This window comes from Saccoglossus kowalevskii, chromosome 13 (assembly GCF_978046115.1).
Source record: "Saccoglossus kowalevskii chromosome 13, keSacKowa6.1, whole genome shotgun sequence".
Lineage (NCBI taxonomy): Eukaryota > Metazoa > Hemichordata > Enteropneusta > Harrimaniidae > Saccoglossus > Saccoglossus kowalevskii.
In genome coordinates, this window is record NC_140653.1 from 20,124,101 (window position 1) to 20,191,644 (window position 67,544).

Consider the following 67,544-nt stretch of genomic DNA (forward strand, 5'->3'; position numbering starts at 1 on the left):
AATCGTTTGAGCACGATAATATTCACCCTAAACTGGTTATACATTCGGCAAACATAATTAACATTCATAACATTTCTCGTCGTTTTGCCCACATTGTCAATTGTTCACTTAATAAGGGTACTTTTTCCGCTTCACTTAAAATTACAAAAGTCCTCCTAATTTAAAAGGCTGTTGATACATTAAATCGTGACATATTATTATGTAAATTAAACCATTACGGTATCTGTGGGACTCAAAGGCTTTGGTTTAACAAACTGTTTATCAAATCGCCAACGACATACCCAACTCTTCTACTGCATTTGACTTTAGTCTTTTTGCAGACGTTACAAATTTGTTTAAATACTATAACACAAATTGTATTAATCTTCCCCTAATTAATAATAAACTTCATAGAGTCCGTGAATGGTGCAGTGCCAACAAAGCACCATAAATATGACAAAACAAACTATATGCTTATTACCACACCCCATAACTCATTGCGTATTCAGGGCAGGCTATGCATGGATGGTAAACAAATAGAGGTCGTACGTTCGTCTACTCACGTGGGAGTATCCATTGATCGTCATATGAACTGGAAGTCGCACATTGAAAAGGTTAAAAATCAGGTTGCCCCGAAAGTAGGTCTTATTTCGTCATTATGTCCCCCAGTATAATTATCCTTCTTCTATTGTACAATTCGTTATTATTACCACAAATTATCTATTGTATTGAAATCTGAGGACAATCACATTTTACTTCATTGAAACCTATCCTTTTATTGCAGAAAAAAGTTGTTCGCCTTGTCACTTTCTCTGACCACCATGCTCATTCTGCCCCTCTATTTAAACAACTCAGTCAATGATAATTTTAACATCCCACAACTTAACCTCTCATTATCCAAACACAGTTTCAAGTATGCTGCAACTAAACACTGGAATGCTCTTCCAATTGTATAAAAACTGTTAAAACTATCAAGGCTAATTTAAAGAAATACCTTCTTCAAAACTAATTATAATTTTATTTAGATTAGAATCTAATATTCTGAATTAACTTTTAATTTGAAATATTTATACATTTACTTCAGTTATTTATTTATTTTGCATGTAAATCAATTACTCATTAGTTAATGCAATGCATTATGATGAAATACAGCTGTTATTATCTGTTATGCAGGTCATGCAAATTTATTCATTGTGGGGTCACAGACTCGATTAGTCCAACATGACTACAACTGTGATCCTCACCAAATTATTTTTTGAGAGTTTTTGCTTTCACTTTTTTTTTTCATTTTCTGTTTACTATTTTATTGTCATTTGAATTGTCTGTAGACATTTGTATTATTTGTATTTGGTGAAATAAACAAACAAATTATATACTCTGGCTAAAAGTATGACGCTATATTCAACAACCCATATTCTCTCGTTGTGTTCTATTAATAAACGTGCAGACAGAACGTCAGACAGAGTTTGTTGGTAAGAGGGCACTCATGCGACAGAGCGCCGGCACACACTGTGACACAAACTAATCATTGCGTGCTGCAGCGATTGAGTGCAGTATAGGGTAGGTTGTTGTTTTATATTCTCTACATATTCTATGTTTTAGACATCAATAGACAAGTTTCCATTGAATTCTGAGTTAAATCCTGAAACATATAATATGTGGCATTCCATTTGTCTTGACATTAGAAAGCCTATTGCCACACTGGAATTGTTGCAGTAGTTTAGCATACAATTGCATATGTAATTATGTACATGGTGGCTCACAATTAATAATAACAATACTAAATGTACATCGATATTGAATAGTGTTCACTGTATGTATATATCAACTAAATTCATGCGGGCAGGTTATGAACTATTTTTATACCACTAATGGCCACATGGCCTATTGTTCTGTCAATGAAACACAACAAGAAAGTGTTGGATGTCGGATATAACGTCATAATTTGAGTCAGAGTCTATAAACCGCACATTTCAACGTCGAGTAGTGTGCATTGAACTATTCATGAGAGAATTACAAAACGGGCATTGCATATTTTGTTTTGTATATACATTTTTATACGTTCAGCGCTGAGCACTGGTATTGCAACTGATTGCTGAATCTTTCAATTTTATATTTTCACTCGCCTTACAGCATGAGTAAAATTGATTTGCAAAATAATTTTACGATAATTCGTTGTATAAATGTTTTATAGGTATACAATTTTTAACATTCATTGTGTGTCTGGAATTTGTACTAATAATAGACCAGTTTCTGTTCACTGGAACATAGAAACAAGACAACTAAGGTCCTAGCGTCATCGTTATTTCTATACTTGATGACGCGTTTTTCAGATTCCTACAAACCAGGACAAGAATACCAATCTTTCACAAAAATACGGTCCGTTTGAGTCATATTAAGCCAACCGATAACAAAATTCGGCCTAATTCGTCGTTTTTGTGTGGAAAAATCCCTTCCTTGCATACGAACACCTAATTACGCGAAGAACCTGGAACACTTTCCTGGGGTATTTAAAACTAAAAAATTGCATTCCAGCTCAGCATCCAATCAGCGACGGCCTAACGCTTAGATGACAATTTCGGTTTCAAATACCCCGGCTTAGTGTTCTAGGTCATGCACCAGATGTTCGATCCGCGCCTTTCACACATCATGCCAGATCTCGCACCTATTCATTGTTGCATTCCATGGTTTAGTGTGTGCATTTCACTTTTGAATTATAGTTTCGAGAATTGTTTTATTTCGAGAATAGTTTGAATCTTAATTTTTTTAAATCTGTTTTTAATTTCCAATACTAAATTGTTCACCATATGTGTTATATTAACCAAATAATCATTGTGCTTCCCATCGGAGAACAATACTCGACACAATTTGACACTTATGCTGACAACAATAATACTACATGTGACATATTTGTTCGTACATACAATAATGTGGTCATAAACGGTCCTCCAGTTGCAATTATACATATGTGATATATTTGTACATGCATATAAGTAACTTATTAAACACCAAATCACATGGGTTGAATTGTAAAACAAACTTAAGTTGTATAGCAATTGTTTCTGTTATGTTATGTTTCTGTTATAATACCGATTTCAGTGGAGTTAATAATACTAATAACAACTTATTTACTGATATTGCGAATGTGACAGACACGCCCGATGCATGACAGAAGAATAGAATATTACAAAAACAGAAAATAATAATATACAGAAACAAGCACTAATACATTTTCAAAAATGAACAAATGGTTATTGAAATGGTTAAAATAGTTCGATACTGTTTTTGATAGCGTGTGGTAAGCCGTTCAATAAAACTAAACCAGTAACAGGAAACGCCCTACCACCACAAGCTACTAAATTAGATTTTGGTACAACACACTGGCTAGAGAAGCGTAACCAAGATGCCAGTGGCATGTATCATATCATCATGTCGCTTATATAGACTGAGGCCTTGTATCTTGAACTCTAATTTTAACCAATGTAGTTTAATAATGGTTGGAGTGATATGGTCATATATTTCACTGCAAACGATAAGTCGAGAAGCAGATTCTGAGTCCTCTGCAATTTAGAAATCAGAACACTGAATAAATCAGGAAATTACAGTAGTCTATTCATGAACTGACAAGGCCGTGTACAAACATTTCGATAGTTTCAATGGATAAACATTTCATAATTTGTGATATTCTTTGAAGGTGATAAAATGACGTTTTACAGCTGTATACAATATGTATGGTTAGCACCATCTACCTGTTAAACATAACACCATGTGTCCGTACACTATTCGTCACGGAAACCAATGTACCATCAATGTTTACATAATTTATACTGTTTTTTGCTGTGGCTTTCCAATTAATACAAGTTGACAGCTTTTAATTTTGACATAAGTATGTATATACGGGACTTAATATCGTAAATTATCCTGGCCATTCATGGAATTGAGTTCAAACTTTATGTACCCAAATCAAATCCAGCACTCTAAAAGAACTGAAATAATAAAGTTTTGCACTCGCCCAAAATTTCTACAAGAACACTTTTAGTACTATAGAACCTCTTATTGGCTGACTATTGAATTCTTTCTAATGTGAAAAAAATGATATCCAGCCAAATCTATATTGCCTTATTCCTAATGTAAAAACAGTGGAGATAACATGATACAACTTTGACGACTGGTCCAGTTAGTCAATAGCACCTGGCTCTAAAACGAAACCAAACCTGTGCAACTATTTGACGGGTCGTATATTATCCCCACGAACCACATCATCACTCAGTTCTAAGCATTTGTGTTCACGCCACTCTCATACATAATCAACTGGACAATGATGGTGCAATTAAATTCACCGCCGTTTATCATCATCGTTTAATCTATATTGAGTATATATTTACAGACTATTCCGCATCAAGTTGTACCAAAATGGTTTTTGTGCCAACTGATCCTGTATCACTACTGGTGTTGTTGATGACAATGCTCTTAGCATGGATAACCACCCAACACTACCTGGTACCTTGCAAGAACTTCCCACCTGGACCTTGGGGCTTACCTATCATTGGCAGCTTTATGTACTTCGGATCTGACATACACACAGACATGATGAAACTCTCGAAGAAATATGGTGATGTTTATAGTCTGAAGATGGGATCTCATACAGCCATTGTTGTCAGTGGAGTGAAGGCTATACAAGAATGTCTCGTGCAGAAAGGAAATGATTTCGCTGATAGATCTGATACGTGGACGATCGACCTCTTTAACCCAAGATATGAAGGTACACATTTCTAGCAGTGGATTGTCAGTCGTTTCTCCAAATTTCAAATGATACAATGTTATGTAGTGTTATGGTATAAATGTATATCCTTCAACAGGTATTGTTCGTGGTCATTTCGACAATAAATGGCAACACCGTAGGCAATTCGCCCATGCAACGCTTAGAAGCTTCGGATTTGGTAAAACAAGTATGGAGAGTAAAATATGTGAGGAGATCTTGTTTTTGTTAGACGAATTTCGGGTAAGACTATACTATAAACCCAAAATCTAATATAATTCACTCTATTTAATAACAAATTGCTATTATCGCTGACAAGCTTTCAGTTCATGTCAATGGAAGGTTATCATATATCCCATGATTTGATTTGCATGTTTCTGCATGGCTATTCTGTGGCTAGACTATTCACTTAGCATGTATAATACGTAGTACAATACCCTTTGTATAAACAATTTCTCCAAAATAAATTCAGTTCACGCAAAAACAAAAATACCCACTGTGTGATAATATTTTTATCTTATTTTAGGATATTCAAAATCAACCTATCAACGCAGGCAATATCATTAACAGGAGTGTTTCCAACATAATTTGTTCAATAACGTTTGGTAAACGATTCAAATATTCTGATCCAAATTTTGTTTTTATTGTTGATATCTTGGGGAAATTATTTGAGAGCCACGGTAAAGTGTACGTCTTGGATTTTCTACCATTTCTGAGACCATTTAACCAGTCAAATATAAAAACTTTCATTGCAACTCGTAAAGATGTTGGGAAGTTCTGCAAACAGCAGATTGATGAGCATCGTGAAGTATTTGATCCAAACCACATTGGAGACTTCATCGATGCATGCTTGGCTGAGCGGACCAAACACAATAGCAAAGTAGATTTCACTGACGATCAGTTAAAATTTATGTTAGTGGATATCTTTGGCGCCGGCACTGAAACTGTAGTGACTACACTTACATGGGGATTACTGTTTATGGTTCTACATCCAGAGATACAGGAGAGAGTGTATAATGAATTAGATCAGGTATGTGAGGTATATAATTATATATCTATATGATTATATATGATTTTCGAATGACCTGCTCAAATTCAACAGCATTCATGTAAATGATTCTAGCAATTGTACAAATTGGATAAAGTCCCAACTGATGTAATCTTGGTTTTTTAAATCTTGAACAAAGGTTGTTGGAGCAAATCGCCTTCCGAGACTCGATGATCGTAAACACTTGCCTTATACGAAAGCCACTCTTTTGGAGATACAACGAATTGGAAGTATTCTACCATTCGCACTACCACATCGTGCCTTGAGAGATACTGCTCTTGGTGGATACAATATTCCCAGTGGAACTGCAGTCACTATATTACTTTGGTGAGTGATATCTGTACGTATTCAGTGAGCAGCTGGCCTAATTATATGCGTATTATCGCCTGTGTATTATACATAATCACTATATATGAGCATAATATAATTAGAATAATTAGAAGAAATTGATCAACTGCATACAATGTACATTCAGGAATACTTGGTTAATAAATTAGTGTACAGTCGTACTCGAGATGTTATGAGGTGTATTATCTTTAACATGGTGCCAATTTGCACTAATTCTTTTTTATAATAACCCTTGCAACAGGTCGATTCATAGAGATCCAAATACGTGGCCAGATCCAGACAAATTTGACCCTATGAGGTTTTACGATGAAAAGAACAATACAGTCAAGAAGTCGGAAAATTTCATGCCTTTTTCTGCAGGTGAATAAGTTTTATTGTAAATGTTTTCTTGGTTGGTGTTTACGTTAGGAGTTTTGTAATACGTAATGTCACAATCCGATGGGGGTATAAGGCTCCAATTCATTTTTTATATATTTTATTATAATTTATGAATAGTTTTTGATTTACTTGACGTTGTTTTGTTTTGTATATGTCGTACCTCGGTCGCCTTAACTACATCTGACTCAATACAATATCGTGCAAATCTAGCTTAAGAGTCAACCTATCAGAGCAGGGGTTACCAACTTCTGAAAATATAAAGAGGAGAAAAACAAAAAACCACGTGTTTCTAAAATCCAACTAGTTTAAAATAGTTTTATTATTTTTATCTATGGTGAATACACCATGTAAAATAAATCTGTAAAGTAAATCTTGCTAGGGAAGTAAATATTTATTCCATGTGATGAAAGATGTTCTGTATCTGTAACTTGTTCCCGAATAGTTGAAATAGGTCATTTTGCACTTGTGCATGTCTTTACCATGAAATATTAGATCAAAATACCAGTCCAATAAATGAATTGTAGATGATAAAGTATCACAAGTTCTGAACTGCAGAATTTCTCACTATAGCACCAGATTCCAAGCTTGTCCATTAAAAACAACCAGCTCAATTGCTCTGATACTTGGTATTAAATTGCGCTGGCAGTTTTCAAGAAGAATTCATTGCTCGACTTTGCTACCACAATGTTCTCATTGTAGTACAAATCACAGAAATCGACTCATGGACTGATATGATCGACAGTTTGCCAAATATAACCACAGATATGGGTGAATGCAAGTGTTGATGAAAACACAAGACCTGTGACACAACCCCACCGCCGTATTCTTTTCCATGTGAGAAAACAAGTTGAAGAAAACCTAAATTAGCTTGAAAACGAGGACACCATCGAGTGCGCACAAGGTCACCTTGAGTTCACCCAATTCTAGTATCAGAACCCAACAGGCCCAACAAGATTAGAATATGCTCGTAGTTTAAAATTGTTTTAAACCACTAGAAATATGTGTGACGACATCTACATTGGTGGCATCGATAAAACAGATCACGACAAGCACCTAGAGCAAGTTTGCAGACAACTGCACGACAATGACTTCACAATCAACCAACATTTTTGCATACAAATGGGTAAACTCGATACATTCCTCTACAAGCTAGCACCATAATTTGTCTGCTTTAAGCATGAACATTCTATTTACCGGACAACTGTTGAAGGAATGCAGGAATTAATCTGCCAGCAAGAAGCACAATGTGTTTCCATTGGAATGCCGATACTTTGTTAAAAATATATAATACTATATAGGTCACGTTTCACGATTTAACTGCACTTCTAATTAACGTTCGGAGAAGGTTGGAGGAAAATGCAATAGCCAGCTGGATTTAAGTCTCACGTCTTGATTGTGTTATGCATTTGTAGTTTTGTATTTCAATGTTGTATTTTTGTAGGTCGACGTGTCTGTATGGGTGAACAGTTGGCAAAACATGAATTATTTCTATACTTCTCAGCCATGATGCATCAGTTCAAGTTCACCTTGCCAGTCGGAACCAAGAAACCCTGCACTGAGGGTGTTCTGGGTATAACATTGGTCCCCAAACAATATGACGTTGTCATCAAAGAAAGACACACTTGATGTGTTTGTGTGATGTCATTATTTGTATTATATGGAACATGCACACACATGTGGATTTTGAATATTTTTACTAACATTAGTGTTGGATTTCAATAGAACATTGACATACAAAAGTATATATATATATATAACGTACATAACAAGGTAAAGACGTGTCATGTTTCAATGGGCACACATTAAAAACCATATAAAATAGTTTAGAACATTTTGGGATAATATAGGTTGGGAATTGCCATTGTACTATTATACAGTTAAGATGAATATTGTTTTAATCAAAAGGCGCCATTGCTGGCTATCACAAAATGCGTCAATATCGAAATAGGTTGGTTGTTTACTATATTATTTTATAGGAATTCTATAATTTGAATATTTTTAGAAGCATAATATAAAGGCGCAAATATTCGAGACGACATTTCAAATACCCCCAAACTGAATTATTGGAACAAATATAATTTACTACACTATGTAATAAAGTAATACATTTGATATATTTATTGTGTGTTGTAAGACATGTGAAATGTTCTTATATGGAGGGGAAAATATACCTGTATGAAATATTCTGTATATAGTGATTTATTATAGAAAATAGCAAAAGCGCAGAGATAATATAAATTAACAATTATTTCAACTAATGGTATATATTTATCATGTCATGTTCTTTTCAGTACGTTGTTCGTGAAATTGTGTGGAACTGCTTTTTCCTATTGAGTTTGAATGAGTGTGAAAATCATGTGACGTTGTGCTATTTTAGCAATCAGGGTACCGCTCTTTACTGAGCATATATTATTTGAAGTAATAACCATGCTCATTCAGGAATCCAAAGTTGTATTAATATGTTTATTTACAAAACGTGTAACGTACATAACAAAAACTATTATACATTTCAAAAGTTAAGATCAATAATACCTAGTTTCTGTTGCAATTAGGGGAAATGTTAGTCCTGCTAAAGATAAAGTAATGTGACCACAAAAGCAAGATTGTTGCATATCTGTTGTCTTTTATCTGATCACAATTTTCTACATATTAATATGCAATCAAATTGGATATTAACATCATTGGTCATGTGACCATGTAAATTGTTTCTGAATAAATTTGTAGTGTCTGGTCAGTAATTGGGAGTGAATAATATGTTAATATAATGTCAATACAAATCAGATTTTCAAAATTTGCAATCTAATATATGGTCACAAACTTATTTGCTATTTTTTGTATCCAAACTCAAGTAAGGTGCATGTCTTTAGTATCGTAATCGTGTGTTATGGTATTACACAATTAAACAAACACAAATTAAAACACTTTACAAATTTATGAGTACGAAGAATAAAACCAACACGAACGTGTAACAAGTGACTAACATACAATGTATGTTTGGGATTATACAACTTTGTGTCAGTTAAAGTTTACTCATCAGATCTATATTTGTGATCTGTTGTATAAGTTGATATGCATGTAGGGGGTAATCGAACCATTCATAAATATATTTGCAACCAGAAACGCACATATCATTAATCAAATCACTAACTGAACATGTATCAATTTGTTTTAAATATCAATGAAGAGGGTAAATGTGTGAAAAGATATAATAATATAGCAAAATATTAAGGAAATTGCTGTCAGTCGATCATATTTGATGCAATTGTGAAACTAGATGCCTTGACACATTTAATTGAAGAAAAAACATGTTACCGATACATTTTCTAAAAAAAAAAGATGGCTGCCAGTCATCATGTATTATGTATGTACCAAATTTGAATGAGAACTGACAAAGCATTCCACATTTTCAAAAAAAAGATGTCTGCCAGTCGGCCACATTCGATTTGATTATGAAACCAACTGACGTAATTGTAATGTTGTTATCTGATATGTAAACATCGTATCTGTTCCTGCCATCTGGCGCATGAGTCATGGTCATTGCTATAAATAAATCACTTGTACTTTAGCATTGAAACGGGTTGTATCTAGTCTTACTTGCTCCCTATTACCCAGGCATTGATATACGGGGTTGTCAATACGTTACATTGGCGACGACGGATTCAGGAACTCATGGCGTCCGAAAGCATCCCTCACTATGAACCATTCCAAGTCCACGAGGAACCTAGCACCTCTGGAAAAAGGTGGGAGGAATGGTTGGAAGGATTTCAAATCCTGATGATCGCGTGTGACATCACGAGCACTAAGAGACAACGAGCTCTACTTATCCACTACGCGGAGAAAGAAGTACGACGTGAAATCAAAGCACTCCCAGACACCGGCGAAGAAGACGATGTCAAGAAACTCATCGAAGCTCTCAACAAACGTTTTGCTCCAAAACGAACGAAAGCATACGAAAAACACGTGTTTCGTCAAGCAAAGCAAAAAGATGGTGAGTTGACGGTACCACGCCCGGTTACAACTTCTTGTGGCAAACTGCAATTATGCCAACCCTGACGAGGAAGTTTGCACACAAATCATTGAACACTGTACGTCGCAAAGACTAAGACGGCGAGCATTGAGAGAAGACATGAAGCTAGAAGACTTGTTAAACTTTGCCAGAACGATGGAAGTCTCTGAGTCTCAGGCTGCGGACATCGAGGGCAACCTGCATGCGTCAACAGTCAATGCAGTTAGCCGAGGCTTCAAGTCTAAGCATAATAAACGTGGAAAACCAAAACGGGTAGCCGTCAATGAATCGCGATCAACCTCTCGATTATGCTACTTTTGTGGGGGCGATTATCCTCATGACGGACCGTGCCCGGCAAAAGGCAAGAAATGTAAATCATGCGGGAAAGATGGACATTTTGCCAAAGTTTGCAGATCCAAACCAAACAAGGAAAGAGACCGCAAACCAAAACGATCTATAAGGCGAGTGGACGCTGACACAGATTCGAGTAGTGAGTCCAGCCGAGACACCGACCAAGCGACATACGTATTCGGTACACGCACGGAAACTATTCACGCAACCAAGGCAAAGTTTCCAACAGCTGACATCACAATTCACGGTAAGAAAATTAAATTCTTGATTGATACTGGTGCATCGATCAACATAATGGATGAAAGTGACTTTGAAAAACGGGAAAGTCAAGTTGAGACAGACTTATACAAAAGTATTTCCATACAAGAGTCAATATCCAATCGAAACCCTAGGCGAATTCCGGACAGACATCAAATGTAAAACGAATACTGGAAGAAAATCGCTATCGAATATATTAATTCATGTCGTCAAGCGCAACGGTAATTTCGGGGAATCGCTACTAAGTTTTCAGACAGCAGAAGATTTGGGACTCATACAAATAATTAAACAAGTCGGGAGACAGACCGCAACAGACAAACTAGTGAGCGAATACAATGATTTATTCACAGGCCTAGGCCAACGACTGATGAAATCAATCAAGATCTGAACAACTCCACAGTGTTTTCCAAACTTGATCTGAATCAAGGCTATCATCAACTCGAGCTAACACCGGCATCAAGGTACATTACTACATTTAGTACACACGTTGGTCTACGCCGTTATAAGCGACTCAATTTTGGAATATCATCGGCATCCGAAATATTCCAAAACGCTATTAGACAAGCAATCGAGGGTATACCAGGCGCAAAGAACATTAGCGATGATATACTCATACACGGCAAAATGCAGGAAGACCATCAAAACAGTCTGAAAGCTGTATTCCAACGACTACGCAAAAGAAAACTTACTCTAAACAAACGAAAATGTGAATTCAACAAATCAAATCTCATATTCTACGGTCATCGATTTTCAGCGGAAGGTATGTCACCAGACCCAGATAAAGTCGCGGCTGTCAAGAATGCCGAAGCCCCAACAAACGCAACTGAGGTGAGAAGTTTACTCGGTATGGTAACATATTTCTCACGATTTATGCCCGACCTAGCGACTATTACGCAACCCCTTCGATTATTAACCGTAAAAGACACGGTATGGGAATGGTCGAGTACTCATCGTAATGTGCTCAACACGATCAAAGATCGATTAACATGCAATTCATTCATGGCATACTTTGATCTGAATAAAGAGACTGAAATCGTAGTAGACGCAAGCCCTGTTGGTCTAGGAGCAATGCTCACTCAGAAAAATGGTGATGAAGACGCACCACAAGTTCTGAGTTACGCGAGCAGATCACTTACTCCAGTCGAACAAAGATATTCTCAGACAGAACGCCAGGCGTTAGCTGTTGTATGGGCGTGTGAGCATTATCATTTATACGTATATGGCAAACCTGTAACCACAGTAACCGATCACAAACCGCTAGAGCGTCTCTACAACAACCCAAATGCTAAACCGCCAGCCAGAATCGTGAGATGGGCTCTACGGCTACAAGACTATTTATTCAAGATCGTGTATAGGCCGGGAAAAGACAATCCAGCTGATTAGATGTCGAGACACCCGAACACGAAAAGCACGCCAAACAGGAGACAAGAGAAAGTCACTAAAGAATATATCAACTTTATCGCTGGTCATGCAGCACCCACGGCGCTAACCTTGGATGAAATCAAAGAAGAAACGAAATCTGATCCCACACTGCAAGCCGTAAACATGGCGATTAAAACTGGTAGATGGTACGACCACACGAATTCTTCAGACATCGATTCTACAGACATCGACCGAATTTCTTTCGAAATGGTGCGAAAAGAAAGGGAATCTCTAACACTGGTGTTAACTCAAGATCTAATTTTACGCGGATCACGAATTATCATTCCGAAATCGTTACAAGAGCGGACAGTTAGTCTTGCCCACGAAGGACACCAGGGTGTAGTCAAAACGAAAAGATTACTGAGAGAAAAAGTTTATTTTCCCAACATTGACAAGCTGGTGGAAAATAAAATCAAAACCTGCTTAGCCTGTAAAGCCGCCACACCACAAAATAGGCGCGAACCGTTACAAATGACGTCACTTCCTGACTACGCATGGCAACACGTGTCGATGGACTTCTGTGGGCCGTTCCCCAGCGGAGATTATTTACTCGTGATAATAGATAACTATTCCAGATTTGTTGTTGTTGAAATAATACGATCTACTTCATCGCAAATCGTAAACACCGTAAAGTTACTCCCCTATGGCCACAGGCAAACGGAGAGGCAGAACAAATGATGAGAATGCTAGGAAAAGCCATCAGCGCAGCGCAAGTTGAAGGGAAGTTGTGGAAACACGAAATGTACACATTTCTGAGAAATTATCGTGCGACACCACACAGCACTACTGGTCAGTCAAAATGTGGGTCTACGGTGTCGATAAGGCGTCCCTGAGTCAGCAGTGTTATGTATGTTGGGAGCTCCACAGCTGAAAACAGCTGGGACTGACAACACAGCTAGGACTGACACTGATGGGGAACGCGTCCCCCTCCTTGTAGGAGACCATCACTGTGTTGTCTGTGTGGAGCAGAACTCTGTGGTCTCGAACTACAGGTAGAAAGTGTGGTAGTGCTAAGTGCACTGCTTTCAGTTCAAGCCAGTTGATATGGCAGTCCCAAAACTAATGCGGGGGCCATATACATTGGTCTTGATCATCCAATTGATGCGCTCCCAACCCAAGGGAGGCATCTGTTACCAGAGTCATAGCTGTGGTGAGTGGGTCCAAGGGGACCTCCTGTCCGATGCTGGCAAGTGACGACAACCAGGGCAGGGCTTCCTTCGCTTGGTCCGAGATCAATACCCACCTGTCTAGTTCCCATAGGTGAGCTCGGTGTTGTAGCAATAAGCATTGTACCCTTTGAGCCGCATTAGTTCTTGGAGGGACACTGAGGGAATGCTGACCAGGTGTTCGGCTAGGCTGCTTAGCACCAAGCAACATGCTTGAAATAGATATACCAAGCCTACCTATGTGTCAAACTCAATGCCCAGGAGCACCAACTGTTGCATTGGGTAGGAATGGAACTTGTCTGATTTACTAAAGAGCCCAACTGGTGAAGTCAATTCTGTGTAAGCCTTACTTGCTTGGCTAATAATCGCTTGTTTGAGTTATGTAATAACCAGTCGTCTAGGTACGGATTGATGTGTACCGACGTTTGGTGAAGCAGCAGCACCACCTGTCCCATCCATTCTGGTGAAACGAAGCGGGCTGTGCATAACCAGAAGGGGCACCCGAGATTAAAATGTATGGTCCAACTGACCAACTCGAAGGAGATGGCAACTCGCCGGGTACATTGATATGTGCAGGTAGGCCCCGCTCAACTCTAGTGAGGCTAGCAAGTTGAAATGGTGGATGGAGAGAACGCTGAATGGCGTCTCCATGCAGAACCGATCGAGGAGCACATACTGATTCAGTCTGCATAGGTCCAGAACTGGATGCCCACCACCTGTAGATTTGGAACTACAAACAAATTTGAGTAGAAGCCTTCACTCAATGCCGGCTGATCTACCTTGTGTATGGCGCTCTTTTCCAGCAAACAATCTACTTCCTGTCTGATTGCCTCCACCTTGCGAGAGTCCCCTGGCAGTGCCCTCAATGGGGGAGACATTGACCAGGGAGATGGATAATTCAGCGGGATCCTGTAACCATATGTCACCACCTGTAAAATCCAGGGATCAGTCACCCGCCACCTCCAAACTGGACTACACCGGCGAAATCTGTGTGCGACAGGGATATGTGTCCATGGGTTCAGCAGTTGCAAGGTGTGGGTGCTCTCTTCTCCAAAGAGGTGGATTTCCCCAAGGCCTGCAGTAGTCACTAAGTTGTGACCTGGCTATTCGCCGAACACATGCCCCCTGTTGCAGAGGTAAGTGTAAAACATGCTTCCCTCGTTGCTGGAATGGACGATCGCCTATCAAGGATGATGAGCCACCACCTGGTTCCTTCTTCTCTGGGGGTGCACCACTACTCTTCCCTCCCGCTGAAGGGTATGAGCCCATGCCTCCTGGCTGACTCTGGCTAGCGGATGTTGCCTTAGGGCGTTGTGTTTTCTGTGCTTGGGGCGCCCTCTGTTTACCCTTGTCAGTGACAAACTGGCTAGCAGATTTGATCTGAACCATCTGGTTTGTTGCACTCTGAAGCTCTGAGACTGCACCCGCCATCTCCCCATCAAAGAGGGTGGAAGATGTCCAGTCTGTGTAACTGAGGTGGTGACGTACTCCCTGACTCAGTTCGCAAGACAAAAACTCACGCGTCTAAGACAGCATCTCCTGACCCGAAAGTCCTGCCCCAAAATCGGAGGCTTGGCTGCCAGTATTCCCATTGATATTCAGTGCCGGAGGTTCCAGAAGCGACCCAGTGCAACTAGCCTGAGCCTTTGCCTCACCCAAATCAGTGGACGAGTCACAGCTGAGAATGGGAGGTTTACCGGAAGAGACATGTTTTGAATGCGAGCAATGCTTTTGTGTTTCTTCCTGCTTGTCGGCCGAAGGGCCGCAGTGGAGACAGCTCACTCCGACTGCATCTGATCTACCCAGCCTGCCAGGGACGATTTTTCATGGCTCTGGAAAACATCCCAGGCTTCAGAACTCCAGTGAAAAACACACGCCTTCAAGGCAAAAATCCTGAACGCTGCATGCAGTCATGGCAAAAATAGCATTTCAAATGCGGGTTCTATGCTAGTAAATTCTGATTATAACCACTGCACAGTCGCCTCGAAAAACGAGGAGACAAAACTGCATAAAATGAACACGACATGCATGAGGGAAGTGAAATACAGTTGGAAAATACGCAGAAAAAAACTTACAACGTGGTTAACCTGTGTCGCCGGGTTTTAAATTCTTGTAAAAAATTATACACAAAAAACGACACGGTGGTAAAAAATAAGGTAGCAACTCAAGCCAGAAACCTGGACAGAAAACGGCAGCCTAGACTTCATCCCCATTGCTGTGGAGAAAAGAAAACAGTGAATGTCAAGGTGAGGTGGCGTAGCCACATTAACTCGGTCACGTGGTTCGTGACGTAAGGAAAAAATCTTAGGGTCATGGGGCTTCCCCTGACCTATATTGTATCTCTCCGTCATTTGCAGAATCGCTGATTAATGCCTACAGTTCAAAATAGTCATTTTGACTGACCGGAGTCTATGGTGGGTAATTAAACGTAGTGAATTATCGTGCTGAGCGAAGACAAGGAAATCACTGATTTCATCTTGATACCACAAAAGGCTGACTAGAAAGACCATGACATTTGCTGCCGGTAACTCATACACACATTCGTATTAGTGTAGGGAATTCCAGAGGCTGTAGTAGTATTAATTGTTATTATTATCGATTGTATTGTTTGGAGATAATTATTTATTGTACGTGGTAATTTTACCAATATTGTGTTTTCATTACATGCGAGTGCCGTTATAGTCTGCATCTGGTTATTTATCGAAAGTTTATAACGGGTAAAAAAAAAGGACCCACAATCACGGGTATTGGGTGGTGTCCTTAACGGACCAATTTGTTTGTGCTGACAATGTTGATAAAAAATCAAGAATATATTTATTCGACTGTTTTAATATTATCTAACTAAACATGTATATAGATTTATTTATTTATACAGACTACACAATTGTATATGTCCGTACAGCTACGGAAGTTCAGAGGAATACATATAGATGAAACCTACCATAGTAAAATAATTAGTTCCGTCCCCTTGGGAATAGTATATCCACCAAGTGAAGTGTCTTTCAACGCACAATGAGGTAGTGATAATGGTGCAATACTACCAAATCGCTGTATTTCCAAAAGCGTGGCTTCAGTATAAGACAAGTTTTTACGATCGTCAAGTCTCGGGAGACGGTTTGCACCAACAGCCTGGAATCATGAGAAACCGAATAGTGGTCGGGATTACAAACAACGTTCAACATAAGGACACTCAATAGTTTGAAGCAGATGTGGCTATTTCGCAATTATACGATTTAAGATACACCCTGCTTAATTTGCACATGCATGTTGTATAGTACGTACCTGATCAATTTCATTAAACACTCTGTCCTGTATTTCTGGATGAAGAACCATTAATAGTAACCCCCATTTAAGTGTTGTCGCTGTTGTTTCAGCAGCAAAAAGATCAGCTAATGTGTGTTTTAACTGGTCGTCTGTAAGATCTTTATTGCCGTCTTGTTTCATTGTCTCAGCTAAGCATGCATCGATGAAATCACCTATGTTGTCTGGGTCGAATACTTCACGGTGTTCATCAATATGCTGCTTGCAGAATTTCCTCAGATCATCACCAAGTGTATTGTAGTTATGTATATTTGATTGATTAAATGGCCTTCAAACCGTAGAAAATCAAGTTCATACATAGTGCCCATAAGCTCAGACCATTTGCCCATAGTGTCAATAATGAAACTGAATTTTGGGTCCGAATAGTGGAATCGTTTACCAAACGTTATCGAGCAAATTACGTTGGGAACACTCCTGTTAAGGATGGCGCTTGTATCGATAGATTTATCCTGAATATCCTTAAAATATAACATAATATAATGGTTTCACATGTATTATCGAGCAATTTCACAGACGATGTTCTAGCTAAGGATATATCCATAATTTTGCTGCCCATGTACAATGACTTTGCTCCATAAACTTTTCTCACAAATTAGATCAAGTCTTAGCTAATGCATGTAACACGAGTTCTGATTGGTTGCACAGATGTACGGAGCGAATGGGGCCTGTGTCGATCGAATTTTAATAGTGATCCTTACCCTAAATTCATCCAACAAGAACGAGATTTCTTCACATATTTTACTCTCCATGCTGGTTTTACCAAATCCAAAGCCTCTAAGCGTTGTGTGGGCAAATTGTCGACGACGTTGCCATTTATCATCGAAGCGTCCACTAGCAATACCTGGCGATAGACTGTTATTACATGAAATGAAACTATAGAGAATAAATGGCGCTAATCTACTTTTTTTTAGAATTAGTGGTCTCAATCGTTGGTTGTTTTAATTAGTTTATTATTTTATTGATTACAGTTTTATTTGATTAGTACCTTCATATCTTGGATTATATTGTTCAACTGTCCAAAAATGTGGTCTATCAGCAAAATCGGTTCCTTTTTTTACCAGACATTCTTTGATGGCATTCACTCCATTTACAACAACGGCTGTATGAGATCCCATCTTCAGACTATAAACATCACCATATTTCTTTGAGAGTTTCATCATGTCTTTGTGTATATCAGATCCGAAGTACATAAAGCTGCCAATAATAGGTAAGCCCCAAGGTCCGGGTGGGAAGTTCTTACAAGGTACCAGGTAGTGTTGGGTGGTTATCCATGCTAACAACATTATCATCAACAACACCAGTAGTGATAACGGATCAGTTGGCACAGACACCATAACGTTACAACTGCATGAAAAACAGTCTGTAAACATATATTCAAATACGTAACGGAGATTAATCGATGATGACAGCTAATTTAATGGCACCATCATTGTTCAGTTATGTGGCACAAGTTTAGAACTAATACTTCAACGATGGTTATGACCATTCAAAAATATATGTGTATAGTAGGAATGATATACGACCTGTCAAATAGCTCCACGGGGTGGATTTTGGTTTCGGGCCAGGTGCTATCACAACATCAGGGAGAAAGTCATATAAATTTGGCCGCACTTCGTTGACTGGGACAGCAATAATGTCCACTTTGCGCTATAATAAAACTTAACGCACTGTACAAACAATTTTGTTTTGACTCTGGTGTGCCAGAAAGGTGTGCCAGAAATTGATCACAAATATTACAAATAAAATAAGTTGAGTAAATCGTGTCAAATGTAGCAGGACACGCTTTTCCTAACAGGTTGGAAACCAAATGTAAAGTAAACTTACGGAACAACAGAAGTAGATATATGGAATACCTAAAATATATTGAATACCTTAATTATCAATCTGATTTATACAACGAATCATTGTTAATAGTACTATAAAATATCATGCAAATACATTTTAGCCATGCTGTAAGGCAACTGAAAAATACAATGGAACGATTCAGTGATGAACGTATGCTATTTTATTTAAATACAGATATGTAATGTCTGCTTTGTAATTTGCCTGTGAATAATTCAATGCATACTACGACTATTCTAATACCTTTTCGCTTGTGTGATTTACTGGCTTAAATAATGACGTTATATTCGACAACCATCACTTTTTCGTTGTGTTCCATTATTGAACGTGCAGATAAAGCAATGGGTCATGTGACTAAAGGTGGTATAAAAATAGTATAAAACCAACCCGCCATTGGTATATATATACATACAGTTAACACAATTCAACATTTATGTACAGATTTCATTAAATAACATCAGTATTATTATTATTATTAATTGAGAATCATTATTCCAATTTACATAATTACATAGGTTAAAATATTGTTGTAATCTACATATTCGACACTGTAGATTTTTGCCATTTTTAGATTTTTTTAAATTTGCTAATAGTGTTACACTGGTTCGTGACAATGGACTCACTGTTGTCCAGAGAGATCAAATGCCACATATTACATTTTTCAGGAATAAACTCAATGAATTCAATGGAAACTCGTCTCTCAATGGGTAAAACAGGGAATATGTAGAAAATACTAAAAATCAACCTACCCTTTAATGCTTTAATGATGGCTGAAATCACTCACTGCAGTCCACACAATGTTTAGTTTGTGCCACTATGTGTGTTGGCGCTCTCTTGCATGACGCTCTCATACCAACAAGCTATCGTGATGCAGATAGGTTTTTAACACGTGTTACACATGTCGCATGGGACCCGTATCGAACTTGATGTAACGTGACGACCATCGTCTTTTAGACGTTTGCAAAGCGCTTATTTTTAGTAAATTCATATTTAGACTCAGCTGTCATGATTACATCCATCATTTAAACAGATTTATTCCAATGTACGCTATAATAATCAATATAATATTCCCAAGTGTGGTTTGAACTAGATAATTATCGCAATTTTTGTCAGTTACTGTGGAGCTCGACCACATGCTGTAAATACAGGATATTGTTTCTAAAGTAACTTGATGGAGGACGAGTCCCACTGAAATACTAGATGTGAACCAGGATTTATACTTTACATCGCGTATCAATATCAAATTTGTGACAACTGTCACAAAGCAAATACGATAAACAAAAAAGATAAACAGATAAATATTAAACATAAGTTTCTTCTGATAAATCTTTTCTTGAACATACGAATCATACTTTATTTTCACTGTACGAGCGAATATATTGTAGCTTAACTAAAAATGCGACAATGGAATTTATTGTTAATAATGATTTAATCTAGTTATATGAACAATGAGATTTATGTATTATTAGCAAAAACATGATAATGAAAATTGTCAATGTATATAACCATGTCCACAATGCACTAAACCATTATATCCAGCTGATTTTAATATGGAACTCACTGAACACATCATTATTTAAGTTGATAGACTATTGGTCTGTCAGCAAAATCATTTTCCTCTTCACTAGGCATGTGTATTGCATTCACTTCATTGACAACAAATATTTGAGAACCCATCACTATATTTATAGTTTCATCATGTCAGATAAATAAATAAATAAATAAAACAGCCAATGACTGATATAATATGGAATCAACAAAATCAATAAGTAGAATTACATCACTTTGTAACCATTTATAATATGAACACATATATATATAAATCAACATGCATCTACTAAACATTTCTTTATTTCCATTTTTTAGCAAAAGTGGATGTAGGTGCAGACGAAGAATGAATGCATCCGCGGCAGCAATCACCTTTTCTAGCTCCGATCTTCAATGACAACAAAGCTAAATAAATAGATAATCCCATTTCAGTTGTATCACAGTTATATCTTCGACCTCAATAACACGAGCTACGTCTTTATAGATGGTATGTATGTGAGGAATATTGTGCATGTTGTAGATTCAACTCTGCTTGATATACATCTATGCTTCAAATATATTTCTCTTACAAAGATTTGATTGTTCAAATTGCGAGGTTGTCACCCTATTTTAACAGACCAAAACGTATAATACTCCATAAGTGGATCGATCTGTTTTTAGAAATAACACCTGGTATTTGAAACAAAATAAATATAATCAATATTATTCAAAAATTTTTATTTTTACTTTGAGTTATGTGGGAAAATATGCTCTTTAAGTGCAAAAAGTGTAATTAATTTTGAAAGTAACACCAGTATTGCAGTGAGTCAAAGAGGTCACGAACTTATAACAATATAATGCCACGCTGACCTCTGGATGAGTGTGCATACATTCACAGTTGACATTCCGATTGATAAGTCCCACGTTTAAACCCTGAAAGACTAACAAGATCATTGAAAAATGACCCTTTCATGTTCAAATACACAAGCCACTGAGATAACGTAATGCGTCTTAGACGTCATATTAATTCCTGTGATTAATAAACAGTGACAATGCGTTATATGTTGACATGGTTATTGGATATGTATAATAAATTGAATCAAAGTAACGAAATCTATTTAGTCGCTGTGGCCTAATTATATCATGGCATTGTCGATATGTGTAGAATGTTATATAATATTGCTATTTCAGACGATATATATTAATAATTTGTTTCGGAAAATTTCGTCGGCTATTTTGACAAATAAAAAAATGATTTAACATGTCAGGTATTCCGCGATCGTGGTGTAAGAATAAGACCACAATATTCTAAAAAAACACTTCACATGTAAATAACAGTAAATGCATCAATAACGAGATTTCGACTATAGGAGCTTTCTGGGAGTTTTAAATTAAAAAAAAATATATTACGACTTCTATTTAAAGGCGTTATTCTTTTTCTCAAAACTGAACGGTTGGCGGTTTAGGTGAAATATACTTGTATACAATTTATACTGATGGGTAATCAGCGTGATCGAAATCACAATCGAGCGTTATAATATCCCGAATATGACTACAAATCACAAACCCGCATGAACTTTGAAGGCCGCCTACATTAAAAATACTTATGGGGTCTGAAGAGATCAGGGGGTACCTGATATTTATTTCAGTTGAGAGGGGGGTTTGAAATAAACTGTACTGTTCAGAGGGACTTAAAGTTTGTGTAATATCATCTACTGGTATGTACTTAAAATAATGTTAGTATCAACAACAAACTGCAGAAACTAACAATACTTTATTATTATATATATATATATATATGGTCTTTATTTATAATAGAAGGCCATCGGCCCATAATATCTACATACATTATTTATATTTAAAAATAAAATTACAATTTTTAAACAATTGACAATACTTGTAGCTCTTTTCGCAATTTCACTGCGTGAAAAGTAAAGGCTCTCAGTCTTTGAAGAAGATCTGTATTTTTTGTACCCATTAATTTGTAATATTTACTGACTGTTGGGGGATTTAAAAAGTTAGCAGGAATATACTTTATTCTTAAATTAACAAAAAAGGAACAAATAAGTAAAAAATGGTATTCATTTTCAATGTTGTTACTGTTACAAAGCAAGCAAATGCGTTCACTCCTATCTACATTATTTTTTCTATCTGTCTCAATACGAAGATAGTGGCATGAACAGCGGAGTCGAGCTAACATTTGAACATGAGAATGCACTTTCACACAAAATAAATACTTTTCAGGTTCCAATGAAAATTTAAATTCCCTATAAAATGTCAGTTTCTCTAAAGTACATACCTGGCTGAACCAATCAGTATATAAAACTTGTTTCATTTTTTCTTAAAAATGCGCAAAAACACATTTACGTTATTGACAGTTTGTGATTCCCAAACATCATCTAAATTACATAAAAATAATATATTTTTGACATGACTAACCCAGGTTAACCTGGATCTAAGATTGGATTTTTCAATATTATATAACATAAGGTAGCATTTCTTTGGGTAACGGGTTTCTGGCATTTTTAATAATTTTGTCCAATACCTAATGCATTTTAATGCCGTGTGAAAATAAATAGGAAATCTGCCACACTCACCCAATACTGCAACATTTGGAGCATTGCAGGAGATACCCAAAAAATAACGACAGGCTAGAGATTGTACACGTTCCATACATAAATGATTTTCAAAGCCCCATACCTCGGAACCATAAGTTAATATTGGTAACACCATAGTGTCAAACATTTTAAAAAAATACATCAAAGGATAACATACCAGTAATTTTTGTAACCCTGGTAATATTGAAAAATGCCTTCTTTGCCTGTTGAGATAATATTTTTGTTGGCTTCAGACCAAGAAAGTCGGTTTGAAAAAATAACACCTAAATATTTATAATATGGCACCACTTCGATTTGTTCCCCATCGTAAGTCCATTCCTCATTGTTTGAAAGTTTACCCCCAGCTTTGAATACAATCACTTTAGTTTTAGATAAATTTACAATTAGTTTCCACTTATTACAATAAGAACTCAATGTGTTAAAGTGTCGCTGTAAGCCAATGACAGTGTCAGAGAATAAAGCGACATCATCTGCAAAAAGCAAGCACATAATTTCAACCAAATCCGGTGAAAGTTGTATGCCCCTCTGAACCCCAGAATGTATCTCGTGTGCCAATTCATTTATAAAAAAGGAAAACAAAAAGGGACTAAGCATACAACCCTGACGCACACCGGTTGGGCAGTTAAAATACTCAGTACAACTAGTAATAGATGTGCGCACGCACGACTTGACATCTTTGTTCATAGCATAAAGCATTTTGAACATTTTACCTTTAACACCACCCCTCAGCAGAATATACCACAATTGTTGGCGTTCAACCGTGCCTTGGAAAAATCGACAAATGCACAGTAAAATTTTCCACTTTTTTTAGACAGATATTTTTGAATAACGCACTGTAAAATGAAGATACTATCAACAGTTGAATAACCAACACGAAAACCAGCCTGTGATTCATCAATTTTTCCGAAGGCCTCCGACCAGAACCCGAGACGTCGGTTTAAAATAGACGTGAATATTTTGCTAAATATACTTAGTAGAGATATTCCCCTGTAATTATCGGGTCTGTTTAGTGAACCGTTTTTGTGAAGTGGTACAATGATAGCCCTTGACCACTGCTGAGGAAAAATACTTAATCAAATAATCTGTTAAATAGCACAATTAAGTACGGCAAAAGATAATCTATATTCGATTTAAAAAATTCCCCTAGTAATCCAACCGGTCCGGGTGATTTGCCATATTTTAACTTACGAACCGCTACTATAATTTCTTCACCCAATATCGGACTATTTAAAAACTCGCAGTTTGCTTCCGACTCTACTCCAAAAGAAATATCAACACTGTTAATTAAATTTAAAAAGTCGTCAGAAGGAGGGAAATCATCCTGTCCTGGTGAATCACAGGGAGTAAATAATTTACTAAAATAATCAAACCACTCATCAGGTTGGATAGAGTTAATACTAACAGGTATGGACGATAAACGTCGCAAAATGCTCCAGAACTTTTTTGAATCTTTCAATCCCAATTCCAGTTCAATCCTTTTTTCACAGAAAAAGGCACGTTTTTTCTCTCTACACACAAGTTTGAAATTTCTTTTCGCGGCTTTATACAAATTAAGCGAATCAATGCTATAATCAACTCGGAAATTTCTCAACAATTTATACTTCCCATACTTCAAAGCTTTACACTCGTTGTGAAACCAAGATGGCTGACTAGGATACTGTGATACGTTTTCGGGTGCCCGTCGACCCATTCCACACAAATCAGCTGTCCTCGTAAAGATATTACTCAGATTATCAACAAAATTAAAAATGTCATAATTAGGGTCGGAAATAAAGCTGTCAAGACCTTTGTCAACTAAACTAGATTTGAGTTTGTGAGAAAAAACGTGTTCTTTACTCAGTGACCAAACGTAACGTTTTAAAACTAATTCATTTGTTTCATTCTGAGTGGTAGTCACATTTGGTACACTGGCATTTAATGAAAAAAACAAGGGAAGGTGATCGGATTCCGTACCAACTGCAAAAGTTGACAATATTGTAAACAAAATAGAGGACATAATAGTATAATCAACCACGCTGGCACCCGAATTGGCGATGCAAGTGAATTCCCCGTGTTTGGCATCCTCGCCTAAGCGGCCATTTATAATATGCAAGTTAAACGTACAACACAGGGAAAGTAGCGACCTCCCGAAACTATTTACTGTTTTGTCTTTTGAAACCCGTGTTAACGCAAAATCATCTTTGTCATAAAGGAAATCGGAATCAAGCATATATTTCGTATCATCATCTATTATATAATCAGGTAATTCGCCTGTTCGAGAATTCAGGTCACCAGTAATTATAATGTAAACATCGTTCAATTTAGTTAGAATGTCCACAAGTTCATTTTCTAAAAGTTCTATGCCATTTGACGAAGAAAGACTATTATAGATGACTGAATACTGAATAAATGCTACAAAAGAGAACATCTTTATCCAACCCAAAAATATTTCTATCAAACAAAAGAAATATACAATCATGTAAAGCAGAATTTAAGCGTTTGACATACCTGGATAGATGGTTACGCACTATAGTGCAGACACCCCCAGCGTATCTACCACGTGTAGTGTTACGTTTACGGGATGTACTGTAAACTGTAAATCCTGGGAAATGTTGGTCAAACTGATCATCATTTTCTGCCCATGTTTCAATAAAAGATACTACATCAAAATATTTAAAATTTAAAGAACTAATTTTGTTATTCAAACCTTGAACATTCCAAGTTTGAAAACTTACTATGTTTGGGCCAAGGCCACACCCCTAGTTTGTTATGTTTGTCCTGGCGTTTTCTTTTGTGCGTTTCTGTAGCCGTGTTTCTGGACCTTGTAACTCTGTTGTTTTCTTTGTACTATTCATTTCTATCTTCTTATCTATTACAACCAATTTTCCACTCTTGTAATAAGCAATTTTACTTTGCTTCTTATAATCCGTAACGGTTTTACGTTGTCGCTTTGTAAGGTCGTTGCCAATGCCGATACCAACCTCCTTAAGTTCCGATCTGGCCGCCAACGCAATCATTTTATCGTCCCAGTGGTGAAACTTTACGATAACAGGACGCGCACTATTTGTTCTACTACCTGGTGCTCGATGTGCTCTTACTATATCACGAGGTACCCACTGCTTTTTGTTCACATGCATATTCAAAATACGCAATACTTGCTCCTTGCATTGGTCAAACGATTCATCCGGTATCTCCTCAATTCCGTCCAGCCGAACATTTTCTCTCCGCAAGATCGATTCCGATTTATCTGCATCATTTTCTACGGTTTCTATGCGATCAAATAAAAGTAGTACACCATATCTTAATACATGGCCTACATGTGTTGTATTTAGATGTTCACAAAAGTTCATTGAACTAACATGTTCAATAACATAAATAAATTTGTTATAAAAGTGGCTTTGGTTGCATAAACATGTTCAGTGAATTAATACAATGAAGGGAAGGGGTTTTTGTGATTTACCTGTGATCATTCTTAAGGAAATATCATATAAATATCAATTTACCAGTTTTAATATGTCAGTCATGGATTTCTGTTTTCATTGAAAATTTTACCAATTTGGCATTGTCATAAATCAGGCTAGGTTGCCGAAGCACGTCTTTTTGTTTCGCTATTTAATTCAATGTTGGTGACTAGCGGACATTTACTCGTTTTTCTGATACATTTTAAAAATTAGTTACATGAGTGAATGATAACCATGTTGGTTTAAACAAATCAAGTTTAAAAAAGCTTTAGATACTGGAGCTACTATATTCGGAACATGAATGAATCAAACAAGGCTAGATTGTCCATACACAAATCTGACATGTTAACCAAAATGACATGTCTAGTTTATGAAATTTTTGTGAACACAAGCGTTATGTTCAGGGATCGGGGAACTTCGTCTTGGTTGGCTGATGTCACTTACACGTAGAGGTACCAGATTCGACCCTAATGAATACACATAAGTTCATTACAGGTAGTCCAGCTTTATTCACACATTCAGTCAGCCGAGGTAACCCCTCGCTGCACCGTTCTCTCGTTCTCTCTCTCTCTTAACAAAGTTTACAAATTTTATATTATAAGTAAAATCTCTAAGGCGTGGCAAAGTAACAGTGCGACCAGCCAATCGCTGCAGTCGTTGGCACGAACACGTGATTACCATGGATGTGCCTCACGGTTAAAGACTTGCAAATTTGCCACTACTAAATACAATAAGTAAACAATCTATTAATAAAATTCCTGTAATATATGTTTAAATTCTCAACCCTAAACATGCAAGTTGCTTATTCTAAAAAATAGCCTAACGGCGTGTGAACCGTATGTGCAAACGTGAAGTCGCTATCATAACAAAATAAAAGGTACAATTGTGTTGATATGTAGAATTAACAATATATCAACAAATTAATTATTGATTTATGCTTTAATACACAATTATTATGCCCAACTATTTGACTTATATCACGTATCCACAAATTTATTCAGTTCAGAAGCAGTCAACTAATCGTGTAAATAGCCAGGGGCCGACGGGTAAATATAGGTTTGCTGGCGGTATATTTTTTTCGCATTTGGAATGGTAGTTTTATTGCTCTGTACATAGTTGAGTGGATAAAATAAATTTTGGTGACATGGCGGTGAGATTTTTTTCTCGTTTGGGTTGTTATTTTTATTTTTATTCATGTTGTAGGCAGTTTACAATGAGCCACTAAACAACTCCCGAAGTTCATTTGGGCATATGTATTTTTATTTGTCAATATTTACGTTCGGTACAATACATACTCTGAGAGCCCTCAGCGGGTAGGACATCCGTTCTTTTTACCATCGAACCGACCATTGTATCACTTCCCTTGATTGCAGAAGCTGTTTGACTAAAACGTTCAGTAGTAGGAGGGGGATGCATGCACCTCATGTTTTCTGAATAGATATCCTTTATTAGAGTATTATTATTATGAGTAGAGGGGAGGAACAACCGAGCAGCTTTTGGGGTATCATAACGTTCGTCAATAATATTCCAAATTGATAGAAACAATTACATGAGCATTACCAAATAATTTGAATAATCAACATAAGGAACCATTACCTAATGTATGTAGTTAACAATGGGAGTAATCTATTAGTTCATTTCACCCAGTGCTCGTATTGTGACAGTAACTATCATACGACCTCTTAATACTCCGCCAAAAATTGACAATCACGTACATTTGGTAAATTAGCGTCCTTACAAATGAGCATTAATAAACGGATTAAACGTGAATTCCTTTACATAGATTAGAAAATCCTTAACACTACAAACTACACATGACAAATTATTCCGTTTTAACTGTACGATTTTGATCAGAGACACATAATACATATAGTTTTATAGATAATTTTCCGTTCACTCCGAGATCTCGCGTAATGCATACTATGAACTTGTTAGGCATGAAATAACCAACAGTTTTGCGTTTGTCGAATCCCACGTTGAAGTCACTGCGACACTATGACCTTTGTTTGTTCTGTTTTACGTTCGGTTTGTATATAACATACAAATCAATTTGAAAGCTATTCTGCAAATTAATGGACATATATCCTCATTTACCTAACACGAAGACTCAAGTCAGTTACTATTTAAAAGATCTGTATGTATCATCAACAAGATATAAAGATAGTAAGATAGACATTATGAAGTAATTACGAGAATAACTTTAAGTAAATACAGCAGGGCGTGTTCATATCACACAATCGTTTTATATTTGGAATTTACGCTTCCTAACAGGGTATGATATAAAAACCACAACATTACGATACTCACAAGTATAGAGATACTCTGATTGATGTATACTCCTATCATATATAGTAAGCAAGGTTTTTAGATTCTGACATTTTGAATTGTTATACACAAACATCAAGTGCTTCTCTCTCTGATCACAACTTGATATGGTTCAGGAACCAATGCTAGCCCTAAAACACCATCAGTGCTAGGTTTCTTGGCTCCGACTGGTAAGCTGAACTTGAATTGGTGTATCATGGCCGAGAAGTATAGAAATAATTCGTGTTTTGCCAACTGTTCACCCATACAGACACGTCGACCTATAAGAAGCAAAGCAATGAGTGGTACACACAGAAATTACTTACAAATATATTATAAGCAAATTCTGGTTTTCAGCAGTAACAGTGGTATAAGTAACAATATCAAATACCTGTATGTATGTATGTATGTATGTATGTTGTTTCCTCAGGACGTGCCTACATCGAGCTCTGCAAAAACTGCTATTTTTTACCTTGGTTCAAGATAAGTGCTCACTAGTTTTGATTTAATATCCTTTGTAAATAGTTTATAGTACTACTTGGTGTCTTCTTGGCCGTTTTTGGCATAAATCTGCCGTGTTTCTGTTGGTTTTTAGTTTTTTTGTGATTTGTGTCACTCGCCAGGGGCTTGCCAAGATGGCCGCCGCCTTGGCGAGTGCACGTGTCAATCCCTTTGTTGGGTTGACACGTAAGCATGGTGTCAAGTGTATGTCACTTGACGGAGTTAAAATTGAGACGTATGTTGAAAGTTTTTCTGGATTGGTTGGCCCTGAAAATGTAGTGGCTGCCTCTCGTGCGAATGGTAGCGCTTGACTGTGCGGAGTCTGTTTGTGTAACTGGGTGCAGCATTGAGAACCAGTTCCTTACTGTTCAACCACTGGTTAAACCTGCCACAAAAGTCGTGTTATCTGGTGTTCCTCCTTTCATACCAGACTACTTGTTGCAAGAGCAATTGTCAAGGTATGGAAAAGTAGTCAGTAAGGTCAATATAATTCCACTTGGCTGTAAAAACCCGAGCTTGAGGCATGTGAAAAGTTTTCGCAGGCAGGTATATATGTTATGTGATCACGATAAACTTGAAGGTGTGATAAATGTTATATTTGAAGAACGAATGTACCGTATTTATTTGTCCACGGGCGAAATCGTTTGTTACAAATGTCATAGAAAAGGTCATACTCAGCGCAACTGCAGTGAAAATATAATAACCGTGTCTGCACACACTGCTACCATCAACAATGCACCAAGCTGTGTATCACCCGATGAAAATAATCAAACTGAAAACTCGCAATCTGTTGATCAAAACAATGCACCAAGCAGTATATCACCCGATGAAAATAATCAAACTGAAAATTCACAATCTGACGATCAAAATAATCAAACTGAAAATTCGCAATCTGCCGATCAAAATAATCAAACTGAAAATTCGCAAACTGAAACTCAAAATGATAATAATAGTACGAATTTCAACTTAAACCAAACCGATGATACTACCACAAATGAAATGCAAACTGATAATGCTATTGATAACGAAAACAATTTAAACGATACTGTTGAAAAAGAATTAAATGATACTGATGGTGGCACGCGTGCTGGTAATTGTAATGTTAATGAGTCAAATAAGGTTAATGAAAGCGATGATGATTTTTCACGCACGTCAGATATTGTAATAGATGAGGAGAGGGTACGAACCCCTCACTCTCAGCCACCTCCTTCAGGAGACTTTACATTCTCTCTTTCCCCTCCTCAGGATTTCGTCAGGTTTTCTGTATCTGACAATTTGCCGGGTTCGGGAGATGGTGACGTATTTGATAAAGGGCGAATCGAGTCACCTGGTGATAGAGACGATAATGAGTCAATCATGTCAGATATGTCTGACTTGTCTGCAGTCAGCTGTATGGAAGAAACGACTTCTGAAACAAAAGAGAAAAAAATATCAAGTGTAGCACTGGCACGTTTTGTAAAGGACACGTTTAACTCCAGAAAACTTGTAGAGCAAGCAACTGCCTTTTGTCCGGACCTTGGATTACTTGCGCGATCTTTAAACAAATATAGTAAAACCCCCAGCTTCTCCGCTTCCGAAAAGATACGGCTACAGCGCATGACTAGTCGTATCTGGAATCATGTAAAACAGACCGAGGGTACTAGTGCACGCGATGTAATAAATGAACCCTCTTGTTTAAAGCAGGAGATAATGTATAAGCGGCGAGGTATTTCCTCGCAATCCGATATTGATTCAATTGACTGAATTATTTGTTTTAATTATGTCTCACAATAAGGTTTATAATTCACACTCCGTGAATAAGCGTCACTTGCTTGGTTACTGCTCTAGTACAGAATGTGTTTCTCACTCTGGTCAGGTTGTGTCATTATCATCTGAACTCACACCCAATATGCGATGTGATGTCACGAAGAGGCAAACAATAAAAGAAAGAAATATATTCTTTGTTCTCTACATTGTGGTATGTCATTTGTTTAACTTATTTTTAATGTCCAACGGTTTACGGTTTTGTCCGTCACCGCGTTTTTACATCCAATTTATCAGCTATCTTAATGAACTCAGACTTTCATTTTCCACACGCACCTGCAACTCGCGTGATCGCGATAGGCTTTGTCTGGTGCTGCTTACCTTTGTTTTGTCTACACGTTTGTATTGTCTTAAAGTATGGACTCACGCTACCATTTGATTTTGAGTTGCCTGCTACTATTGATTGCTTCTTTTAGCCAAGTCATGTCAGATTTTTCTACTCTTACCTCGAATGTTCGAGGATGTCGTGACACCTTGAAAAGATACCAAATTTTCGAATTTTTAAAAATCAATCATCAGAGTGATTTTTATTTTTTTACAAGAAACGCATAGTGTTTCATCAGACAAAGCAGTATGGCAACTTGTCTGGAGAGCCCCCATTCTATTTTCGCACGGAGATTCACACTCCGCTGGTATCGCAATTTTGTTGAATCCTAATAAAAAGTATGATGTTTTACATGTCAATAATGCCATTCCTGGACGGCTATTGCATGCCCACATTAATGTAAATGGTTCTCCTGTACATCTTATCAACATTTATGCTCCAACAGACGGTACTGAAAGAGCAGAGTTCTTTCAAAGGCTTAAAAATGTATTAAATGGCTTAAATGATGATCCCGTAATCTTAGGCGGGGAATTCAATTGTACGATCAATCCCGATATGGATAGATGCGATAGTCGGGAGCTTCACTTGCCTTCATCTAGGCTATTGCAATCAATTGTACGTCGTTTTAAACTTGTTGACGCGTGGCGCTTTCATAACAGTACGACGAGACAATACACATGGTCCAAAAATACTAGTAAATCGCGAATTGATACATTTTACATATCAAAGTCAAGTACATCGCGCATTATTTCTACAACAATTGAACCATACGGCAATATATCTGATCATTCTTTGGTAAAATTACGTTTATCCTTCAAACACTTAAGTAACCGTAATCCGGTGTGGTGTTTTAACTTAAACCTCCTCCAGGACGAGGATTATTGTGGCATTGTGCGTGACTACTGGGGAAAATGGCGCCATGCAAAGCCGCGATTTAAGTCTCTACAATCATGGTGGGATGTTGGGAAATTGAATCTCAAAGAACTTACAAAGCAATATAGTGGTAAAATAAGTAGTTCTTATAAGCAACAGAAATATACATTGTGTAAAGAAATTAAAAATATTGAAGAATTATTACACAACAACCCGAACCTCAATGATGTGCTCAATGATAAAAAATGTTTGCTTGATAAATTGCTGTCAGGTCACGTCATAACATTCTTAATGAGAGTGACGCTCCGTCGTCGTTTTTCTTTGATATCGAAAAACATAAGGGTAACAAGAAAATCATGTCACACTTGGAGCGGCCGGACGGCACCGTAACTACACAGCAGTGTGAAATGCGCCAAATGGCTAGAGAGTTTTACAGTGATTTATTTTCACCCAATCCAATATCTGTTCAATGTCAAAATGAACTTCTAGCTGATCTTCCTCAGGTGGATGGCGCCCTCAAAGGTAAATGTGACTCCCCCATATCGTATGACGAACTGACAGCCTCTGTTAAACTGCTGGCAAATAACAAATCTCCGGGTATTGATGGATTGCCCGGGGAATTCTATAAACATTTTTGGTCAACTATGGGTAACGATTTGCATCAGGTGTTTTTAGCTTCCGTCGAGGGTGGTGAACTCCCTGTTTCATGCAGAAGAGCCATCATCACTCTTTTACCCAAAAAAGGAAACAACGGGTTGCTAAAAAATTGGCGTCCAGTAAGTTTACTGTGCGCTGATTATAAATACTCACAAAAGCACTTTCTCTTCGTCTAAAACCTGTTCTTGGTGGTATAGTACATGTTGACCAGAGTTATTCAATACCTGGAAGACAAATATATGATAATATCAACTTGGTTCGTGACGTCATCACATATGCAAACGAAAATAACATCACTCTTGGCATCGTCTCTCTTGATCAAGAGAAGGCGTTTGACAGAGTGCATCATGGGTACTTATTATACACGCTTGAAGCCTTTGGGTTCGGTCAACAGTTCATTAAATACATTAGTCTCATATACACTCACACACAGAGTATTGTCCGTGTTAATAACTCTCTTTCTTGCCCGGTACAGTTCAAGCGTGGCATCCGTCAAGGATGCTCACTGTCCGGACAATTATATTCAATAGCAATTGAGCCGTTGTTGCACAAAATTCGAACCCGTAGTGGTATTCATGGTATGCGAGTCGATGGTTCGCAAGAAAAAAATACGAACCTCACTGCATATGCTGACGACGTCAGTTTTTTTCTAACACATAACTCTGATTTTTCAAAGTTACAGGAATGGCTCTCTATATACGAGGGCGCTAGTAACTCCCGCATAAACTTTTCCAAGTCAAAGGGTTTATGGGTAGGTGCATGGAAAGGTAGAGAAGATTCTCCTTTAAACATCGAATGGAGAAATGACGGTCTCAAGATCCTTGGTACATTTATTGGCAACACTCCGGGGTACATGGATAATAACTGGTCGGGTATTATAGATGACGTAGAAACAAAACTGGGACATTAGTCAAAGTATGCACCTGCCATGTCCTATAGAGGGCGTACTCTTGTTATTAACAGTCTTGTTGCTTCCAAGTTCATTCATAGGTTGGTGTGTCACTGTCCGCCTAAACATATTATTGTTTCTGTCCAAAAATTATTTCTCGACTTCCTTTGGCAGGGTCGGCACTGGCTACTTGTACTTTAACAATAGTCATCCTTGCTTTCTCTTTACTGACTATTTTCTCAAGAAATTTCATAACCTGAAATATAATAAACAGTTATTTATCATTGATTTGCCACAAGGTATGTTACACCTGCCTATATTTTATCAAGATTTACTGAAAACTTGGTCCTCTATCACTTTTATTCGTAAAGATTTACCATCTAACTTTCAAAGTGTATGCGACGAGCCTTTGTTCTATAACAAATCTATACTGCATCCGATTCAAAATGTACCACTCAAACTCACACACTTTATTGAATCTGGTATCACAAAAATCGGTGACCTTTTACACAATAACATCTGGAGGTCTGTTGAATCCATGCATGTGAATGTAGGTATTTATTCTAAACGCTTGCTTTCCGTCGCTCTTGACGTTATATATAGTGCAATACCGATAGCTTTTAAAGACACAATAAATCGCGGGTATATTCAAGATGCAGAATTAGTCACGCCCAAGTATTCTCTTGAGCTCTTGCATCGAGACGATGAGAATGATATTCTACTTAACTGTCCTCTGTACAAACTAGAGAAAAGCAGAATTTATAAGTTCTTGGTCCTGTCTAAAAAAACTCGACAAGGACCCTTCTCTGCCTGGAACACTTTGGTGTGATTTACTGTCTCTCCATGGAGAAAGACCTAATTTCAGAGATTGCTATATTTCCCCTCTAAGAAAAAAAAACGGGGACCTGCAGTGGAGGCTCCTCTACGGTGCGTACCCTACTGGTGGTTTTTTTGTCGAAATCGGGCTTGCGGGACAATGACCTCTGCCCTTTCTGTAACGAGAAAGACGATCTTGTCCATATATTTTTAGAGTGTGCAAGGCTGGAACAACTCTTACAAATGGTAAAAAATATGTTGTCAAATTTATTTGATTATGAACAAATCTCCTTAGCCCATTTTGTACTTGGTCCGCCAAGGCGAAAAGCTATAACAAAGGAACATGGTCTATTATGTTTTATCTTGCCAACACTCAAAGCAGCCATTCATGTTACCCGTGTCAAAAAAATGAAAGACCTACCTGAAACTGATGTCGTACAGTGCTTCAAGCATAGACTGAAAGGAAGAATAAGAGCTGAATATAAGTACCATCTCCTTTGTCACTCGTTCAAAGTATTCATCGCCCAGTGGTGCACCAACGATGTCCTAGCTACCATTGATCAAGACGAACTTATAATATCGCCAATTTTGACTTAAATGGACAATAATTTTCAGCTGGTTTTTTAGAATTTTTTAATATATGTAATAAACAATGAGATTATTTTCATAATAAAATCAGACATTTGATTTGTTCTCGAAATCGTTTTTCTGTATATATTCGATTATAATTCTACTCACCGTTTGTATATTTTGCTATATTTACTCGAATGACTAATGTTTACCTGTACTGTTAATTTATACCTCGTTTTTTATATCGATATTTTGTACACGTTATATTCGATTATGTTTTATACTTACTGATATATGATTCGTTTGTATTTAAACTAGACAATGTTAATTGATTTTTTTAACCGAGAATAAAATATTCAAATGTATGTCTGTATGTATGTATGTGCGTACACGTCACTGAGCAGAGCTCCTGCAAAAATTGCATATTTCTCCGTTTTCATAATCGTCTGAGCTGAAACCTGTTAACTACTTCGTTTGTGAATACCTTGTGAAGTTACTGGTAGGTCTACCGTCGTTATCGGACATTATTTTACCTGCTAATCTTCGTTTTTCTGTTCGTGGGCCTTTTCAGGCCCGCGACTACTTGAATCCAATATGGCGGCCGCCATGGTTAGATCTCAACGGAGCAACCCATTTGATGGACTAACACGAAACCATGGAATAAAGTGTGAATCACTTATTGGCATGAATATTGAAGACTATGTACTAGCCATTGCTCATATTGTTGAACCAAAAAATATCGTTGCTGCCTCCCGAGCTAACCGCAGGGTTATCGTTTTCCTTGACTCTGTTAAATCTGTTGAAAAAGTGTGCACAGATGGTATCGTTTTCGGAAATTCCCATATTTATACAGAGCCGCTGGTTAAACCAGCCACAAAAGTTGTGTTGTCGGGAGTCCCCCCTTTTATTCCAAACGATATTCTCGTGGCAGAACTATCCCGTTACGGACGTATCGTCAGCAATATTCGCACCATACCCCTTGGTTGTAAACAACCTGAACTAAGACATGTCAAATCTTTCCGCCGACAAGTTTTCATGCTAAGCCAAGAAAGTAAACTAGACAACGTGATTAATATTGCATACGATGAACAATTATACCGCATTTATTTAACTACTGATGAAGTCGTGTGTTATAAGTGTCACAAGAAAGGCCATATTCGGCGCAACTGCAGGGACGTTTCACAAGAAACTACTATAAACAATTCAGTTAAACAACAGCCGTTGACCAATGAACATGCCGACACTGATACTGCCACTAATGACGCCACGTGCGCCGGAAAAAACAATGCAAATGAAGGTGCTAAAAATAACACCACTGCTGAAGACGATGAAACTATGGCAACGGTTACTAAAACAGACGAACATGATGTTAGTGACGACGACACAGGTAAATTTAATAAAATGCAAATCGAGCCTACTACTGATGAAGAAACATTACAAACACCGACTCCTTTTTCAATGCCTTCCGGATTCTCTTGTTCTTTCTTCTGTAATAAAAATACAGACGCCGAAACCACAGTGACTGCACCTCAAACGACGACTGGGACAAAGCCAATAATTACAAAAAGAACTGTTAGCAAAGTGAAAATACGGAAACCTCCCGTTTTCACACTGCCGTCCGCGATCTCTTGTAGCTCTTTCTCCTTTTCCAAGGGGTTAGAGGGAGCGTCCAGTGCACCAGCTGATATATTCCACAAGAAAAATCAGACATCTGCCAATTGCGCCGAGGAAGTAGACGACATGGAGTCTATTGCGTCAGACGTCTCGAACTTATCACAGATTATACAAGATGACTATCCTAAGGAAACTGACAATCTGCTATCTAATGAATCTCTTATGTTGTTCGTGGAAGAATCTGTTAACTCCAAAAGAATTTTTGATCATGCGACTGAGTTCTGCCCTGATCTCAGATTGCTTATAAGATCACTAACAAATCTACGCAAAAACACTGACATAAAAAGCAAGGACAAAATACGAATCCAACGATTAACTTCAAAGCTAGGAAAATACTTTATGAAGACTACTCAGCCAAGACAAAAAGATGCATATGACGCTGAAACTCGCCATACCCCAACTGATGAAAAACTGGATGTTCAAAATAGAATAACTGACACTTAATCTGCACATCCCATGAACGCGATTGACTACACGATTAATGCTTTCATAATTCGATTTTTTTTGTGTGTGTTGTTCATTGGTACTATAACTATAACTATTGTTGCCCAATTTAAATTATTTTATTTGTAAATAGCAAGATATGAAATGTAAATTTTTTTTTATAATCGAGAATAAACAAAACCATGTGTGTGTGTGGGGTGTGGTGGGTGTGGGTGTGTATGTGGGGGGGTGGGGGGGGGGTGGGGGGGGTGTGTGGGTGACTTCTTGACTGCATTGTTCTTTTCATCATAAAATCTCATAGGGTCAAATTTGTCTGGATCTGGCCAAATAGTTGGCTCTTTGTGAATTGACCTGAGTTAAAATTGTAAAATAACGTTGGTGTTAGGAATAGTAAACTCTCAGATGTCGAATATTTTCTTATAAATATCGGAACACGTCTTAGAGTTCTATACTGTTTTACCGTATAAATATGTTGACAAAACATCATAAATATATTTATTCGCCAATTGACCGTTTTAACATTATCTAATTAAACATGTATATAGATAGATTTATTTTTTATACAGACTACACAATTGTATATGTCCGCGCAGATACGAAAGTAAGGAATACGTATAGATGAAACCTACCATAGTAAAATAATTACTTCCGTTCCCTTAGGAATATTATATCCTTCAAGTGAAGTGTCTTTCAACGCACAATGAGGAAGTGTGAATGGTGCAATACTACCAAATCGCTGTATTCCCAAAAGCGTAGCTTCAGTATAAGACAAGTTTTTACGATCGTCAAGTCTCGGGAGACGGTTTGCGCCAACAGCCTGGAATCATGAGAAACCGAATAGTGGTCGGGATTACAAACAACGTTCAACATAAGGACACTCAATAGTTTGAAGCAGATGTGGCTATTTCACAATTATGCGATTCAAGATACACCCTGCTTAATTTGCAAATGCATTTTGTATTGTACGTACCTGATCAATTTCATTAAACACTCTGTCCTGTATTTCTGGATGAAGAACCATTAATAGTAACCCCCATTTAAGTGTTGTCGCTGTTTTTTCAGTTCCAGCAGCAAAAAGATCAGCTAATGTATATTTTAACTGGTCGTCTGTAAGATCTTTATTGCCGTCTTGTTTCATTGTCTCAGCTAAGTATGCATCGATGAAATCACCTATGTTGTCTGGGTCGAATACTTCACGGTGTTCATCAATTTGCTGCTTGCAGAATTTCCTCAGATCATCACCAAGTGTATTGTAGTTATTTATATTTGATTGATTAAACGGCCTTCGAAACGGTAGAAAACCAAGTTCATACATAGTGCCCATAAGCTCAAACCATTTGCCCATAGTGTCAATAATGAAACTGAATTTTGGGTCCGAATAGTTGAATCGTTTACCAAACATTATCGAGCAAATTACGTTGGAAACACTCCTGTTAAGTATGGCGCCTGTATCGATAGATTTATCTTGAATATCCTTAAAATATAACATAATATAATGGTTTCACATGTAATATCGAGAAATTTCAGAGACAATGTTCTAGCTAAGGATATATCCATAATGTTGCTGCCCATGTACAATGAGTTTGCTACATAAACTTTTCTCACAAATTAGATCAAGTCTTCCCTAATGCATGTAACAGGAATTCTGGTTGGTTGCACAGATGTATGGAACGAATGGGGCCTGTGTCGATCGAATTTTAATAGTGATCCTTACCCTAAATTCATCCAATAAGAAAGAGATTTCCTCACATATTTTACTTTCCATGCTGGTTTTACCAAATCCAAAGCCTCTAAGCGTTGTGTGGGCAAATTGTCGACGACGTTGCCATTTATCATTGAAGCGTCCATCAGCAATACCTGGCGATAGACTGGCAGTTATTACATGAAATGAAACTATAGAGAATAATTGGCGCTAGTCTACTTTTTTTTAGAATTAGTGGTCCCAATCGTTGGCTGTTTTAATTAGTTTTAAATTATTATAGTACCTTTATATCTTGGATTATATTGTTCAACTGACCAAGAATGTGGTCTATCAGCAAAATCGGTTCCTTTTTTTACCAGACATTCTTTGATGGCATTCACTCCATTTACAACAACGGCTGTATGACATCCCATCTTCAGACTATAAGCATCACCATATTTCTTTGAGAGTTTTGTCATGTCTTTGTGTACATCAGATCCGAAGTACATAAAGCTGCCAATGATAGGTAATCCCCAAGGTCCGGGTGGGAAGTTCTTGCAAGGTGCCAGGTAGTGTTGGGTGGTTATCCATGCTAACAGAATTATCATCAACAACACCATTAGTGATAACGGATCAGTTGGCACTGAGACCATAACGTTAGAACTGCGTGCAAAACAGTCTGTAAAGATACAGTCAAATACGTAACGAAGATTAAACGATGTTGATAGCTAGCGAATTTAATTCCACCATCATTGTTCAGTTATGTGGCACAAGTTTAGAACTAATACTTCAATGATGATTATGACCATTCAAAAATATATGTGTGTAGTAGGAATGATATACGACCTGTCAAATAGCTCCACGGGGTGGATTTTGGTTTCGGGTCAGGTGCTATCAGGAAGAGAGCCATATAGATTTGGCCGCACTTCGTTGACTGGGACAGCAATAATGTCCACTTTGCCCTATAATAAAACTTAAAGCACTGTACAAAGAATTTTGTTTTGACTCTGGTGTGCCAGAAATTGATCACAAATACTACCATTAAAATAAGTTGAGTAAATCGTGTCAAATGCAGCAGGATACGCTTTTCCTAACAGGTTGGAAACCAAATGGGAAGTAAACCTACGGAACTACGGCAGTAGATATATGGAATACCTAAATTATATGGAATACCTAAATTATCAATCTGATTTATACAACGAATCCTTGTTAATAGTACTATAAAATATCAGGCAAATACATTTTAGTCATGCTGTAAGGCAACTGAAAAAATAAAATGGAACGATTCAGTGCTGAACATGTGCTAATTTATATACATACAAATATGTAATGTCCGCTTTGTAATTTGCCCGTGAATAATTCAATGCATACTACGACTATTCTCGCTTATGTGATTTACAGACTCTGACTCAAATAATGACGTTATTTCCGACAAGCATCACTTTTTGTCGTGTTCCATTAATGAACGGTCAGATAAAGCAATGGGTCATGTGACCAAAGGTGGTATAAAAATAGTATAAAACCAACCCGCCATTGGTTTATATATACATACAGTTAACAGAATTCAACATTTATGTACAGATTTCATTAAATAACATTCAGTATTATTATTATTATTATTATTATTATTAATTGAGAATCATTATTTCAATTTACATTATCACATAGGTTAAAATATTGTGGTAATCTACATATTCGACACTGTAGATTTTTGCCATTTTTTTTTTTTAATTTTCTAATAGTGTTACACTGGTTCGTGACAACATACTCTCCAGAGAAATCAAATGCCACATATTACATTTTTCAGGAATAAACTCAATGAATTCAATGGAAACTCGTCTCTCAATGGGTAAAACAGGGTATGTGTAGAAAATACTGAACATCAACCTACCCTTTAATGCTTTAATGATGGCTGAAATCACTCACTGCAGTCCACACAATGTTTAGTTTTGTCGCTGTGTGTGTTGGCGCTCTATTACACGACGCCCTCATACCAACAAGCTATCGTGATGCAGATAGATATTTAACACGTGTTACACATGTCGCATGGGACCCGTATCGAACTTGAGGTAGCGTGACGACCATCGTCCTTTAGACGTTTGCAAAGCGCTTATTTATAGTAAATTCATATTTAGACTCAGCTGTCATGACTACATCCATCATTTAAACAGATTTATTCCAATGTACGCTACAATAATCAATATGATATTCCCAAGTGTGGTTTGAACTAGATAATTATCGCAATTTTTTTTTCAGTTACTGTGGAGCTCGACCACATGCTGTAAATACAGGATATTGTTTCTAAAGTAACTTGATGGAGGACGAGTCCCACTGAAATACTAGATGTGAACCATGATTTATACTTTACATCGCGTATCAATATCAAATTTGTGACAACTGTCACAAAGCAAATACGATAAACAAAAAAGATAAACAGATAAATATTAAACATAAGTTTCTTCTGATAAATCTTTTCTTGAACATACGAATCATACTTTATTTTCACTGTACGAGCGAATATATTGTAGCTTAACTAAAAATGCGACAATGGAATTTATTGTTAATAATGATTTAATCTAGTTATATGAACAATGAGATTTATGTATTATTAGCAAAAACATGAACATATGTCGCCTTTTTCCCGTCTAACTAACTAATATTATAATGAAAATTGTCAATGTATATAACCATGTCCACAATGCACTAAACCATTATATCCAGCTGATTTTAATATGGAACTCACTGAAACACATCATTATTTAAGTTGATAGACTATTGGTCTGTCAGCAAAATCATTTTCCTCTTCACTAGGCATGTGTATTGCATTCACTTCATTGACAACAAATATTTGAGAACCCATCACCATATTTATAGTTTCATCATGTCAGATAAATAAATAAATAAATAAAACTGCCAATGACTGATAGAATATGGAATCAACAAAATCTATAAGTAGAATTACATCACTTTGTAACCATTTATAATTTCCATTTATGAACACATATATATATATAAATCAACATGCAGTTGACACACAGAACAGTATGGCCATCGCGAATAAGTTTTTACCACCAAGTGATATAATTGTTCATACTAGATCTACAACACACTAAATCATGAAATGATGAGTGTTAATTTGTCTAGGTACACATTACTGCAGTTCTAAACCGTCACATTATGCACAAACAAACGCAATAACTCCACTTAGTAGTTTTTCTTTCAACAAAGTTGATAACATTGTGTACGATGAGATATTAGTTAATAGTTAGTTGCTATATCACGAACATGGCAGTTTATATGGTTGTTGCCATGGCCGATTGCAAATGTTACAAAACTCACGTAGGTCTACTAAACATTTCTTTATTTCCATTTTTTAGCAAAAGTGGATGTAGGTGCAGACGAAGAATAAATGCATCCGCGGCAGCAATCACCTTTTTAGCTCCGATCTTCAATGACAACAAAGCTAAATAAATAGATAATCCCATTTCAGTTGTATCACAGTTATATCTTCGACCTCAATAACACGAGCTACGTCTTTATAGACGGTATGTATGTGAGGAATATTGTGCATTTTGTAGATTCAACTCTGCTTGACATACATCTATGCTTCAAATATATTTCTCTTACAAAGATTTGATTGTTCAAATTGCGAGGTTGTCACTCTATTTTAACAGACCAAAACGTATAATACTCCATAAGTGGATCGATCTGTTTTTAGAAATAACACCTGGTATTTGAAACAAAATAAATATAATCAATATTATTCAAAAATTTTAATTTTTACTTTAAGTTATGTGGGAAAATCTGCTCTTTAAGTGCAAAAAGTGTAAGTAAATTTGAAAGTAACACCAGTATTGCAGTTGATAATACAGAAAACTCGAAATATTTTATGACAAAGGTAAATATTTTGAAAACCGAAATCTGTCAGCTAAACACTAGCAATTTACGCAAATTAAATTAAAGCATTTATTGCAACAAATAGCTATTCAGGTATGAACCAAGTTGCATTGAAATCATTTGACTGGTTCTAATAATATCTACGGAAACCAACGAAGAACAGACCAGGTATGTGGATTAGCCCAGACCCCCTATGTAGCAAGTTTTATTGACATATTTCGAGAAGTTCAAATATCAGTGGCACACTTGAAATTCTGCTGCTCATTATTTTGTCAATTAGGTCATTATTGTGAACGGATTTCAAACACAAAATGAGCAGCTATAAGCATTATCCCTGAGTGTCAGCATTCTTTACTCTATGTTATTTATATATTACCTAAAACCCTGCAAATAGAAGTGTGCATGGATTCATGTGAATAAACAGTGTGAATTGCCGTGTGATAACTGTCATAAAGGTGATTAACAGGTCGTACTTGTTTACAACTCTGGAAGGACGATTTGTGAATCTACCAGGTGTGCTTGTGATTTACATAACACAAGATATTTACGATCTAATTAGTTGCTTATGTTAGTGTCTGCATGTCACCGGAAGACAGCTGGTAACACGACCAGATTTTGGTTTGTTGCTGTGGAAACCCAGGTGGTGCACCTGAAACTGGGCTAGATTGAGGACAATTGTGGACTATCATTTCAATTGATTGCTCAATTTCAACTGTGCGTTGCTGATGCGATATTGTGAGACAAGTGATCCAGGCTTCAATCATCAATCTGTGAGACTTGTATGAACTGCTCTGCGATCTCATGCTATCAGCGGTGCCCCAAGAATATCCAAGATATTTCCTCTGGAAGCAAGACTCCTTTATCAATTTATTGTTAATTTATTGTATTTTCGTGTGTATTATTTCCAGTATTATTGTATTGTCTACCCATTCTAGCAGTGAAAGACCCTCCTAACCAATCTGAGTTCTTTGGGTGTCCCTCTCAACATCAATAAGCAGGCCTTACACTGTGCCATTTTGGTCTCAGAAGTGGGATTGTGATTTTGATTGTTATTCGGATTCATTTGTTATTCTGAGTTGAATTGAGATTCTTATTCAGTATCTTTTTCTGATTTTGAACCACTATCTATTTTGATATCCCTGATATTGACTGTTTCGTAACTTCTGAAACTCTAGAAACCACAGTGCTGTCAAACCGGCCTGGACTGCTTGATAGACATTAAATTGCTTTATTTAATATTACTGGAACTAGAATTACACTTTTTCAGCATGCATATTGTTAAAGAACTTAAAGAAATAGGCAGAGAATTGGGTATGAGGGGGAAAGTCTGACTAAATTTGTGAGGGCAGAGTATGAGAAGAAAGAACGTTGAGAGGGCTGAGAGAGCAGCCAAACATGAGGCTGAAAGTTTGAAAACTAACGCAAGGCACATAATAATGAGGAAATAGAGAGAGAGGGGGAACAAGACTGTGAAGAGACAGAGAAAGTAAGACAGTATGACCTTGAAGTGTTGAGGTTGCGTGAGAAAGCTAATGGTCAAAATAGAGGCGTAGGACAGCCTATTGTTAGTTCTAAGGGTCCAAAGCTACCATTGTTTGATGAGACTAGGGACGAGATGAACGCATTATTTTAAAGTTTGAGCAATTCTCTGCAACTCAAATGATCGCTTGAAAGTTGAGTTATGAATCTTATTGCAGTGACAGGTAAAGCTTTATATGTGTATTCTGTATTGTCTGTGGCAGAGTCCATGGATTACAATGCTGTAAAGACAGCTTTGTTGAAGCGTAATGATATGAATGAAGAAGGTTATAGAAAGAGATTTCGAACTAGTAGGGCAGATGGTGGAGATATCATTCCGCAAATTGCAGCTAAATTAGGTAGTTATTTTGACCGAATGGTAGAGCTGTCTGAAGTTGATAAAAGTCAAAGGTCACCCAAAGTCAGTTAAAGAAATGGCTGACATAGATGACAAGTTTAGAGAAGCACCTTGACAGACAGGTGGTAAAAATCTGAAATCTAGTTTCAAGCTAGTAGTCAGAAAGGTCAGTTCTGGAGCACAGGTCAGTAAGGCAAAAGCCAGACTGAGCAAACGACAGGCTGTTATATTTGTGGTGATCCAAATTATTCTGCTGTCAGTTTTTGAGGAAAGTCAATTGACTGGGGAGAGTCATATCTGTGTGATGATGGATTGTACATGTTGGAAAGCCCTAGATGCTAGACTATATATAGATATACCCTACTAGTGAGGTCAAAACATGGTGTATGAGGACCCCAGTGTATGATCTTATTATTGGTAATATTAGTGGAGCTAGGATCCTAAGGATCCTGCTTTTGGTTGGAAGCTAGGTTTAGCTCCTGGTGTAGGGCATGGTGAGGTTAGTTCGGCCTCAGGTGATGAACATAGTACTCCTTCAGGTGATGGGACTAGTATGCCTTATGGTGGTGAAGGTTGTTGTCATTCGAGTATTGAGACTAGTGTTTTCTCAGGTAATTAAGGTTGTACATCTACTAGTAGTCAGGCTAGTGTCCCTTCTATTGATGAAGGTTATTTTCCAGGTGTTGATTTAAGAAAGCCTTCAGTTAGTGGGATTGGTTGTTATCCCGCAATTGATTCCAGTCAGAATGATAATGTTTTGATGAACAAGGAGCTGATGTATAGGGAATTTCAGTCATTTCGTGTTGATAGAGAACGTATGTGTTTCCAATTATTTGTACCATTGTGTTACCGTGATCAAATACAACACAGGCTCATGAGTCAGTTATGGCAGGTCATTTTTGTGCTAAGAAGACTACAGATAGAATAGCAACTCAGTCTTATCGGCCTGGGATGCAATATGATGTTATGTATTGCAGGTCATGTGATATATGTCAGAAGACTATTCCTAAGGGTCGAGTTAGCAAGGTACTATTAGGCGATATGCCCTTGATTGAAATACCATTTCAAATGATAGCTATGGATCTGATTGGTTCAATCAGTCCAGCGACTGAGAAAAGCCATAGATACATTTTATTGTTGTAGACTATGCTCCACGATACCCTGAAAATGTAGCATTAAAAAAATACTTCCGAGGTGGTTGCTGACACATTCGTCAGCATATATATTAGGATTGGTGTACCCAAAGAAATTTCAACTGATTAAGGGACACAGTTTGTGGATGACATTATGAAAGAAGTGAGTAGAATGTTTGTTGTCTGTTAAACAATTAGTAACTACATATCACCCATCATGTTATGGTTTGGATGAGCAGTTTAATACTACTTTGAAAAGTATGTTGAAATGCATGTACTAAGAACGACCCAAGGATTGGGATAGGTATCTTGACCCAGTACTGTTTGCCTATAAATAAGTACCCCAGGAAAGTTTCAGGTTTTTATTTATTCATTTACGTTAGAACAGTGAGGGGCCCAATGACGATTTTAAGATAGTTGTGAACAAAGGAGGCCACTGCAACTATATACAAGTAAGTCATTGATTTGAGAAATCGCCTTGACGAGACATGTAAATTTGCTCAAGCTGAGTTAGCTAAGGCAAATGTTCAGATACAAAAGGTAATATGATAAGAAAGCCAATGATAGAAAGCTCCAACCTGGTGACAACGTGTTGGTGTTACTTCCCACTGACCACAACAAGTTGTTGATGCAATGACTTGGGCCATATGTAATTAAAGAGAGAGTGAGTATGATGGACCACAGAATGAATGTGAAGGGCAAGGTGGAAATTTATCATGCTAACTTGTTGAAAGCATATAATGAAAAGGACAAACTGAATGACAAGAAAGTGGTTACATATGTGATGAACTGTGTGTTCACTGCAGTTGTAGAATACGATACTGCTAAGAGTGACACAGTACTGTGTGATAGTAGTGAATTGTAGTCTGTACCAAATCAGTGTAAGAGAACAATTGTTGATTGTCATGAGTTGAATGTCAACTAACATTTATGGATTGTGAGATAATTTTCTAATGTTATCACTGATTGTCCTGGAAAGTCAAAAATTATTGAGCATGGCATTAAATTGATAACAGCTGAACCAGTTAGATCGAAACTATACCCTTTACCATTCGTTCTGACAGATGTAGTGAGGTCAGAGTTTAAGAGCATGGGAGTAATTGAACCATCAAATTCACCTTATGCCTCTCCAATTGTTTTTTGTAAATAAGAATGAAGGGGATGTTAGGCTTTGCATTGATTTTCGCATTACAGTGACCGATGCAGAACCAATGCCATGGACACTTGCACTTTATTAGACGTTGTTTATCTACAAATATATTTTCCGACAATGATACATACTGCATGAACACTGACTACTCTAGACAGTGGCGATCAAAACACCATATAACTAACCTTTACCTGTCTCAAAAGCGATCTGGTGATATGTACGAGTTATTAGAATAAGCTCAGTCTACCGTTATGTGCGAGCACTGTTCTGTATTAGTAACCGTGGTGCGAGTGAGTCAAAGAGGTCACGAACTTATAACAATATAATGCCACGCTGACCTCTGGATGAGTGTGCATACATTCACAGTTGACATTCCGATTGATAAGTCCCACGTTTAAACCCTGAAAGACTAACAAGATCATTGAAAAATGACCCTTTCATGTTCAAATACACAAGCCACTGAGATAACGTAATGCGTCTTAGACGTCATATTAATTCCTGTGATTAATAAACAGTCACAATGCGTTATATGTTGACATGGTTATTGGATATGTATAATAAATTGAATCAAAGTAACGAAATCTATTTAGTCGCTGTGGCCTAATTATATCATGGCATTGTCGATATGTGTAGAATGTTATATAATATTGCTATTTCAGACGATATATATTAATAATTTTTTTCGGAAAATTTCGTCGGCTATTTTGACAAATAAAAAAATGATTTAACATTTCAGGTATTCCGCGATCGTGGTGTAAGAATAAGACCACAATATTCTAAAAAAACACTTCACATGTAAATAACAGTAAATGCATCAATAACGAGATTTCGACTATAGGAGCTTTCTGGGAGTTTTAAATTAAAAAAAATATATTACGACTTCTATTTAAAGGCGTTATTCTCTTTCTCAAAACTGAACGGTTGGCGGTTTAGGTGAAATATACTTGTATACAATTTATACTGATGGGTAATCAGCGTGATCGAAATCACAATCGAGCGTTATAATATCCCGAATATGACTACAAATCACAAACCCGCATGAACTTTGAAGGCCGCCTACATTAAAAATACTTATGAGGTCTGAAGAGATCAGGGGGTACCTGATATTTATTTCAGTTGAGAGGGGGGACTGAAATAAACTGTACTGTTCAGAGGGACTTAAAGTTTGTGTAATATCATCTATGTACTTAAAATAATGTTAGTATCAACAACAAACTGCAGAAACTAACAATACTTTATTATTAAAGTAGTACACCATATCTTAATACATGGCCTACATGGGTTGTATTTAGATGTTCACATTTTACAATGGGTAAAACAATACTTAACATGCCAAAACTGTAACATAAGTAATATACTGTGTTCGTCACAAACACCTGAGTAATAAATCAGATACTTGGAACAAAGAAATTCTGTATATAAAATGATTAATTTGAGCAAAAGTAACTTATTAAAACAATTAATAACAAACAAAAGTTGATCAAAAGCATTTTGGAATAATTTTGACCTTTTTTCTATTTAGTTAAAGTCCCACAATCTGCAACAATTTTCTTCAATTTTTGTTTTCACTGTATAATTGTTGCAACTGAGTATCAATTAATTACCAACACATATTTTATTTTTAACCAGTTATGGCTGAAAATATATTAAAACGGCTCACCCCCAAAAAGATGGTGGACAACAAAAGTTCATTGAACTAACATGTTCAATAACATAAATAAATTTGTTATAAAAGTGGCTTTGGTTGCATAAACATGTTCAGTGAATTAATACAATGAAGGGAAGGGGTTTTTGTGATTTACCTGTGATCATTCTTAAGGAAATATCATATAAATATCAATTTACCAGTTTTAATATGTCAGTCATGGATTTCTGTTTTCATTGAAAATTTTACCAATTTGGCATTGTCATAAATCAGGCTAGGTTGCCGAAGCACGTCTTTTTGTTTCGCTATTTAATTCAATGTTGGTGACTAGCGGACATTTACTCGTTTTTCTGATACATTTTAAAAATTAGTTACATGAGTGAATGATAACCATGTTGGTTTAAACAAATCAAGTTTTAAAAAGCTTTAGATACTGGAGCTACTATATTCGGAACATGAATGAATCAAACAAAGCTAGATTGTCCATACACAAATCTGACATGTTAACCAAAATGACATGTCTAGTTTATGAATTTTTTGTGAACACAAGCGTTGTGTTCAGGGATCGGGGAACTTCGTCTCGCTTGGCTGATGTCACTTACACGTAGAGGTACCAGATTCGACCCTAATGAATACACATAAGTTCATTACAGGTAGTCCAGCTTTATTCACACAAGCAGTCAGCCGAGGTAACCCCTCGCTGCACCGTTCTCTCGTTCTCTCTCTCTCTCTTAACAAAGTTTACAAATTTTATATTATAAGTAAAATCTCTAAGGCGTGGCAAAGTAACCGTGCGACTAGCCAATCGCTGCAGTCGTTGGCACGATCACGTGATTACCATGGATGTGCCTCACGGTTAAAGACTTGCAAATTTGCCACTACTAAATACAATAAGTAAACAATCTATTAATAAAATTCCTGTAATATATGTTTAAATTCTCAACCCTAAACATGCAAGTTGTTTATTCTAAAAAATAGCCTAACGGCGTGTGAACCGTATGTGCAAACGTGAAGTCGCTATCATAACAAAATAAAAGGTACAATTGTGTTGATATTGTTACGAACGGGAATACGAGATAGTCTCCCGCGAACCTGGCCGCCAATATCTCGCACTCCAGAACGCAACACTAAAGGGTCAAACAAAGGCACACAGTCAGGATATGTCCAATAATACTAATTTAATAATACAATAAGCATACACCAATAACAGGAGTGATATAAATCACAAACCGGTCAACAATATACATCACAATAAATATAACATTAATGATAATAGCCCAGCTCGGAATTGCCTACCCTACCTAAGTGCAGAACTCGTACTGCGTAGCTTCAGCGATAGTACAGTTAATCACAGCAACGTCGACGGCGATATCAGTTATACAGCTCCAAACTACGAGGTCTCGGGGAATGCAAATTACACGACACTGACCGTAATGTTACACGACCTCTATACCGTCCGTGCAGAGAAAAGACCAAGATCAGCAAACCACGCTTTCTGGCGAAAAACAGGTCTTTGAATAAGGCTGGTTTTACAGTGCAGAACCACAGAAGACTGTTTTGCATCTATTAGTCCCTCATGCCGAATTGGTCATGCATTATCTTGAGACATACGTTGGCTGCCACGTTGACACTGCACCGGAGTTGAGCTGAACTGCCCTGCACTGGTCGGGAGCTGGGTGACAACTTGACCAACTCGTGTTCACGTTCGTCTTGCACAAGCACGAACAAAAAAATATTAATTAGCAATGACAATACATGCTGTCTATTCTAATTCCGCAGCTGGGCAGGCCTCACTAGCTAACTGGGCATTATCAAAATACATTCATTTTACAGCAAAAATAGAATATCATAACAATATGTAGAATTAACAATATATCAACAAATTAATTATTGATTTATGCTTTAATACACAATTATTATGCCCAACTATTTGACTTATATCACGTATCCACACTCTGACAAATTTATTCAGTTCAGAAGCAGTCAACTAATCGTGTAAATAGCCAGGGGCCGACGGGTAAATATAGGTTTGCTGGCGGTATATTTTTTCGCATTTGGAATGGTAGTTTTATTGCTCTGTACATAGTTGAGTGGATAAAATAAATTTTGGTGACATGGCGGTGAGATTTTTTTCTCGTTTGGGTTGGTATTTTTATTTTTATTCATGTAGTAGGCAGTTTACAATGAGCCACTAAACAACTCCCGAAGTTCATTTGGGCACATGTATTTTTATTTGTCAATATTTACGTGCGGTACAATACATACTCTTAGACCCCTCAGCGGGTAGGACATCCGTTCTTTTTACCATCGAACCGACCATTGTATCACTTCCCTTGATTGCAGAAGCTGTTTGACTAAAACGTTCAGTAGTAGGAGGGGGATGTATGTACCTCATGTTTTCTGAATGGAGTAGAGGGGAGGAACAACCGAGCAGCTTTTGGGGTATCATAACGTTCGTCAATAATATTCCAAATTGATAGAAACAATTACATGAGCATTACCAAATAATTTGAATAATCAACACAAGGAACCATTACCTAATGTATGTAGTTAACAATGGAAGTAATCTATTAGTTCATTTCACCCAGTGCTCGTATTGTGACAGTGACTATCATACGACCTCTTGATACGCCGCCAAAAATTGACAATCACGTACATTTGGTCAATTAGCGTCCTTACAAACGGCTCAAAGAATGACAAATGATAAGCCGGACTTATAAGTATGTATGTATATAATAAGGAAGCCCATGGTTGGCCAGTTGGAACATAACTTAGGAATGGATGTTCACTAAATATTTTCTTGTCCGATCTCCTCCATATTTGCAACAAAGCAATGATCATTATTATAAATGAGCATTAATAAACGTATTAAACGTGAATTCCTTTACATAGATTAGAAAATCTTTAACACTACAAACTACACATGACAAATTATTCCGTTTTAACTGTACGATTTTGATCAGAGACACATAATACATATAGTTTTATAGATAATTTTCCGTTCACTCCGAGATCTCGCGTAATGCATACTATGAACTTGTTAGGCATGAAATAACCAACAGTTTTGCGTTTGTCGAATCCCACGTTGAAGTCACTGCGACACTATGACCTTTGTATGTTCTGTTTTACGTTCGGTTTGTATATAACATACAAATCAATTTGAAAGCTATTCTGCAAATTAATGGACATATATCCTCATTTACCTAACACGAAGACTCAAGTCAGTTACTATTTAAAAGATCTGTATGTATCATCAACAATATATAAAGATAGTAAGATAGACATTATGAAGTAATTACGAGAATAACTTTAAGTAAATACAGCAGGGCGTGTTCATATCACACAATCGTTTTATATTTGGAATTTACGCTTCCTAACAGGGTATGATATAAAAACCACAACATTACGATTCTCACAAGTATAGAGATACTCTGATTGATGTATACTCCTATCATATATAGTAAGCAAGGTTTTTAGATTCTGGCATTTTGAATTGTTATACACAAACATCAAGTGCTTCTCTCTCTCTGATCACAACTTGATATGGTTCAGGAACCAATGTTAGCCCTAAAACACCATCAGTGCTGGGTTTCTTGGTTCCAACTGGCAAGCTGAACTTGAATTGGTTTATCATGGCTGAGAAGTATAGAAACAATTCATGTTTTGCCAACTGTTCACCCATACAGACACGTCGACCTATAAGAAGCAAAGCAATGAGTGGTACACACAGAAATTACTTACAAATATATTATAAGCAAGTTACTGGTTTTCAGTAAAGTGGTTACAGTGGTATAAGTAACAGTATCAAATACCTATGTATGCATGTATCAAACTGAAATCCCCTCTGGCTAAATACTATCGAATAATAATTATCAACTGTATTCAATGTGGTTTGAAATGCGCTTTATATCAGTATCATGGAGATAGATTTGCTACAGTTTCTGAGTTAATATTTGTAAACATAACAACATGCACTTAAATACCTGCAGAAAATGGCATGAAATTCTCAGACTTCTTGACTGCATTGTTCTTTTCATCATAAAACCTCATAGGGTCAAATTTGTCTGGATCTGGCCAAATAGTTGGCTCTTTGTGAATTGACCTGCGTTAAAATTGTAAAATAACGTTGGTGTTAGGAATAGTAAACTCTCAGATGTCGAATATTTTCTTATAAATATCGGAACACGTCTTAGAGTTCTATACTGTTTTACCGTATAAATATGTTGACAAAACATCATAAATATATTTTTTCGCCAATTGACCGTTTTAACATTATCTAATTAAACATGTATATAGATTTATTTATTTATACGGACTACACAATTGTATATGTCCGTACAGCTACGGAAGTTCAGAGGAATACGCATAGATGAAACCTACCACAGTAAAATAATTACTTCCGTTCCCTTAGGAATATTATATCCTCCAAGTGAAGTGTCTTTCAACGCACAATGAGGAAGTGTGAATGGTGCAATACTACCAAATCGCTGTATTTCCAAAATCGTAGCTTCAGTATAAGACAAGTTTTTACGATCGTCAAGTCTCGGGAGACGGTTTGCACCAACAGCCTGGAATCATGAGAAACCGAATAGTGGTCGGAATTACAAACAACGTTCAACATAAGGACACTCAATAGTTTGAAGCAGATGTGGCTATTTCACAATTATGCGATTCAAGATACACCTGGCTTAATTTGCAAATGCATTTTGTATAGTACGTACCTGATCAATTTCATTAAACACTCTGTCCTGTATTTCTGGATGAAGAACCATTAATAGTAACCCCCATTTAAGTGTTGTCGCTGTTGTTTCAGTTTCAGCACCAAAAAGGTCAACTAATGTATATTTTAACTGGTCGTCTGTAAGATCTTCATTGCCGTCTTGTTTCATTGTCTCAGCTAAGTATGCATCGATGAAATCACCTATGTTGTCTGGGTCGAATACTTCACGGTGTTCATCAATTTGCTGCTTGCAGAATTTCCTCAGATCATCACCAAGTGTATTGTAATTATTTATAATTGATTGATTTAACGGCCTTCGAAACGGTAGAAAACCAAGTTCATACATAGTGCCCATAAGCTCAAACAATTTGCCAATAGTGTCAATAATGAAACTGAATTTTGGGTCCGAATAGTTGAATCGTTTGCCAAACATTATCGAGCAAATTACGTTGGAAACACTCCTGTTAAGGATGGCGCCTGTATCGATAGATTTATCTTGAATATCCTTAAAATATAACATAATATAATGGTTTCACATTTAATATCGAGCAATTTCAGAGACGATGTTCTAGCTAAGGATAAATCCATAATGTTGCTGACCATGTACAATGACTTTGCTACATAAACTTTTCTTCACAAATTAGATCAAGTCTTAGCTAATGCATGTAACAGGAGTTGTATGTAACGAACGGGCCTGTGTCGATCGAATTTTAATAGTGGTCCTTACCCTAAATTCATCCAACAAGAAAGAGATTTCCTCACATATTTTACTCTCCATGCTGGTTTTACCAAATCCAAAGCTTCTAAGCGTTGTGTGGGCAAATTGTCGGCGACGTTGGCATTTCTCATCGAAGTGGGCATCAGTAATACCTGGCGATAGACTGGCAGTTATTACATGAAAAGAAACTATAGAGAATAAATGGCGCTAATCTACCTTTTTTTAGAATTAGTGGTCCCAATCGTTGGCTGTTTTAATTAGTTAATTATTTTATTGATTACAGTTTAATTATTACCTTCATATCTTGGATTATCTAGTTCAACTATCCAAGAATATGGTCTATCAGCAAAATCGGTTCCTTTTTTTACCAGGCATTCTTTGATGGCATTCACTCCATTTACAACAACGGCTGTATGACATCCCATCTTCAGACTATAAACATCACCATATTTCTTTGAGAGTTTCATCATGTCTTTGTGTATATCAGATCCGAAGTACATAAAGCTGCCAATGATAGGTAATCCCCAAGGTCCGGGTGGGAAGTTCTTGCAAGGTGCCAGGTAGTGTTGGGTGGTTATCCATGCTAACAGCATTATCATCAACAACACCAGTAGTGATAACGGATCAGTTGGCACTGAGACCATAACGTTAGACCTGCGTGCAAAACAGTCTGTAAAGATACAGTCAAATACGTAACGGAGATTAAACGATGTTGATAGCTAGCGAATTTAATTCCACCATCATTGTCCAGTTATGTGGCACAAGTTTCGAACTCATACTTCAATGATGATTATGACCATTCAAAAATATACGTGCGTAGTAGGGATGATATACGACCTGTAAAATAGTTCCACGGGTTTGATTTTGGTTTTGGGTCAGGTGCTATCAGGAAGAAAGCCATATAGATTTGGCCACACTTCGTTGACTGGGACAGCAATAATTTCAAATTTGCGCTATAATAAAACTTAACGCACTGTACAAACAATTTTGTTTTGACTCTGGTGTGCCAGAAATTGATCACAATTATTACCAATACAATAAGTTGAGTAAATCGTGTCAAATGTAGCAGGATACGCTTTTCCTAACAGGTTGGAAACCAAATGGGAAGTAAACCTACCGAACAACAGCAGTAGATATATGGAATACCTAAATTATATGGAATACCTAAATTATCTGATTTATACAACGAATCATTGTTAATAGTACTATAAAATATCATGCAAATACATTTTAGCCATGCTGTAAGGCAACTGAAAAAATAAAATGGAGTGATTCAGTGCTGAACATGTGCTAATTTATATAAATACAAATATGTAATGTCCGCTTTATAATTTGCCCGTGATTAATTCAATGCATACTACGACTATTCTAATACCTTTTCGCTTGTGTGATTTACAGACTCTGACTCAAATTATGACGTTATTTCCGACAACCATCACTTTTTTGTTGTGTTCCATTAATGAACGTGCAGATAAAGCAATGCGTCATGTGACCAAAGGTGGTATAAAAATAGTATAAAACCAACCTGCCATTGGTTTATATATGCATACAGTTAACACAATTCAACATTTATGTACAGATTTTATTAAATAACATTCAGTATTATTATTATTATTATTATTATTATTAATTGAGAATCATTATTTCAATTTACATAATCACAAATATTGTGGTAATCTACATATTCGACACTGTAGATTTTTGCCATTTTTTTTTTTTTAATTTTCTATTAGTGTTACACTGGTTCGTGACAATATACTCTCCAGAGAAATCAAATGCCACATATTACATTTTTCAGGAATAAACTCAATGAATTCAATGGAAACTCGTCTCTCAATGGGTAAAACAGGGAATATGTAGAAAATACTAAAAAACAACCTACCCTTTAATGCTTTAATGATAGCTGAAATCACTCACTGCAGTCCACACAATGTTTAGTTTTGTCGCTGTGTGTTTGTTGGCGCTCTATTGCATGACGCCCTCATACCAACAAGCTATCATGATGCAGATAAATAACACAAATGTTTAACACGTGTTATACATGTCGCATGCGACCCGCATCCTACTTGATGTAGCGTGACGACCATCGTCCTTTAGACGTTTTTCAAGCGCGGGCTGTAATGCGGCTATCTTGAATTCACAAATAGTCCGTCTAGAATTTCTGTGCTATGACTATATTATTGCATGGTATGCTAGGTTGAAGTACCGGCATCTCCGCTGTTCGTAATGTACCGATTTTGTCGTATAACCTTGCCGAGGTTGTTGTGGTTGTCGGCAAATAAAGACTCGATTGATGCAGAAAACTGATTCTGATTAAGTGCTCTAATTTAAAGTAATGCGATTAACAACTTGGTATATTACCGAGCATCATTCACTCCCCAGTTTTACTGTAACTAGCCCACTTATTTTTAGTAAATTCATACTTAGATCCCGGTGTCACAACTACATACATCGTTTAAACAGATTCGATCCAACGTACGCTATGATAATCAATATAATATTCCCAAGTACGTTTTGAACTAGATAATTACTGCAACTTTTGTCAGTTACTGTGGAGCTCAACCACATGCTGTAAATAAAGGATATTGTTTCTAAAGTAACTTGATGGTGGACGAGTCCCACTGAAATACTGGATGTGAAATAGGATTTATACTTTACATCGCGTATCAATATCAAATTTGTGGCAACTGCCACAAAGCAAATACGACAAACAAAAAAGATAAACAGATAAATATTAAACATAAGTTTCTTCTGATATATCATTTCGTGAACATACCAATCTTACTTTATTTTCACTGTACGAGCAAATACATTGTAGCTTAACTGAACATGCCACAATGTAACTTATTGTCAATAATGATTTAATCTAGTTATATGAACAACGAGATTTTAAAGTATTATTCAGCAAAAACATGAACATATGTCGCCCTTTTTCCGTCTAACCTTATATTATAATGGAAATTGTCAATGCATATAATCATCTCCACAATGCACTAAACCATTATATCTAGCTGATTTTAATATACAACTCACTGAAACACATCATTATTTAAGTTGGTGTATTGCATTCATTTCATTGACAACAAAAAATATTTGGAAACCCTCGCTATATTTATAGTTCGACCATGTCAGATAAATTAAACTGCCAATGATTAATAGACCAATATGGACTCATATAATATGAACACATATATACAAATCAACATGCAATTGACAGTATGGCCATGTCGCATACGACTTGTTTACCACTTCCGTGTGACTGAGAATGTTCTAGAACCGTACTGTGTCTGGGTGGAATTTTTAGTTCGTTGAATTGGTAATAGGACACTGTAGAAGGCAATAGAAGGTAATGGAACATTCTAGAAATTTGTAGTAAGTTCCAGACTCATTATGTATGCTGATGTAATGGTCTATTTATAGACAGTGTGGGTATATATAGGGGAGTTGTTCAGCACTGAGATGAGATCGGAGATCTCGTTGAATTGTATTGGAGTTTAAGTATCTAGTTATTGGAGTAGTGGAGTTTTACCGCGTTATTGTACTTGATGTTTGCAGAGTATAATAATACCAGTACCAGTTGAAACCTCATCTGTTGGCTCTGTGTTCGTATTTTATCATCGCCGCCAGGGAAGTCTTTTTGTTACTGTTGCCATTTTGGTATTTGAACCATCACATCTGTACTATACCAATTACGGTAACATTACGTTGTGTGTGACATCTGGGGGCTCGTCCGGGAACAGTGAAGACATATAGAAGACAACATGGCCAGCGAGATAAAAGATATGTCGAAACAAGAGTTGATGGAATGGGCGGATGAACTGGAAATGACTGGAGAAGAAAGGAAAAGTTATGTCTGGAAGCGGAAGCAAAACAGCGAGAAAAAGAAAGGGAGATTGAGGAAAGAAAGGAAAAGTTACGGCTGGAAGCCGAAGCAGAACAGCGAGAAAAGGAAAGGGAGATTGAGGAAAGAAGGGAAAAGTTACGATTGGAAGCGGAAGAAAAGGAAAGAAAATTTGAGTTGAGGAAATTAGAGCTGCAAGCAACAATGCCGGGGTTTCAACAGGCTGATTTTGGTGGTCAACGAAATGTGGTCAGTGATGCACAGTCACCAAAGTTGCCTGCATTTGTTGATGGTAAGGACGAACTTAGTTATTTATTTATTGCGGTTTGAGAGATTTGCAACGAATGCGAGTTGGCATAGAGATGGATGGGTCACAAAATTGAGTGCGCTGTTGACTGGTAGAGCACTGGAAGTATATTCCAGGATGTCCGACACTGATGCAGTTGACTATGATCGTGTGAAGGTGGCACTGTTGACAAGATACGATTTCACAGAGGATGGGTACAGGGAGCGATTCCGTGAAATTAAACCTGAAAGTTCTGAGAGTCCTGACCAGTTAATTGTGCGGCTTAAGAATTATTTTGCTAAATGGGTTGAGTTGTCAGGCACTGCAGCAACATATGATGGTGTTACCGACTTGATGGTGAAGGAGCAGTTTATTGGTGCCTGTACAAAAGATCTTGCAGTTTATCTTAAAGAAAGAGCACCCAAAGATTTAGATGAGTTGGCAGTAATAGCAAAGCAGTACCTAGTGGCACATGGTCGACAGTTATCCACAAAGGACCAGGTGAGGCGTAACGATAATAAGACGGCCATTAGAAATACTGATGTGGGACAGGGTAGTAGTATCCGGTGTTATGTATGTCAGGGTGTTGGTCATCGAGCAGTACAATGTCCATCCTGCATTACTGATGTCAACCATGACAAAGATGGACAGTGCCTTCAGTCTGGTGCTATAGGACATGTGGCTAAGTTCTGCCGTAGTGGACAACACAGGGGTCAAGAAAGAACGAGTGTCAAATCCAGCACTACTACTGGTGCAGCTGCAGTGGTTAAAGAGGAGTCTAATATCAGTGCTAGCTGTGCTGTTCAAATTAACGGTGACGTGCCTAAAATGGTTGAGAAGGACCATTTGTTGTTAGCATCGGGGAGCAGTTAAAGGTTGTGAATGGTGCATGTATGGAACGGAGTGGCGTTGTGGAAGACAGGACTTTGCCTGTGGGTCAAGGGAAGGTTGGTGACACAGTTGTGACCATGTTGAAAGACACTGGGTGTAATGGCATTATAGTCAAGAAGAGCTTGGTACCAGATGACCAGTTTACAAAAAAGATGGGTCATATGTTGATGGTTGATCATACTGTAAGAAGGGTTCCAGTCGCCATGGTGGAAATTGATACACCATATTTGAGAGGCACGGTTGAAGCATTATGTGTGCAGGACCCAATCTATGAGTTAATTGTTGGAATGTGCCCGGAGCAAGACCACCAGATGACCGGATCCAGTGTGGAATGTGAGTGGAGCAGTAACAACCAGAGCGCAAGCGAAGAAATCTGGTAAGGTGAAGCCACTCAAAGTGTGTGATGTAAAGACTGGAGCACATGTAACAAAAGACAAATTAATCGAGATGCAGCAAGCAGACACATCGTTGAAGAAGTATTATAGTAAGAGAGAACCAGAAGTGAGAGGGCATCATACAACCGAGTTCCAAGTATATGGAGGCTTGTTATATCGTGTGTATCGAGATCGTTCAGTTCCAGGAGGCAAGACGGTACGTCAAGTGGTTGTGCCGAAACTGTTGAGAACTCGTGTTATGGAGAATGCCCATGATTCAATATTTGGTGGACACATGGGGATAAAGAAGACAGAAGACCGGATTGTGACTAGCTTTTATTGGCCTGGGCTACATCAAGATGTTACCAGTTTTTGTAGGTCGTGTGAAGTGTGCCAGAAGACTGTTTCAAAGGGATCAGTTGTGAAGGCCCCATTAGGTAAGATGCCTTTAATTGATATGCCATTCAAGCGTGTGGCTATAGATTTGGTTGGACCAATTACACCAGCCAGTGACGGGGGTCATCGATACATCTTAACTATGGTGGACTATGCTACACGGTATCCAGAGGTCGTTCCACTTAAAAATATAGATACGGAGACTGTAGCCAAGGCGTTGATTGACTTTTATAGCCGATTGGGGGTTCCAGAAGGAGTACTAAATGACATGGGGACTCAGTTTGTGTCAGAATGCATGCGAGAAGTATCAAGATTGCTCAGCATTAAGAGACTGACGTCTACGCCCTATCACCCCATCTGTAATGGACTGGTGGAAAAGTTTAATGGTACTTTGAAGAAGATGTTAAAGCGGTTGTGCCATGAACAACCAAGGCAATGGCATCGGTATACTAGTGCTTTACTCTTCGCATATAGAGAGGTACCACAGGAGTCAACTGGTTTTCCCCATTTGAGCTGTTATATGGTCGAACAGTTAGAGGCCCGATGAAGATCCTTAAAGAGTTATGGACCGAAGAGAGCGATACTCCTGAGATAGTTAATAGTTACCAGTATGTGTTTGAGTTGAGAGATCGGTTAGAACAGACTTTAGAGATTGCTCGAGAGGAATTACAAAAGGCACAGAACCGATACAAGTGTTACTATGATCGTAAAACGAAGAAACGAGTGCTTAAGGAAGGAGATAGGGTGTTAATTTTGCTGCCAACTGACAACAACAAGCTATTGATGCAGTGGAAGGGTTCTTATGTGGTGGAGCAGGTAATAGGCGAAAACGATTATCGAGTGAGGGTAGGTGACAAAGTGAAGACGTATCATGTAAATATGTTAAAGTTGTATGTTGAGCGGGAGATGTCACCTCAACCAGATGGAAGTGAGACAAGTTACTCACCAAATACGGCCATAGACTTGATGAATGCTGTCCGCGCAGCTACAGCGGGGTGCAACGAGTCAGATGAAGAGAATGCTGTAGACGAAGATGATCTTCTAGAGTTAGGAACTTGTAAACCCAAGGAGTCAGGTAAAGATGTTCAAATTGGTACAGACCCGACAGAACACCAGAAAAAAGAACTGGTGGGTTTAGTCAATACTTATGATAAGGTGTTTACTGACTTGCCAGGAAAGACCAAGATAATCAGTCATAAGATTGACCTGACAAATGATACACCAATACGATCTAAGCCATACTCACTACCATATGCAATAAGGGAGAACCTTAGGCAAGATATTGAAGATATGTTAAAAATGGAAGTAATCAGGAAGTCCACATCACCCTATGCGTCACCGGTGGTGATTGTAAAGAGGAAGGATGGATCGAATCGCATATGTGTAGATTATAGGAAATTAAATAAGGTCACTGTAACCGACCCTGAGCCAATGGTAACAACAGGGGACATATTTCAGAGGCTACATAATAGTAAGTTCCTGTCAAAAATTGATTTAAGTAAGGGTTATTGGCAGATACCAGTAGCTGAAGAAGATATACCAAAGACAGCATTTGTTACTCCTGATGGAACTTATGAATTTTTAAGGATGCCATTTGGAATGAAGAATTCGGGAGCTACTCTGGTGCGGGGAGTCAGAAAATTATTGTCAGGTATGGAGGGGGTTGGAAGCTATATAGATGACCTGATAGTTTATTCAAGCTGCTGGGATGAGCATGTGCAAGTATTATCTGAGTTGTTACGAAGACTGAGGGCAGAGAACATAACAGCTAGACCATCCAAGTGTGTTCTGGGTGCAACATCAGTAGAATTCCTGGGTCATGAAATTGGACACAATTGGGCGAGTCCAAGTCACGACAACATGGAGAAAATTCGAGAAGCGCAAAGACCAGCGACCAAGATTACTACAGAGACCACATCCCTTTATTCGAAACTATTGCAGCACCCCTGAGTGATCTACTAAGGAAAGGACAACCCAACAAAGTTGTATGGGGAGAGGCCCAGGAGAAAGCATATAACACTTTGCGGGAATACTTATTGGGCAAACCAATTTTGAAGTTGCCAGACCCACAGAAACAGTTTGTGTTGCGGGCGGACGCGTCTCAGGTAGGAATTGGAGCAGTACTTATGCAGAATCATGGTGAGAAGCTTCATCCAGTTGCGTATGCAAGTAAGAAGTTATCAGATGCAGAAAAGAAATATTCAACTGTAGAAAGGGAATGTTTAGCCATTGTATGGGGCGTGAATAAATTTCGCCTATATTTAGCCGGTGTGGAGTTCATTTTGCAGACGGATCATAAACCATTGTCTTACCTGGATAAAGCCAAGTTTGCAAATGACTGAGTGATGAGATGGGCGATGACTCTGCAAGGATATAATTATCGTGTTGAGGATATTCCTGGACGGGACAATGTAGTAGCAGACTACCTGAGTAGATTGATGGACTGAGGAACTTCTGAACTGTATAGTAGAATGCTATTCGTTTATGACTGTATTTCATATTTTATTATATTCTACTGTATGTGATTTTCGATTTTTTGTACTCAGAGCTTTATTCAGTTCGATTTGATATATTGTATTGTTGTTTTATTTGGAATTGTTATCGTATTCGTATCATTGACGTCGTTGCTAGTCATGTAATATTATATGTTATAATATTCTTGAGAGGGGAGGCATGTCGCATACGACTTGTTTACCACTTCCGTGTGACTGAGAATGTTCTAGAACCGTACTGTGTCTGGGTGGAATTTTTAGAAGTTGGTTGAATAGGTAATAGGACACTGTATAAGGCAATAGAAGGTAATGGAACATTCTAGAAATTTGTAGTAAGTTCCAGACTCATTATGTATGCTGATGTAATGGTGTGGGTATATATAGGGGAGTTGTTCAGCACTGAGATGAGATCGGGGATCTCGTTGAATTGTATTGGAGTTTAAGTATCTAGTTATTGGAGTAGTGGAGTTTTACCGCGTTATTGTACTTGATGTTTGCAGAGTATAATAATACCAGTACCAGTTGAAACCTCATCTGTTGGCTCCGTGTTCGTATTTTATCATCGCCGCCAGGGAAGTCTTTTTGTTACTGTTGCCATTTTGGTATTTGAACCATCACACCTGTACTATACCAATTACAGTAACATTACGTTGCGTGTGACAGGCCATCACGAATACGTTTTTACCACCAAGTGATATAATTGTTTCCACCAGCTCCACAACACACCACATTTTGAAATGATGGGAATTTGTCGAGGTGTGATATTTAGACAACCAGCGAATTGCACAAGAAACACGTTCTTTTACCAGAGGGATGGGATAGACACACATGGATTCCTCTTTGGATCACCCTTCCCATTTCCTCTAAAGCCTGTAGTGAACTTGTGAAGTGTCGTTGCAAAAGCCAGCGTGGTTGCAGTGGCAGGTGTGGATGCAAAAAGGCAAACTGGATGTGCACAAAACTTTGTCATTATAACTGCGAGATAAAGTACCTGATTACATAATACTGTCCAACATGCCATTAATAGGTCCCAGGTGAGATTCGACTATTTACTTTTCCACACAAAGAATGGTTGTACAATACAAACATCTGTATCTACATGACTAGCAAGAACATTAATTCACCTTTGAGTCACAGTACAAAATGGAACGTTAACATTTTGAAAGTAATATTTTAAGATATGTATGGGTTACAAAAATTGTGTAACTTGCTTGAGCGACCATTTTGTGAATAGAACTTCCTTTATAAGTACATAATATTGATCATTATTACGCCATTGACATGCTCATGCCATCAGAAGTATATTACCACCCTATAGCACCCACCAATTATCATAAAATGACCTTTAGCTGTAATTTTAGTATTTTGGCGGTCACTAATTTTTGCTTAATAGGTGAATATTGATACAATATGTTTCTCATCACACTGATCACATATTGTTACATATACAGCACTAAAGTATCCATTTCAGACCAATTGTACGACTTTTTGATGTGTCGTAATGTATCAAGGGAGGTGATAGCCAGTGTCTGTGTGTCCGAATACATCTTTAGTACAGCTGGATATAATAATACACTGCACTAATGTGAATATATTACAGTAAACATATATGTGAAGTAATTTTCAACTGTTTTTAATTCATGTTTAGATTTATCCAGCTGTGGTTATTATGATGTAGGAGACATGTTATCCAAATACATGCCTTATTATGGTGATCATTTAGCAACTATTAAAGGGTGGTGGTTTTCTTGCAGCGCATGCTTGAATTCAATATAAATAAACAATGTATTTTAAGCTCGTTATGTATGTCGCCATGCGATCGATATCGAACAGGACGAAAGATGGTTGGCTTTGCAGCAGATGGGGCTAACGTTATGAAAGTTCAGATATGAATGGGGTAAGTGTTTTAATTCATCAGGACAACCCTTATTCTGTATGCATACATTGTGTATGTCATCGCTTACATCTAGCAGTCAGTCAAGCATACCAAAATATCCCTGAAATGGTGCTACCTTATGGTACCTTATCTACACTGTATGTCTATCCAGGCTCTAGCCAGAATATAAAAAAAATCTGTAAAAAAAAATTATGAAGTCCTACCGACGCCCGAACAAATTTCTGACACTTCCCAATGCCAACAATCCACCCTCAAAGCCTTTAGAAATTTCAGAACTGCTATTTTGCAAATAATAAATCTTTTGTCAATTGACGAATGACAACAATTAAAAAAAATCAAATCAGTATATAAATGTATTTTATTGTTAAATTTGTACACTGTTAGTAATAGTAAAATTCAAAGAACTGAGCTGAATGGCATATCATATTTATATTCTTCTGACAACTTACCTGTTTATAGCACTCCTATAACACATTTTACACATTTCTTTTTATTTATTTTTGAAAATAGGCATGTTCAACCTGATGTTGCTGGTCTTGTGAATATTGGTTGGGAATGCAGAGGCAGAAAGGGTGTTTGGATCAGCTCATTCGTTTAAGCTATGAGGCAATACTTATTGAGGAATTCCCCTTTCAAAGGGCACTATTGTTGTTTGATGCCTAGCTTGATAACTAGGGGAGTGTCAGAAATTTGTTCGGTCCAAAAATTGCATAAAAAAACATCTGCAGCAGTGTTATATTCCCAAAGTGCCCATACCAAAAGAGGGGGACACTACCCTCCCTAGACCCACTTCCTTTGGCCTCGGGCGATGGGCGACGCATTTTGTCAACAACCAATCACAAGACTGGTTACGAACCAGTTGAGCAAGGCTAACTGAGCCGTGGCCTCTGCTGAACAGGCCACGCCTCCAACTGTGCCGTGCGTTCGGGCAAACCGCTAGGAATTCCTAAATGGAGTCAATTTGTGTAGTTTTCTTGATTTATTCCGCAGATATCGGTAAAATGTAGGCAAGGCTTTGGCGAAATTTGAAGGAGCAACTAATATTATTCAACCTGGTATTTTTTTAGATTTTATTTTTCATTCTTTTCGTCTGTTTTTTCGAGTTTAAAAAATATGAGCTAGCTAAAGCCTTCATCCCTTGTCTATTTATTACACTAGATACCAGCCGATACCCCCCCCCCCACTCATAGGGAGTGCGTACAGTTGATCATAGTTCCTGGGCTCTCGTGCTTCAGTGCTTGGAAGTGTTGAGTGATATAATATTAACGGTTGACCCGAACGCACGGCACACTGGCCTATTCAGAATTTGTCAAGAACCAATCTCAAAACTGGTTACGAACCAGTTGAGCGAGGCTAACCGAGTCGTAACCTCGGCGTGGTTCGTAACCAGTCTTATGATTGGGTGTTGACAAAGTCTGAACTGGCCACGCCTCCAACTGTGTCGTGCGTTCGGACCAACCGTTAATTATTCATAAATGGAGTCAATTTGTGTAGTTTTCTTGATTTATTCTGCAGACAAAGGTAAAATATAGGTAAGACTTTGGCGGAATTTGAAAGAGCAACTAATATTCTTCAACCTGGTATTTTTTATAGATTTTATTTTCATTCTGTTCGTTTTTCCAGTTTAAAAATATGAGCTGGCTGAAGCCTTCATCACTTGTCTATTTTTTACACTAGATACCAACCGATAGCCCCCCCCCCCCCGCTCATAGAAACCGTGTACATTTGATTAGGCCGGTCGGTCGGATTTTTTTTTTAAACTTAATTTCAAATTTAATAGTTGATCCAGGTTTGGCACACAGCAAACGTGTTCGCCATGTTCGCTACCGCTGTACACATGGACGTACACACGATGACAAACCCGGAAGTGAGATTACAATTCCAGGCACTGATTTGACGCTGAAGTAGTGCTAGATGTTGATAACTTACTACAATAGGTTACACACTTTGTTTTCAAATTTACAGAAGTTGTAACTAGAAAAATAAACATCGGCTGCAAAACAGAGGAATGATTGACAGATATTGCCCACAATGTTTTCTATTTTTGATAAAAAGTTCGATGCCTTGTATTTTCGTGGACTGTCATTTCAAAGCAGACAGCTTATAATATCGTCAAACGGTTTGTTACCACCGAGAGTATCCTGCCAGGAAAGCGTAAGAGCGACAAATCCGCGACTAAAAAACTAACTGACAACGTTATAGACTACATATATGTCGAATATTATAAAACATTGAGACCGCGCATTTACGGACGGGAATTTCGACAAAAAATACTTGAAGACGGTGTATGTACGGCGGCAACCCTCCCCGGACGTGTGACCGTGTGTTGCCAGTGATAAGCTTTTTAAATTCCTCCTTATATAACATCCCATCATTCTATTTACTTACTTCTAATCGAAAAACACCCAAGGGAGGGAGGAGTATGTGGCACTGTATGTTCACAGCTATATGTTCACAGCCTTCTGTCTTTTACCACCATTAAAACAATTAATATTATGCACTGTGAATCGATCTTTGTGGAGACACTCATTAATAACAAAATTATTGCAGGCGTCATTTACCGTAAACCAACAACCCCTTCCAATGAATTCCTTGACAGTTTGGAGGAATGTCTTCACCTGTTGTCGGTCAAGGGCACCGAGTGTATTATTGTTGGCGACGTAAACATTGACACAACACAGAATATCCCCTCCCCCTTCGACACAGTACCAGCCCCGATTTAACACGTATGATTTTCTTCAAATAATCAACACTCCCACTGACGTTTATTGAGTCAGAAATCATCGAGCATTTTCCTGTATTTTGCACAATCAAAGGCCTTAAGCATATTTTATCGCCAAATAATATAAATAGAATTTACGACTTTAGTAAATATGATCTATGCGACATGGTCAATGAGTCATGGCAGTGGGTTTATGACTGCTCAGACCCAAATGAAGCTTATTCGGCATTCTACGACAAATATTACAAAATCCAAATTTCAAATCCACTCGTATTAAGTTTAAATTAAACGGAAAACCCTGGCTCACTAACGGTATATAAACTAAAAATTTACAAAACTACTCAAGTCGGCAAAGAAACGCTCATGAATTGTGATCAGTCCAAGGTAAAACTTGGAAAGTAATTAATGAAAATTTGAATAAAACATCTACTAACATAGACCTTCCCAGGCTTGACAGTATATTCCCTAACAAGTATAACTAGTGGATATATAGCTACCGAGTTTAA

General features: G+C 37.4%; 4 protein-coding genes across 5 annotated transcripts; 1 reads left to right on the top strand and 3 right to left on the bottom strand.

Moving 5' to 3' along the window:
• The first annotated feature begins 1,450 nt into the window (after nt 1-1,450).
• Nucleotides 1,451-10,086, top strand: LOC146735057 (cytochrome P450 2U1-like). 2 transcript variants are annotated; one of them, XM_085507033.1, is made up of 7 exons: nt 1,451-1,539; nt 4,367-4,741; nt 4,839-4,981; nt 5,265-5,768; nt 5,926-6,113; nt 6,376-6,494; nt 7,954-10,086. In XM_085507033.1, the coding sequence occupies exons 2-7, from the start codon at nt 4,393-4,395 to the stop codon at nt 8,136-8,138; spliced, it is 1,488 nt and encodes a 495-aa protein (XP_085363159.1). In that variant the 5' UTR covers nt 1,451-1,539; nt 4,367-4,392; the 3' UTR covers nt 8,139-10,086. The 2 variants fall into 2 exon arrangements, with proteins under 2 accessions (XP_085363159.1, XP_085363160.1); XM_085507034.1 differs by lacking the exon at nt 1,451-1,539 and having other exon boundaries at nt 4,338-4,741.
• Nucleotides 10,087-15,797: 5,711 nt separating this feature from the next.
• Nucleotides 15,798-17,398, bottom strand: LOC146735058 (cytochrome P450 2B11-like). The gene is made up of 3 exons (XM_085506747.1): nt 16,998-17,398; nt 16,657-16,844; nt 15,798-15,930 (listed from the first exon to the last, which is right to left on the bottom strand). The coding sequence occupies exons 1-3, from the start codon at nt 17,157-17,159 to the stop codon at nt 15,912-15,914; spliced, it is 369 nt and encodes a 122-aa protein (XP_085362873.1). The 5' UTR covers nt 17,160-17,398; the 3' UTR covers nt 15,798-15,911.
• Nucleotides 17,399-38,256: 20,858 nt separating this feature from the next.
• LOC146735059 (cytochrome P450 2J6-like) lies at nt 38,257-39,653 on the bottom strand. The gene is made up of 3 exons (XM_085507345.1): nt 39,305-39,653; nt 39,034-39,176; nt 38,257-38,793 (listed from the first exon to the last, which is right to left on the bottom strand). Exons 1-3 carry the CDS (start codon nt 39,651-39,653, stop codon nt 38,257-38,259), a joined length of 1,029 nt encoding a protein of 342 aa, XP_085363471.1.
• An 11,979-nt stretch (nt 39,654-51,632) lies between these two features.
• On the bottom strand, nt 51,633-54,791 carry LOC100372519 (cytochrome P450 2U1-like). The gene is made up of 6 exons (XM_085507346.1): nt 54,435-54,791; nt 54,149-54,291; nt 53,423-53,926; nt 53,082-53,269; nt 52,685-52,803; nt 51,633-52,397 (listed from the first exon to the last, which is right to left on the bottom strand). Exons 1-6 carry the CDS (start codon nt 54,781-54,783, stop codon nt 52,198-52,200), a joined length of 1,503 nt encoding a protein of 500 aa, XP_085363472.1. The 5' UTR covers nt 54,784-54,791; the 3' UTR covers nt 51,633-52,197.
• Between the last annotated feature and the right edge of the window lie 12,753 nt (nt 54,792-67,544).

Bases quoted from the DNA above. Each gene is read 5' to 3' on its own strand.
- LOC146735057 (XM_085507033.1), top strand. From the start codon at position 4,393: ATGGTTTTTGTGCCAACTGATCCTGTATCACTACTGGTGTTGTTGATG. The intron at 4,742-4,838 runs GTACACATTTCT...ATCCTTCAACAG, and splicing joins CTTTAACCCAAGATATGAAG to GTATTGTTCGTGGTCATTTC. The intron at 5,769-5,925 runs GTATGTGAGGTA...TCTTGAACAAAG, and splicing joins TGTATAATGAATTAGATCAG to GTTGTTGGAGCAAATCGCCT.
- LOC146735058 (XM_085506747.1), bottom strand. From the start codon at position 17,159: ATGAAACAAGACGGCAATAAAGATCTTACAGACGACCAGTTAAAACAC. The intron at 16,845-16,997 runs GTACGTACTATA...TCATGATTCCAG, and splicing joins TGTTTAATGAAATTGATCAG to GCTGTTGGTGCAAACCGTCT.
- LOC146735059 (XM_085507345.1), bottom strand. From the start codon at position 39,653: ATGGTCTCAGTGCCAACTGATCCGTTATCACTAATGGTGTTGTTGATG. The intron at 39,177-39,304 runs GTACTATAATAA...GTCTATCGCCAG, and splicing joins ATATAATCCAAGATATAAAG to GTATTGCTGATGGACGCTTC. The intron at 38,794-39,033 runs GTAAGGATCACT...TTATATTTTAAG, and splicing joins TCTTATTGGATGAATTTAGG to GATATTCAAGATAAATCTAT.
- LOC100372519 (XM_085507346.1), bottom strand. From the start codon at position 54,783: ATGGTCTCAGTGCCAACTGATCCGTTATCACTACTGGTGTTGTTGATG. The intron at 54,292-54,434 runs GTAATAATTAAA...GTCTATCGCCAG, and splicing joins AGATAATCCAAGATATGAAG to GTATTACTGATGCCCACTTC. The intron at 53,927-54,148 runs GTAAGGACCACT...TTATATTTTAAG, and splicing joins TCTTGTTGGATGAATTTAGG to GATATTCAAGATAAATCTAT.